At 43.2% G+C, this 71,819-nt stretch overlaps 1 protein-coding gene, 1 long non-coding RNA gene and 1 pseudogene across 4 annotated transcripts; 1 reads left to right on the forward strand and 2 right to left on the reverse strand.

Moving 5' to 3' along the window:
* Positions 1–3,448: 3,448 nt before the first annotated feature.
* Positions 3,449–4,260, reverse strand: LOC111534659 (annotated as a pseudogene).
* A 13,808-nt stretch (positions 4,261–18,068) lies between these two features.
* On the reverse strand, positions 18,069–50,516 carry LOC111522678 (alpha-1,3-mannosyl-glycoprotein 4-beta-N-acetylglucosaminyltransferase C-like). 3 transcript variants are annotated; one of them, XM_023186829.2, is made up of 5 exons: positions 50,406–50,516; positions 46,171–46,327; positions 34,170–34,344; positions 33,094–33,250; positions 18,069–19,254 (listed from the first exon to the last, which is right to left on the reverse strand). In XM_023186829.2, the coding sequence occupies exons 3-5, from the start codon at positions 34,275–34,277 to the stop codon at positions 18,119–18,121; spliced, it is 1,401 nt and encodes a 466-aa protein (XP_023042597.1). In that variant the 5' UTR covers positions 34,278–34,344; positions 46,171–46,327; positions 50,406–50,516; the 3' UTR covers positions 18,069–18,118. The 3 variants fall into 3 exon arrangements, with proteins under 3 accessions (XP_023042597.1, XP_023042598.1, XP_026312462.1); XM_023186830.2 differs by lacking the exon at positions 46,171–46,327 and having other exon boundaries at positions 50,406–50,478; XM_026456677.1 differs by lacking the exon at positions 50,406–50,516 and having other exon boundaries at positions 46,171–46,480.
* A 10,718-nt stretch (positions 50,517–61,234) lies between these two features.
* Positions 61,235–71,763, forward strand: LOC111522680. The gene is made up of 3 exons (XR_002725298.1): positions 61,235–61,320; positions 61,908–62,135; positions 71,211–71,763. It is a non-coding gene; the product is annotated as an uncharacterized LOC111522680 (long non-coding RNA).
* Positions 71,764–71,819: the final 56 nt, after the last annotated feature.

Genomic DNA, 71,819 nt, shown 5'->3' on the forward strand with positions numbered 1-71,819 from the left:
TGAGATGGAGTCTTACTCTGTTGCCCAGGCTGGACTGCAGTGGTGCGATCTTGGCTCATTGCAACTTCTGCCTCCCAGGTTCAAGTGCTTCTCCTGCCTCAGGCTTCTGAGTAGCTGGGATTACAGGCATGCACCACCACTGGCTTATTTTTATATTTTTAGTAGAGATGGGATTTCACTATGTTGGCCATCTCGAACCCCTGACCTCAGGTGACCTGCCTGCCTCAGCCTCCCAAAGTGCTAGGATTTCAGGTGTGAGTCACCGTACCAGCCAGTCGGCGTAATTTCAATATTGTGTCTCAGGGAGTAGAGAGGCCCAAGGAGAAGGAGAGGAATGGGGAGTGTCTGGCTGGTTGTTGGAGCAGTCAGAACACACACATTTATTGATCAACTTTGCTGTCTTATAAGGGTTAGTTCACGGCACCCCAAAATAACATGAGTAACATCAAAGATCACTGACCACAGATCACCATGACAGATATAATAATAATGATGAAAAAGTTTGAAATATTTTGAGAATTATCAAAATGTGACACAGAGACATGAAGTGAGCATATGTTGTTGATGAAATGGTGCTGAGAGTCTTGCTCAATGCAGGGTTGCCACAAACCTTCAATTTGTAAAGCACACGATATCTGCAAAGAACATTTTAAAGTGAAATGCAGTAAAGCAAGATATACCTGTATAATTTTCCATGCTGTCACCTCCAACTTTTTTTAAGTTGTTAGATTCAGGTGAGCCTCTTTTTGATAGGAAAAGCTGTATTTGTTTTCTAATTGAGTGAGACAATCTGTTTTTGGCTAATGCATGTAGTTAATTTCTGTTTTTAATAAGTTATGTTTATATTTATGGATTTTTAAAATCTCAAATGTGATGTATATCACATCGCATACCTTTTATTTTTATTTTTATTCCCTCTTTATTGCCTTTAGTGGGGGATTGGTTGAGGTTTTTCTTTTCTTCCCCATTGCATTTCTTTTTCTCTCTAGTTTGGGCATTAAACACTATTTCTAGCATTTGGAATTATCCTAAAAATTTAACACAAATATTTTTACTTAATGTTTAAAGTTAATATGATTACTCTTTCATTGAACTAGAAAGTTAGAACACTTTAACCCTGATTAACATCCCTCTCTTTCAATATATAAATATGTATACACATATAAAATATATTTTAAAATGAACACTTCTGTATATGGTTATATATTCAGAAATCTATACACAAATGAGAAATTACTGTTTCAATGGAAATTGAAACAATTTTAGCTACCTGTACATTTACTAATTTCTTTCTTTTTTTTTGAGAGGGAGTCTCACTCTGTTGCCTGGGTTGGAGTGCAGTGACACTATCTTGGCTCACTGTAACCTCCGTCTCCCGGGTTCAAGCGATTCTCCTGCCTCAGCCTCCTGAGTAGCTGGGACTACAGATGCGTGCCATGGCCCCTGGCTGATTTTTGTGTTTTTGGTAGAGATGGGTTTTCACCATGTTGGCCAGGTTGGTCTTGAACTCCTGACCTTAAGTGATCCACCCACCTTGGCCTCCCGAAGTGCTGGGATTACAAGCATGAGCCACCATGCCCAGCCAACGTTTACTAATTTCTTTCTTTTGTTTTGTTTTCTTTTTTTTTTTTTGATACGGAGTCTTGCTGTGTGGCCCAGGCTGAAGTGCAGTGGCACGATCTCAGCTCACTGCAGCCTCTGCCTCTGGGGTTCCAGCGATTCTCTTGCCTCAGCTTCCCGGGCAGTTGGGATTACAGGCCCATGCCACTGTGGCCAGCTAATTTTTGTATTTTTAGTAGAGATGGTGTTTCACTATGTTGGCTAGGTTGGTCTTGAACTCCTGACCTCAGGTGATCCGCCCCCTTCGCCTCTCAAAGTGCTAGGATTCCAGGCGTGATTACTGATTTTTGCTGTTAAGTCCCTTACTGGTGTCATCAATATTTGGTTCATCTCATTATTCATACCATCTTTAAAAACATCCAGCACTAAGTATGCATCCAGATATTTGCTGATTAGATACATGAAATAATGTGTGAGCCTAACTTCTTATTTTCCAATGGAAATAGAAAGATTCTACTGTAAGTGACATATTGTTTCTTCCCTCAAGAAGTTACAGCTGCTGGTTTAGCTATTCTTAACTCTTTTTTTTTGAGATGGAGTCTCACTCTGTCACCCAGCAGGCTGGAGTGCAGTGGCGTGATCTTGGCTCACTGCAAGCTCCGACTCCGAGCTCACACCATTCTCCTGCTTCAGCCTCCTGAGTAGCTGGGACTACAGGTGCCCACCACCATGCCCGGCTAATGTTTCTGTATTTTTAATAGAGACAGTGTTTCACCGTGTTAGCCAGGATGATCTCAATCTCAATCTCCTGACCTTGTGATCCACCCGCCTCGGCCTCCAGTGCTGGGATTACAGGCGTGAGCCACTGCACCCGGCCCTATTCTTAACTTTTTAGTGGAAGATATGGAACATATCAATGCTTGAATGAAAGTAAAGTATCTTCTCCTTAGAAAAAATGCACTTATGAGCCTACAACAAATTTTGCACATAGTTCTAGGAAATTAACAGATACTTGAAGCATCCATTCCTAAAACCCAGCTCAGTAAACTTTGCTCTGGAAAGGTCTCAACTTTGGTACATTGGAGGTTTGGGTCTACAGATGTGAAATAAAGTCAGTTCCACCCTCATGAATATACTATTAAGACTATTGCCAACTCCAGATACATACAGCAATAATTCCCTCAAAGAGAGATCCGAGAGCATTATACCTGTATGTAGACAAGAACAAGCCAGTCCATGGTGACACCTTCCCTACCCCTGGCGTTTGGAAGCCAGAAGGATATTGTCTTGGCTTCACCCCTTATTAGACTGTGTCATCTCTCTTAAAGCTCATCATTAGGGGGCCATTACATCTCATCTTGCCTGGGACAGTCCTGGTTTACATCTGTTGTTCTAGTGCAGTTTTTAAGAGTGCTTCCTTTCACTATCAAAAGTGTCCTAGTTTGGGCTGGGCGCAGTGGCTCACACCTGTAATCCCAGCCCTTTGGGAGGCTGAGGCGGGTGGATAATCTGAGGTTGGGAGTTCGAGACCAGCCTGACCAACATGGAGAAACTCTGTCTCTACTAAAAATACAAAAAAAAATTAGCCAGGTGTGGTGGCGCATGCCTGTAATCCCAGCTACTCAAGAGGCTGAGGCAGGAGAATCGCTTGAACCCGGGAGGTAGAGGTTGCAGTGAGCCGAGATTGTGTCATTGCATTCCAGCCTGGGCAACAAGAGTAAAACTCTGTCTCAAAAAAAAAAAAAAAAAGTGTCCTAGTTTGAATAATAAATTATATGACCACCCTACTAAGAATGAGTAGACTTGGATCAGTGCCTGGATTTATTTCTTCTCAACCACATAGATTCCATTCTCAAACCCAATTCTTCCAGAATCCCCATTGTGCCTTCTATCTCTCCTCTTCATCAGGCTCAGTCCAGACTTTGATCTGCTTGATCAGGAGCCAAGACTCTTGAGATGCCAACACCAGCAGCCGGATACAACTCAACTCTTCCACAGACTCTTCTTCAAAAAATACTATCTGGTCGAAATTTCCTCCCGCCAGTGGCCCTAGCAGGGCATAGCGAGCACAGGATTTGGGATCCTCCTGGGGGTCATAGCCCAGTTCCACTTGCCCCTGCTGCAGTCGGTACCTCCCGTCTTTGTCAGAGCCTGTCAGTACCACTATCTGGGTGACTTTTTATGGCTTGTCCAGAATCACGGTCAAGTAGTTTCCTTTCAAAGGATCTAAGGTAGAGTAGCCCTCCTTGTTCAGTGTATAAGTGTACTGTGGAATCACAGCCAACATTGACACCATGTCAGTGAGGACAGTAGCAACAGGGTTATCTGGTTCACCAAAGACCCTGTCCTTCTCCACAGGAAAGCATATTCATGAAACATAGAATAATCGCCTGTGTGGTTGAAGACAGAGGGACTGAAATGAATAGGAACATTCTGGGCCAAGAGAAGACAAAATTCAGAGAGAAGCAAGTGAGTAGGAGTGTCCTTACGGAAGAGGAACAAGAAAGCGGTCAGGCAGGAGAGGTCACTGGTGCGGAAAACTTTCCCAGAGATGCTCAGGTGGGAGAACTCCAGGATCACCCAAGGCAGTTCTTTCCAGGCTGATAATGCCGGAGAGATGGCAGCAGCGAATTTGGGGGCGCAATGAATATGATCTTCCAACAAAAGAAAATAATCAGAGAGGTTACTAGCAAAGTTCATGAGGAGGGCATGGCCTACTTTCTGCCTGGAACAGAGGGCTTCACAGGGTGACGAGTGATTAACGTCACTCAGATCTCCTGGGAGAGGGGAGCCACCATGGATGACCAGCAGCTTCCCGGCCCCAATCTGTGCTGTGAAGAGAGCTGAAATATTGGCAGCTGTTTGGACGAGCCATTCAGGGTCAGGACCTGACAGGTGGACCAGCACCACGATATACTCCAGCTCACGTTCTGAGGAAGCTTGGAACACGGACTGCAGGGTGTCCAAGAGGTAGCTCCCACGAGGATGCTGCATTGAGGTAATCCCCACGGTGAGCAGTTCTGGGGGAGACGCGAGGCACATGAGCACTTCAGGCTGGTGAAGAGTTCCTAGGACTCTCCTTCCAGGTCTTCCCCTTATGCCGATCCCAGTGACAATTCACATTCCTTTTCCTGGGGCATGTAGTCCAGATGGGAGGTTAATATCTGACCAGAAATTGTGATGTGATTTTATTTCGTCAAAGTATCGTGGTCAATATTTTGGAAGGCTCTTGGGGAAGCTTTATGAAGGGCAAAGCTCTCTCTCATGGGCAAGGCTGCTGGGTACCAAAGGCAAATTGCTGGGTTGGCAAAGTATCTTAGCCTGGCCTTGACCTTTAGCGTTATTTCAGCTACCACAGTTCAACCAGACCTGGATTAGAGGATCTCTGGAAATCTATGTAAACCCAAGGGTCCAACAGTCTAGTGCACTGAGATCTGAAGTCCACACGGCCCTCTCTGCCTGCCCTCTACCCAATGCCTTTTCCCATGGCTCCCCTTGGCTCTTTCCCCTTCCTGTTTTCCCCTCCCTGGGGGCCTACCATAACTGAGCTTCACTATGGAACAGCTCCTTCCCAGGGTCACTATGGCCCTTCTGTCCTGTTGGTCATTCAAGAGGTGACCGGATGGGAGGAAAACACGCTCAGGATTATAACATGGACCAAATTCCACAGCGTGGCCCTGCCTCAGAGCACACTCTTCCCTTGCCACATGCTAGTCGCTTACCTTTTGACCCTCCTTCCCTTTTCTGGCTAAAATACTCTGTCTGATCCTCTCCCGGTCAGACCACTCCCTCCCAGGTACTCACTCTTTTCCTGGGGAGGGGCTCCAGCCAGGAATTGGTAGCTGGCGTGCTGGAGAAGAGATGAATCTCTCTGCATCTCCTTGAAGGTTCACAGATGGTTCTTGCTTTTGTAGTTGATTTGTTTGACAGCTATTTGCCAAGCTATGTCCTCCTTTTCCTTCTGAGGATAAGATATGTCAGTCCTGAGGTTCACCCCCAGATTCTCTGGAGACAATTGAGGAGCAGATCCCCCTTTTAGGACAGGCTGGGCAAGCCCCAGCTTCCTGTGCCCAGGGAAGCCGAGTGTGGGGCTCAGGGAACCGCTCTCCCCACCTCATCATGAGAACACGCAGGGCTTTCCAGCACTGGCCACGGCTCCTGAGTTGGGAAGTGGGGCTCCCAGGTTTGTGTGGAGTGCCTGCGGGAAGGGCCAAGGCTTGTGCGGAGTAAGCACTTGCCTGACCCCACTGCTGTCAGGCTGGCCAGTGTCGTCTACCTCGGCTTAGGCCTGGGCTAGGTTCTGTGAGATGTGCTGGTGCCCAGTGCCTGGCCCTGTCCTCAAGGAACATAGGCCCCAGTGCCTCAATTCTAGAGTCCTTTCTTTTGCTCAAATCTGACCACACACACATTTCTGAACCACTCCCCACACCTGCCCTGTGCTTAGCTCCAGCTGGTCTGAGGTGTTTTATGAAAAATGTGGATTTCAAAGCCTGGCCAGGAATTGTGTGGGGTTTGGTCTTCTCACTTGCAGATGTTGTCCACTTAGGAAAGCTGTTTCCAATCCTTCATGTGAGAAATAGGAAAAATAACATCTCCATGCTAGGTCCTGATCGGGAGGTGGCCAGCACTCAGGCAGTCCTCATCACCTGCTGGTCCTGCCAGTCAGCCTGGTCCTCTAGAGGTGGGCATGCACTGCCCTCTCCACACCTGCAGTCCCCTTTCTTCCTCCCTTCCCCTAGTCAAATCCCACCCATATTTCAAGACTGGTTCATTTTTTTTTTTTTACCTGACATTCTCGTGATTCTTCACGTGTTCTCTCCTTAGAACTCCTATGATGAGACTAGAGTATTTCACAAATTTGAAAAACTTTCCCTCGTACTGAAGGGTTGACAAACTGCTGCAGCCTTGATCTTTGGTACTCATCATAATACACTGTATTCAACATGCTCCTCTTTATTCTCTTGGAGAATGAAGCCCAGGATGACTAAGGATACAGCAACAATGATATATCTCCATAGGCAGCAGTGCATGGTGCTGGGACTGGGAGCAGCTGTGCAAAGAAATGTGAGTTGGTTATATGTATCCTGAGTTCCTCTTGCTCAGAGAGCATCTGGGTATTTCCTTCTGCCTGGCAGCCTCCTACCTCCTTCCCCTCATCCCTCTTCCTGCACACTACTGCTTAAATATTTCCTTAAACTTTTTCCCTCCTGGTTCCACTCTTCCCACCACTTGCGCCACCTAAGGAATAGGGGCTGCTCACCCTTCTGAACTCATGTCAAGCACCTGTTTCTGGGTGAAGCAGGGTTGAGGGTGGGATATACTTTCAAAACCAGCTTTCTAGTCTTTTACTTCAAACCCTGACATTTGGAAAGTAACTGTCAGTTACTTTCAGATTCAAACTGGCGGACTCAAAGACAGTCGACGGTGACTTTTTTTTCTTTTTTGTTTTGAGATGGAGTCTCGCTCTGTCGCCTGGGCTGGAGTGCAGTGGCCGGATCTCAGCTCACTGCAAGCTCCGCCTCCCGGGTTCACGCCATTCTCTAGCCTCAGCCTCCCGAGTAGCTGGGACTACAGGCGCCCGCCACCTCGCCTGGCTAGCTTTTTGTATTTTTTAGTAGAGACGGGGTTTCGCCGTGTTAGCCAGGATGGTCTCGAACTCCTGACCTCATGATCCGCCCGTCTCGGCCTCCCAAAGTGCTGGGATTACAGGCTTGAGCCACCGTGCCCGGCAAAGGTGACTTTTGAATGACCTCTTTCTGTATGAGAGGGCCTCCTGGACGAGTCACTGCTGCCATGACACACCTCTGTCCCCAGGATACTGCCTCACTGTGCTGCCTGTCGTGGGGGCGGGGGCGGTTTCCTCATCACCAGAAATTGCTCTTCAAATCTCCAGTTCTCCCTTGGGCCCACAACTGCCCAGTGGGCCGCTGAAGTTTCCTTTTCTTCTCTTTATTTTTATTTTTTATTTATTGTTTTTGAGACAGAGTCTCGCTCTGTCGCCCAGGTTGGAGTGCAGTGGTGCAATCTCGGCTCACTGCAACCTCTGCCTCCTGGGTTCAACCGATTCTCCTACCTCAGCCTCCCGAGTAGCTGGGATTACAGGCATGCGCCACCATGCCCAGCTAATTTTTGTATTTTTAGTAGAGACAGGGTCTCACCATGTTGGCAAGCTGGTCTTGAACTCCTGATCTCAAATGATTCACCCGCCTCAGCCTCCCAAAGTGCTGTGATTACAGGTATGAGCCACCCTTTTCTTCTCTTTATTCTTTCTTTTCCATTGCTAGGAATGTTTTTCCAGTTCTTCCTCCCTACAGTTATAGTTTTACTTATATTCGTGTTGTTCTTACAAGGCCATATGTTTTAAAACTATAGGCTTGACTGGGTGGGGTGGCTCATGCCTGTAATCCCAGTGCTTTGGGAGGCCGAGGTGGGTGAATCCCTTCAGCCCAGGAGTTCAAGACCAGCCTGGGCAACATAGCAAGACACCATCTCTACAAAAATTACAAAAATTATCTGGGTATGGTGGCGCACATCTGTAGTTCCAGATACTCAGGAGGCTGAGGTGTGAGGATCGCCTGAACCCAGGAGGTTGCAGTGAGCTGTGATCATGCCACTGTACTCCAGCCTGGGTAGACTCCAGAGACCCTGTCTCAAAAATAAATAAATAAATAAAATTTAAAAAATAGAAGAAGAACAAGAGGAAGAAAAAAAAGAGAAAGAAACTGCCAAACTGTTTACCAAAGTGACTGTATCACTCTGCATATTGAGTGGGAAAACATAAACTCTTTTTTTCTATTCTTTCACACAACAACAATCAACACAGAAGACCTCACTGTGTTGGGAGCACTATATCCACTGACGTCTTTTTGTCTAACAGAAAATGTGGCTTGAGGGCTTACCGAAAACCACACGTGGTTTTTGTTTTGTTTTGCCTCACCTCCTGACTACCTGGGATTATAGGCATGTTTTCCCACACACCAAGCAACTCCAGCTGAGTTCAGTTCTGACACTGTCTACCTGGAGACAGCATCAGATCCCAGAGACTGAGGGCTCAGTCCTACAAGACCACCCCGCTCATAAGACACCAGTAGAAAGTCCAGGCCTCCGGAACTTCTGACCGACTAGCTTTAAGTTGGGGTTCCCACAACCACTTCTTTGGGTTTTATTAATTTGCTGGCACACTCACAGAACTCAGGGAAACACCAATGTTTACTGGAGGTTCCTGGACGGTGGTGAGCCCAGGGAGGGCACAGAAGCTCCACACCCCATGCTCTACATCTTGTCCTGTTCATCTATTCATCTGTATTCTTTGTAATATCCTTTATAATAAACCAGGAAATGCTCAACAAAAACAGAGTCAGGTGGGAAGAGCACTCAGGGAACATAATATTGTTCCAACAATGTAATTCTGCACAAGTCTGGCTGTTGAAACTGCCTTTGTAACCTGAAACCATTTTCCTCTAGTAGCTACAGAAACAACCTGCTTAGACTCGGACTTGTTTTACCTACGGCCATCACTTACCAACTAGTAGTCCTCTAAGCTTTATTAGTGCCAAGGAACTTTTTGGAAAAGTTCCAGCTTCTCCAAACTTTATTAGTGCCAAGGAACTTTTTGGAAAAACTATACATAACATTCTCCCTTTTATTTTTGTTTTTTGAGGCAAGGTCTCATTCTGTTGCCCAGGCTGGAGCGCAGTGATATGATCATGGCTCACTGCAGCCTTGCTCTCCTGGGCTTAAGTGATCCTCCTGCCTCACCTCCTGACTACCTGGGATTATAGGCATGCACCACCATGCCCGGCTCATTTTTGTATTTTTTGTAAAGACAGGGTTTTGCCATGTTGTCCAGGTTGGTCTCAAACTTCTCAATCTCAAGCAACTCTCCTGTCTTGGGCTCCCCAACTGCTGGGATTACAGTTGTGAGCCACTGCACCTGGCAGAGTCTGAGAAGTTTGATCCAGATTGTGAAGACTCTTGTGAATAATGCAGGGTTGGTGTTGACCTGGGAACCAGTTAGTAAACATCTGTTGTCTTTAGGTGTGCCCCATGTCCTAGCCACCTTTGCCCTTTCCCTCAGGCTCCCCAGACCTTCCAGGACCTTAGCAATAAAAGAGTTAAGACCTGGCTCTGCAGGGGGCTTCTAGGACCCTGCCCTAGCATTGGAGCCAGTGCCTGTTTTGATTGGAAAGTGCTTGTTGCATCTAGATTATTAAATGTTTCAATCACCACTTCTGATACAGTGTAAAGGAAAACGGGCCAGGTGCCTATAATCCCAGCATTTTGGGATGCCAAGATGGGAGGATTGCTTGAAGTCAGAAGTTTGAAACCAGCCTGGGCAACACAGTGAGACCCCGTGTCTACCAAAAAATTTTAAAAAATTAGCTGGCCATGGTGGCATGCAACTGTAGTTCCAGCTACTTGGGAGGCAGAGGTAGGGGATTGCTTAAGCCTAAGAGGTTGAGGCTGCAATGAGCTGTGATCACACCACTGCTACTACACTACACTTAGTCTGGGTGACAGAGCAAAACTCTGACAAAAAAAAAAAGAAGACAAGAAGAAAAGAAAGATAGAGTCGAGAGAGCTAATATTGACTGAGCAACTTTTTTGCCAGACACAGTGGTGATGGTGACGGTGATGGTGATGGTGATGGGAAGTCACCTGCTAATGTGTTTGTGCTGAGTCCTCACAAATGCCATTGAATGTATTTATTATCATCTCTATATTAAAGATGAGGAGATGAGGCCAAGAGAAGTGGAGGGAAGGAGCATTTATCAAAGGTCTGCTCTTGCTAGATGCTGCCCTGCTTCTGCCTTTGGCCATGGCTCCTTTTGGTATTTGCATTTTCGGACTCTAACTCCTGGGAAGACTTAGCTCAGGGACCTTAGGCTACCCAACTTAATGTTGACCTCTAGCACCAAGTGTATTCTCTGGTCTTCACCCCATAAACAGCTTTTAGAATGTATGGAAGACCAGTAAAAGACAGCGTGATGGACAGATTCAGGTAAGATGGGTGGGGACAATATAGTAGAAGAAAAATAAAACAGAAGCAGGTATTGAAAACAGGGCTGGGTGCACTTGAGTTTCCTACTCAACCTCTCTTCTACATTAGGTTTCCTACTCAACCTGTCTTCTACATGATGTTAGAAAATATCAGAAAGGGCTGGGAGAAGCTGGAAGGAGCTTATTAATCCTTATATTGATTTTGGCCTCATCCCAGGTATTTTAAATGAGTATCAGGCTCTCTATAGTCAGCCCCAGCTCTCTTCTCAAAAAAATTGGGTCAGACAGCAGGACCTTAGTCTACATTCCAGGAAGATGTGGAGTCACTCTGACCGCGCTGTCACTGGGACCAGAGGCTCCAGGCTCATTGATGATATGGTCAGGATTAGTCTATCCTATTGGGACAGCCTCCTAACCTGGGAGGCCAAGAGTTACTGGAGTTTCTCTGGATCTTTCCCTGCTCCCCAGTTGGCATGTAATGCCTAGTGGGGATCCTTAACTACTACCCAAGCCAGCTGACGGGGACTTGACTACCTACTCATATTCTTTTTAAATAACTAGGGCCTGTTTTTGTTTGTTTGCTTATGACGGCTTTTTTTTGGAATAATCCAGCTTTGTATCAGAAATGTACCCCATCTCTGAGCTGAAAATCTCAAGCCCAGGGCCTCTTCATCTGAGCTGTGATACAGATCATGTTCTGTACAAGGGGAATGACAAGAAACTAAAATCCACCAATAAAAGCCCCAGTTTGGGCTTTTCAAACCGGAAGTCACACACTTTAGAAAGGAATGCCTTTTTCTAATTTTGGGAAATCACCTGTTCCAGTGCTGAAGAGTCCAAAGTTGCAGGGATGGGAAATATAAAATCCCCCACTGGGCCATTGAAGTGATGGTACATGGGGTCCATGCCTGCATCCACCCTTAGGTTTCCAGACCCATGTATTCTTCCTTTTGGAAGCCATATAGAGGTCTCTGATTTAATACATATGCCTCATCCTGAAGAATGACTTGCCATCGTTTCAGAGTGTCGTCTCTGAGATGGCAGTTCAGCTGTACCTTTAGAAAGCTATTCCAGTGCTCCATAAGGCCAGCTGCTTCTAGGTGGAGGGTAACATAATATGGCTGGTGGATCTCATTGTCAGTGGCCCACTTCTGTACCTCCCTTGCTGTGAAGTGGATCCCCTGGTTGGACGCTATGTTGTATGGGACTCCATGCCTGATGTCATGCATTTTATAAGCTCCTAGATAGTGGTGCTGGCTGGGACACTGTGGGCAGGAAAAGACAAACCATATTCAAAAATGATGGTCTATGAGGAACCACTGGCCTTTCCAGAATAGAAAGGCCCAGCGTAGTAAACTTGCTGCTGAGTGTCTGTTTGGTCATCTCAAAGAACAGGGCCATGTTGGGGACTTGCATGGGTCTCCAGTGCTGACAGAGTGGATATTCAAAGGCGGCAATAGCTAGGTCAGTTTGGTAAGTGCGAGTCTATGCTGTTGAGTCCGCATGTAGCCTCCATATCTGCCACAGTAGCCACCCACTAATGTGTCCTCGTGCCACTTTCAGGTTGGCTAATGTCAGTTGGCCGAGTCATTTGTCTACATAGTTGTTCAGAGCCTCTTTCAAAGCCTGAGCGGGGCAGGAAAGAGGGTACTTTTGAAGATACAAAATTCTTCACACTTTGTACACAAGCCCATTTGTCCTTCCACATTCCTCTATCTCATCCTTCTTATCTCTTCTTCTAGTGCTTTTCCTTCCAGGTCCCTGATCAGAGAGCCAGACCTTTGGCCACTGTCCAAAGTCCTGGCCACTGTCCAGGAACTGTGAATGACCAGGCACACTGCTCAGAGCTCTGCTCATTGTGAAGATTTTCTTTCTCTACTGTGTTTCAGGTTACCCCTGAATGTGGCTATCATGCAGCCACCATCCCTTTTCAGCTTCTATCCACAATTTTTTTTTTTTTTGAGACAGGGTCTCATTTTGTCACCCAGGCTGGAGTGCAGTGGCATGATCACGGCTGACTACAGCCTTGACCTCCTGGGCTCAGGCGATCCACCTTCCTCAGTCACTCAAGTAACTGGAACTACAGATATGCACCACCATGCCTGACTTTCGCCACGTTTCCCAGGATTGTCTTGAATTCCTGAGCTCAAGTGATCTGCTGGCCTCAGCCTCCCAAAGTACTGGGATTACATGCATGAGCCACTGCATCCCACCCTACCTACATATTGAGCAGACTTATATTTACATCAAGCTTGAGCCTTTTCCCTTTCTTTCGACTGCTCATATGGGTCCCTCCATATGGCCATGGGTGTGAGTTGGGAGAGGGTATGGTGCCACCGTGCTGGTTGACATGGAAGTCTAAACTACCTGCTTTTGAAGCTTACTATATCCTGCCCCGCTCAGGCTTGATCCCAGATGTGCCATTTTCATCTTTTGATGGACTGCTGTTGGGCCTGTACAACACTATGACTTCTGAGCTTATGACATAATTCAGCTCATAATGGGAAGTTTTGGACACATTAACCAGGTGGCCATGCTGAAGCATTTTGTATCCACCAGGGCTCAACTGCATGCCAAGAGATGTTTCTCAGAAAGCCTATAATTCTCTGATGCAGATAGTATGGACTTACTCCAGAATCCCTTGTGATTCCCCACTGGGGCTTGTCACAAACTCTACTCTGTATCTTTCCCTGTCACTCTCTGACACCACCAAGTGTGCTGGATCACATGACCCAAGTTGCAAGACTCCTTTCTTTGTAGTCTGGATCTGTTGTAAAGCCCTTTCTTGCTCCAGGACCTACTCTAAGCTAGCAGCTTTCAGTGTTGCCTAGTAAAGGAACTGGAGCAGTATTCCCCGGCATGGAAAATACTGTCTCCAGAACCCAGGGAAGCCTACAATGCGCTGTGCTTTCTTTTTCATGGTAGAGGAGGCAACATGCAGCAATTTGTCCTTTACTTTGGAGAGATTATCCTGACATTCCTCTAACCTTTGGAGCCCTAAAAACTTCAGTCGGCTGGGCGCGGTGGCTCTTGCCTGTAATCCCAGCACTTTGGGAGGCCGAGGCGGGCGGATCACCTGAGGTTGGGAGTTCGAGACCATCCTGACCAACCTGGTGAAGCCTCTACTAAAAATACAAAATTAGCTGGGCGTGATGGCAGGCGCCTGTAATCCAAGCTACTCGGGAGGCTAAGGCAGGAGAATCGCTTGAACCTGGGAGGTGGAGGTTGCGGTGAGCCAAGATTGTGCCACTGCACCCCAGCCTGGGCAACAAGAGTGAAACTCTGTCTCCAAAAGCAAAAAACAAAAAACAAAAAGCAAAACAAAACAAAACTTCAGTTAAGTGGGGCAAGTGTCTGTATCTTTGCAGGGTTTATTTCCCATCCTATTACCAAGGCCTCCAGCATCTAAGTCACAGCTTGCTTGTCCTGCCTAATAAGCATGATGTCATCGATGTCATGAATTAATATGGTGTTCTGTGGGATACCTAGGCAGCCTAAATCTAAGCATGATGTCATCGATGTGATAGATTGATATGATGTTCTGTGGGATGCCTAGGCAGCCTAAATCTCTTTGGACTCTATTGTGACAGAGGCCCAGAGAGTTAACACAGTTCTTGGGCAAAAATATGAATGAATATTGTCATTTCCTGTGAATATGAAATGTTTCTGACCTTTCATAATCAGAATAGACAAGAACACATTTGCCACATCAATGACTGTATCACATAAACGAAGCGCTTATTAATATGTTTTAGTAATGATACCATATTTGGCACAGCAGCTGTGATCACAGCTACTTAATTGGATGAGTTTGTCTATGGTCATTTTTCAGGATCCATGTGGTTTCTGCAGGGGCCAGACGAATGAATGAAACAGACATACACTAAGGACCACTAGCTCTGTATCCTTTAGGTTCTTCAATGATGGCTCTAATCTCTGCCATCATCCCCTAACCTAGGACATAATACTTTTTGATTTACTATCTTGGCCAAGGATGGGGGCAGTTTCAGAGGCTTGGTCTTCCCCACTATGATTGCTCTTATTCCATAGGCCAAGGTTCCAATATGGTGCCCCAATATGCATTAGCTTATACTTGAGACAAATATATCATTTCCTGCTCAGGGTCTGGGAAAATGACCACTGTATGGGTCTATGGACCCAGTGGTCTCATGGTAAGCATGACTTTGGCAGAGACTCCATTTATAACCTGGCCCCCTTAAGCCTTAAGCTTTGAATCTCTGGGCATCAACATCAACTCAGACCTTGTGTTCAATAGTTGTGAAAATGTCTGAGTATTCCAGAGTTGCATAAACCTACATAGATGGCTGTAGGTACCTTTGGGTAAAGATTAGAGGAGTTATTACAGGACATGTGTGTTTCAGTGTTCCAGGTCCTTTCCTTCTAAGGATCTGACCATCTCCTCTATCAATCAGTATGGATCTGAAAAGTGACTCAAGTTCAGAAACTAAGCAAGGATTGTGACTCTTTATTGGGATGAATGCCCTCAGACTCCTGCTCTTTCATTCTCGCTTTGTTTTGGTTGCAGATGCTAAGTAGCATCCTTAGTGACTGCATATAATAAATATAATTTTTTTTTTTTTTTGAGACAGAGTCCCACTCTGTCACCCAGGCTGCAGTGCAGTGGCATGATCTCAGCTCATTGCAACCTCCTCCTCCCAGGTTCAAGCAATTCTCCTGTCTCAGCCTCCCAAGTTGCTGGGACTACAAGCACATGCCACCAGGCCTGGCTAATTTTTTTGTGTGTTTTTTTTTTAGTAGAAAAAAATAGGGTTTCAATAGGGTTTCACCATATTGGTCAAGCTGGTCTCGAACTCCCAACCTCAGGTGATCAACCTGCCTTGGCCTCCCAAAGTTCTGGGATTACAGGCTTGAGTCACCAAGCCTGGCCTTGTCTATAGATAGATAGATAGATAGATAGATAGATAGATAGATAGATAGATATAGATATTTCTTTTTTGAGATGGAGTCTCACTCTGTCACCCAGGCTGGAGTGCAGTGGCGTGATGTCAGCTCACTGCAACCTCCGCTTCCCAGATTCAAGTGATTCTCCCACCTAAGCCTCCCAAGTAGCTGAGATTACAGGCACACGACACCACGCCTGGCTAATTTTTTTTTGTATTTTTAGTAGAGACAGGGTTTCACTATGTTGGCCAGGCTGGTCTCAAACTCCTGACCTTGTGATCCGTCTGCCTCGACCTCCCAAAGTTCTGGAATTACAGACGTGAGCCACCACGCCTGGCCATCTGCATATTTTTTTCCACAGTGATACCATGCTCTATTAGCCTATTTTAACCTCTATTACTACAACTCTCTGAAAGTCATGAATAAGCCAGTCCCAGGTCCTCATCTTGCCATCTGTTTTTCTTAGATCACAGAAATTTACCAAAATTTTTGTTAGTTCACACTTGCCAAGCAGCTGACACAAAAACGGGGGTTAGACACCAGAGAGATTTATTAGTGAAGGGAGAAGGAAAAGGCGGGGAGAAAATTCAGCCTGCAGGGAAGGTATGACAACTGTGGAAGGTGACAGAGAAAGAAGGATTGGCTAGGGAAAGACCAGGACTGCAGTGTGGTCTAAGGAAGTTTGTAATAGGTTTATGGGGAGTCCTCAGGGTAAAATCACCTCTCAGAGGTGTCTCTCATCTTGCCAAAAGGGGCTGGCTTTGTACCATTCTGCTGTGGTTAGTCACAGCCTGTGGGAAGTGAAGCCTTGGCACCACACTGTGGTAGGTCCAAAGGGGAGTGGTGGGACCAATCATGCTGGCCACAGTGGAGATTTGATCCCTACACTCTCATGGCTGCCACATATGCTTGCCCCATTCCCCTGCATCTGATGTCCCCAAACCTCAACCTCCTATTTTGCTCCCATGCCATTATTCTGTTTCCAAATTTTCTAGTTCTTTCTAACCACTTTGATTATGACTTATTAGGACACTCTGTCTGGCTTTTTATTTGAGTTCTTCCCAAGTATTCCTCTTTTTATTTTATTTTTTTTTGAGAGAGGGTCTTGTTCTGTCACCCGGATTGGGATGCAGTGATACAATCACAGCTCATTGCAGCCTTGACCTCCAAGGCTCAAACAATCCTCCTTCCTCAGCCTCCCTAGTAGCTGGGACTACAGGGGTGCACCACTACACCTGGATTTGTTTTTTTGGAGAGAGATGGGTCTCGCTTTGTTGCCCAGACTGATCTCGAACTCCTGGCTTCAAGCAATCCTCCTGCCTTGACTTGCCAAAGTGCTAGGATTATAGGCAGAAGCCACCAAGACCAGCTCCAAGTATTCCTCTTAAAGTGTTCCTTTCCTTTACTTTTCTCCTTGCTAATCCTTTTTCTCCTTTTCTAATCCTTCATGGATTATAGTTTTCAAGGTAGTGAAAACCCCTCTGCAGGCCCTGCACATGAGTTGAGCTCAGGGACTAGATTTTTCTGGAAATAAAGATTTCATAGCCAAATTGAAATAAAGATGTTAGTAAAATATCCAAAGTGTTTCCTAACAGAAATACCCAAGTTACCTATAATCCCATAGATATGACTAGAGAAACTAGCAGAAATCACAACACATTATTTTTAGTAATTTTAATGGTGTTTACAAAGGAATGCTCTGGCATTTTGGCTGATTATGTAGAAGGGAACTGTGCCTAAACATAAAAGGTACTCGAATAAATGTTTATGGAATGAACGAATATCTTATAATGGAAAAATGAGATCACAGATAAAAGAGTCATATTCTTAGCTGATTGACTTTTTCCTGTCACATAGGAAGTTGTCTTTAACGAATCCATTTCCTGGCTGGTGGAAGGACTTTTGTCTTCTCTCATGCACTGTTAGAGTCTTCTGACGTGAGCATCAGTTATTCTTACTCACATGTTCCTATTATTTGTAGAGGTCTGGCATTACTGATCTAAGGAAAGAACTTTGGATGGTAGACCCTTATAGATAGAACACTGGAGAAGGAGCTGGGCATAGTGGCTCATGCCCGTAATCCCAGCACTTTGAGAGGCTAAAGTGGGAGGATTACTTGAACCAAGGAGTTTGAGACCAGTTTGGGCAATGTAGTGAGACCCTATGTCTACAAAAAATAAAAGATTAGCTGGGCCTAGTGGCATGCATCTGTGGTCCCAGCTACTTTGGAGGAAGAGGTGAGAGAATTGCTTGGGCCTGGAGTTGGAGACTGCAGTGAACTATGATCACGCTACTGCACTTCAGCCTGGGCGACAGTGAGACTTTGAGAAAAAAAAAAAAAAAAAAAAAGAGAGTGAGAAAGAAAGAAAAGAAAAGAAAACCAGAGAGCGTCTTAAGAAACCCCTTCTATCCACCCATGCCTCTAGGATCACCCATGAAGGTGACCCAAAGGATGTTACCTTCTCTTGGCCTTTCAACATGCTGTGTCTTCTGTACTTAGAATCCTGAAATGATCCAGTAAAGAGATATACCTGACCAATTTCCAGACTTTAATGTTTTGTTACTTCTGTAGACTATCCCTCCAACCTGAGCACTCCCAGAAGTCCTACTGGAATCTCCTCATATTACTTAAACGTTACTTAATCCAGAGGTTGATGTGCCTGACTATTAATCCCGAGGGCAGAGCAGCTGTTACAAGCAATCTCACACATTTCACCTTCTTCCCAGACTCTTCAGATAACACCTGCTTATCCAGGATGCCATTCACCAGTAGCCCCAGCAGAATGTAGTCATCACAGTCATTAATCCGATTGGTAGAGTCATAGCCCAGTTCTACCTGTCCCTCTTTCACCTGATTCTCCTCTTTCAGTTCAGAGCCAGTCAGCACCTGAACTCGGAACACTGTAGCAGGTATGTCCAAAACCACAGTCAGGTGGCTGCCAGCCTTAGCCTCCTTGATATAAAAGAAATTCTTATCCAGACTATAGGCATTCATAAGAACAGAGGCATTGGTAACATTCAGACTAGTGTGAATGGTGGCAGCAGGGTTGCCAGGAGGGCCAATGTTATTTCCCTCAAACTCTTTATCTGTGAGGCTGTTCAATTGACCTTCAAAGGAGGAGTAATTGCCCATGTGCTGGAAGAGGGAGGGGAAGAATTGGATTGGTTTTTTCTGCATGAGAAGGTCACGGAAATGGGAGAGAAGGTAGTCACAGGGCATTTCTTGGTAGAAAAGGAGAAGGAAACGAACAAAGCAGGGGAGATCTCTGGCATGAAAGAGTTTTCCAATGAAGCCCAGCCTAGAGAACTCCAGAGTCACCCAAGCTTTCCTTTCCCAGGCAGACAGTATAGTAGCAATCTGGGAGACAAATCCAGGAGCACATTTCACATCATCTTCGATCATCAGGAAATAGTCAGAGTAGTTGGTAGCAAAGTTCATCAGGAAGGCATAATCCATATTTTGCTTGGAGCGAAAGGTTACATGGGTGGGAGTGTCATTAAAGTTTTTCTTAAGGTTCTTTAAGGGAAGATAGCTTTTAAGAGGAGTGTTGATCACTACTAGCTGTCTGGCCTGGACGTATGGTTGAAAGAGGGTTGAGATATTGGAGATCATTTGATCAAGCCAGTTGGGATCAGGATCTGCCAGGTGTACCAGAACAGTGAAGTATTTCTGCTCAGACAAGGAGGAAGCAAAGAAGAGAGATCGCAGGGTGTCCAAGAGGTAGCTTCCTTGGGGACGCTGCACTGAAGAAATCCCTATGGTCAGCAGTTCTAGGATTGGGGAGAAAAAGGACCTTTGTCAACTTAGAGAAATTAGGAAAGTATTTGCTATGGGTAAGGCTATGATATTCTCTTAGGTCTTTCCATATGCCAACTTTTATATATTCCTGTGGTTATTTTACATTTTCTCTCCCCCAGGACTGACTACAGACCATATTAGGAGTTAACATCTGGTCACAAGTTGAGAGTTCTTTTTAAAATCACTGCTGTTGAAAACAATTGTGGGGGAAATGGATAAAGATGACAAACTAGTATTTGCAGCTATGCCCCACCCCAAATTCCTCCTACCCCAAATTTCACTAAGCTCATGCCTATAATTTCAACCTCAGGTGTGAATCTCAGCACTTTGGGAGACCAAGGTGGAGGACTGCTTGAGCCCAGGCATTCAAGACCAGCCTGGGCAACATGGCAAAACCTGTCTCTACAAAAATTACAAAAAAACTAGATGGATGTGGTGGCATAGGCCTGTGGTGCCAGCTACTTTCGAGGTGGGAGTGGGAGGAACACTTGGGCCTGGGAGTTTGAGGCTACAGTGAGGCGTGATTGAACTACTGCACTGCAGCCTGGCCAATGGAGTGAGACTGTGTCTCAAACACACACACACACACACACACATACACACACAAACCAAAACTTCCAACACCCTTATCCTAAAAAACAAAAACAAAATTCCAATTAAAAAAACAGAAAGATTGCCCTGAACCACACTATTTGGAGAACCACACAATTTGGAGAATTTCTGGAAGACAGAGAGACTACAGAACAGGACTGGTGGAGAAGTATAAGCAGAGGAATGCATAGTCCAAAAGATATGCAAGAGAACACAACTGCACAGGTGCATCTTTCTATAAAAGGCCTCAAAAAAATTCTAAGTTCAGAGCCACCAAATATAAAGTAGAGGAGTGAGCCCTGGGATGGTCCTCTGGATACTTGATTATAGAACTATTTCCAGGACGACTGGGCTAGTGCCCACCAAGAGGCTGGTGGTGGCAATGTCCATTCTCACATTAAAGTTCTAAGTATTTTTGTGTAAATGAAGTAGATGTTCTGCTAGGGGAAAGTGCATGGCATTAGTCCTGCGGCTGAAGAGAGCATCAGAAGTGACCCCAGATGTCACTCCTGCCTTACAATCGAATGAGGCAGGTTTCCATAATCACAACCCACTTTTACAAAGAGGCAAACAGAGATGGCTCTTAGAGGGAAGAAGTTCACTGTTCACTCTAGATCCTCAAATATTAATCTGAAACAAGAAGCTTCAATATAACGGAACAGAAACAACTAAATCAGAAAGAAACTACAGAAATAGAAGCTAACAGAGGAGACAATTAACTGAAGAATGCCAAATAAGTCAAATAAATACTCAGATCAGAGAGGAAATCACATTCTTTGGCAAAATAACCAGCTGATATGAATCATAAAGAGTTTGCAGAAAACATGAGTATGAGGACTTGACCAAGTTCAGGTTAGATTTTGGGGCAATAATACTTCATGCATTAGTGATGTGTTCTTTCATCTGAAGGCACAGAATAGCAGGCTGCTTCTGTTTTTATGATGTTAGCAGCCTTTGATGTTCAATGCTTAGATCTGTTAATACATTACTAGTTGCAATATGGTGATATTCTAAGTTGAGCATTCCTGCTTTGTGTATTATCTGGAATGTTTCCGTAAAGAGAAAATTCCCCTCATTTACTCTTTGGCTACCCAGTTGTAGTTCATACAGAAAAGCAGGATAAATGCTGATTCCCTTTCATCAACTTTCAAAATAAAATAATGACTTGGTTCCCTAGCATTCTCAAATGGTGACAAAATGTGTCAGGTTTTTTTTGTGGGGGGGGATCCTTATAAACTCATATATTTCATGTGTTTCAAATCATGGAAATTCTATTCTCTCTCTCTCTTTTTTTTTTTTTTTGAGACAAAGTTCGCTCCTGTTGCTCAGGCTGAAGTGCAATAGCACAGTCTTGGCTCACTGCAACCTCTGCCTTCCAGGTTCAAGCAATCCTCCTGCCTCAGCCTCCCAAATAGCTGGGACTACAGGTGCCCGTCACCACGTCCTGCTAATTTTTGTATTTTTAGTAGAGATGGGATTTCATCATATTGGTCAGGCTGGTCTCAAACTCCTGACCTCAAGTGATCCACCAGCCTTGGCCTCTCAAAGTGCTGGGATTACAGGCATGAGCCACCATGCCCAGCCAGAAATTTTATTCTTATTGATGCTTAAATTGTCCTGTCTTTGGCAAATAAGCTCTTGAAGTTGGATCCTGAGCTGTTTTGATACAACTTCAGTCATTTTTGAAAGCTTCTCTGCTATCTGCTATGACATTTCCTGCCTTGGATTTGGAATCATCCACTTTTTACAAGGAGCCCCTCCCCTTATTGTAGTGGAAAATGAGATTTAGAGTCTATGATCTGGCACCAAGGGTACTCGCTGTTGGTCATTTCTAGGCCCTTGTGGACAGAGCTAGAAACATTAAAAAAAAAAAAAAAAAAGATAAAACACATCATGAGTTCATACCGATATTTTAAAACACATTCAATTAAAAATGCATCTAAACTTAAAGAAAAAAGTAGTTTTTCATTGAGAGTTCTTTGTATTATTAAAACCGACAAATGTAAGCACTCCTGAACTTAATCTTCTTTGGACATAATAAATAGCTTAGATCTGTCTCTTGAATTTTTAAAGTACTTGAATCAAGGCTGGGCATGGTGGCTCACACCTGTAATCCCAACACTTTGGGAGGCCGAGAGGCAGGTGGATCACCTGAGGTCAGGAGTTCGAGACCAGCCTGGCCAACGTGGTGATACCCTGTCTCTATTAAAAATGCAAAAATTAGCATTTTTACAGGTGGTGGCTCACCCCTGTAGTCCCAGCTACTCAGGAGGCTGAGGTGGGAGAATTGTTTGAACCTGGGAGACAGAGGTTGCAGTGAGTCGAGATCTCACCACTGCACTCCAGCCTTGGTGACAGAGCGAGACCCTGTCTCAAAAAACAAAACAAAACAAAAACAAACAAACAAAAAAATAAGAAAAAAAAAGTACTTGACTCAGAAAGAGCTTATTCTGTCTCAAGGTTTATTTCATCTATTAAATACTGTTGTAACCTATGGAGATCAAACGGGTGTCACAGTCAGACTTCAGGAGGGTACATGGTACCAAAGTGAACCGGTTCAGCAAGAGAATCACAAAGCCCTGGTTGAGCTGACAGGAAAAAGACCACATGTTCTCCAGCCAAACACTTCAGTAGCAGCTGCCCACGGGATTCTCAGTGACAGGGGAAATGGGACACGTATTCTTGCTGCAGAGGCCAGTGAGGACCACAGGTAGATCAAGGCTGGTTCTATACTTTTGGGAGCAATTAACATATAGTTAGGGATTAAAGCTGTGAGATTGGATGAGGTCACCAAAATAGTGAGTCTAGACTGAGCCCTAGGGTACATCAACATTTAGAAGTTGGAAAGAGAAGATAAACCAGCAAAAGAGACTGAGCATCTACCAGCAATGCTGGAGGAAAACCAGAAGAGTTTGGAATCCTGGAAGCGATGGAAGGGAATGTTGAATGAAGACAGTCATTTACTGTGTCAAATGCTGTGATAGGTCAAGTAAGATAGATATTGGAAGCTGACCAGTGGGTACAACAACATGGAAACCATGGGCTACATAACCAAGAGTAATTTTGTTGAAAAGGCGAAGGCAAAAATCTGTGGTCTTAAGAGAGGGTTTGCTTTCTTTTATCAAGATTTGAAAAATATTATAATGTGTTTGTATGATAAAAGGAGGGAGGGAAAATCTGTGGCCCAAGATAGAGAAAATTGCTTGAGTGATGTTAACGAGTGGTCAAGAAGAGGTGAAATCTAGTGTGAAGGTTCAGAGGCTGTAACTAGATAGGAGTGTGGACAGTGCACCTGTACTGAGAGAAGGGAACTTTGCTGATGACTGACCATGAGTTCTAGAGGGCACAGTGGAAGGAATCAGAAGTCGAGGAGGTGGGAGTTAGGGTCAGAAAAGAAGACACATGGAGCCTTATGAGAAGAGACTGTGTGGGATGAGAACTGCCTTGGGTTTCTTGTAGTAACCTGGCACACGCTTTTCTTAAACTAGGAATATCCATCCTCTCATGCGAAAGTTTCTTGAATCTCTCATTCCTGCTTCCCTTTTTTTTTTTTTTTTTTTTGAGACGGAGTCTTGCTCTGTCACCCAGGCTGGAGTGCTGTGGCCGGATCTCAGCTCACTGCAAGCTCCGCCTCCCGGGTTCACGCCATTCTCCTGCCTCAGCCTCCCGAGTAGCTGGGACTACAGGCGCCCCCATGTTGCCCGGCTAGTTTTTTGTAGTTTTTAGTAGAGATGGGGTTTCACCGTGTTAGCCAGGATGGTCTCGATCTCCTGACCTCGTGATCCGCCCCTCTCGGCCTCCCAAAGTGCTGGGATTACAGGCTTGAGCCACCGCGCCTGGCCTCCCTGTCCTTGATTGGCTTATTTCTTTACTGAGATGATCACTCTGACATGCACTGACACACAGTTTTCTTTTAGGGCTGGGTGTGGGGAACAGGCCCCCCAAAATGTGGCCATAAACTGGCCCCAAAACTGGCTATAAATAAAATCTCTGCAGCACTGTGACATGTCTATGATGGCCATAACGCCCACGCTGGAAGGTTGTGGGTTTACCGGAATGAGGGCAAGGAACACCTGGCCCACCCAGGGTGGAAAACCGCTTAAAGGCATTCATCAGCCACAAACAATAGCATGAGCAATCTGTGCCTTAAGGATATGCTCCTGCTGCAGTTAACTAGCCCAAACTATTCCTTTATTTCAGCCCTTCGTTTCCCATAAGGGATACTTTTAGTTAAACCTGTTTCCCATAAGGGATACTTTTAGTTAATCCTGTTTCCCATAAGGGATACCTTTAGTTAATCGAATATCTATAGAAACAATGCTAATAACTGGCTTGCTGTTAATAAATATGTGGGTAAATCTCTGTTCTGGGCTCTCAGCTCTGAAGGCTGTGAGACCCCTGATTTCCCACTTTACACCTCCGTATTTCTGTGTGTGTGTCTTTAATTCCTCTAGCGCTGCTGGGTTAGGGTCTCCCCGACCGAGCTGGTCTCGGCACTGGGTTATTATAGGTAATGTGCACGTGCAGCCTCCTTCTCAGATTTGTTAGACTTTCATGCTCAGTGGAGTGAAAAACAGGAGCAAGATTCTGTTCTTCTGAATGGTTAAGTGCTTGTTCTTGGGTTTCTATTTTGTTTCTTTAAATCTGAGACCAGAGGACACTGGAACAGGAGGGAGTGGGATGCACTCGAAAGCTGATTATGTTCTTGGATCCCAGGCACGTCTTCACAACCCAGCTTCATGTGAAGAAAAAAGCGGGAGATGTTTCATTTAACTCCCTAGCCAACCTCTATGTATTTCTGAATTGGACCCAAGGTTAATAGGAAAGAGGGGTATCTGGAAAAATACTTCATTTAACATCAATGTTAAATGAAATTCAGCTCTATATTTTATAAAACACACACACGCACCACAAAAATGTTGAAAATATAGTACTGAAAAATATATTGTTTAAATGTTGACAAATAGAACTCACCTATTTCAAAGCTACATATGAAATAAAACTTTAGAAATACAAGCAAAAATAAATATATCCATAATCACACTGGGAAATAGTTAGCCTCTCTGGAAATCAATAGATTAAGTAAACAAAAATCAAGAAACAGTTTTTACTAAAACACTTAACAAAATTCATCATGTGTATGTGTTTGTGTATGTGTGTGGTGCTCATCAGCTCATCAGACAATACACATTCCTTTCAGATATCCATAGAAAATATTGGCCATGCCTTAGACCATGAAGACAATTTTACTTTTAATTGTCCTGAATATTGTAATTTTATATCTCATATTCTTTGATTATAATGCAATAAAGCTAAAACTAATCATGAAAGTCTAAAAGCATCCCTTTGGAAATGAAAAAGCACTGTTCTAAATATCTCTTGGGTTAAACACGAAATCCAAATGGAAATTACCAGGTACTTAGAAATAAACGGAAATAAGAACACAGTAGACCAAAAGATGTGGGACATGGTTAAAGTGGGAGTGGGACTTAGAGAAGCAACATCTTTCAGTGTATTTTCTAGAAAGCAATCTGAAAAGAAAATAAATAAAATGAGAAAATAAAGAAACCAGGCAAAAATAAAACCAACAGAAGCAGAATGTGCAATTAAGAAGATAAAAGCGGCTGGGCGCGGTGGCTCAAGCCTGTAATCCCAGCACTTCGGGAGGCCGAGACGGGCGGATCACGAGGTCAGGAGTTCAAGACCATCCTGGCTAACGCGGTGAAACCCTGTCTCTACTAAAAAATACAAAAAGCTAGCCGGGCGAGGTGGCGGGCGCCTGTAGTCCCAGCTACTCAGGAGGCTGAGGCAGGAGAATGGCGTAAACCTGGGAGGTGGAGCTTTCAGTGAGCTGAGATCCGGCCACTGCACTCCAGCCCGGGCGACAGAGTGAGACTCCGTCTCAAAAAAAAAAAAAAAAAGAAGGTAAAAGCAGAATGTAATTAAATACAATAGATTAAAAACTGTAAAAGATCAATAAGAGGTGTTTGTTAGAAAAGTTTAATCAACTAAACCTATAGTTTTTTGTTTTTGTTTTTGTTTTGAGACAGAGTTTTGTTCTTGTCATCCAGGCTGGAGTACAATGGTGAGATCTCAACTCACTGCAGCCTCACCTCCTGGGTTCAAGTGAGTAGCTGGGATTACAAGCATCCACCACCATGCCCAGCTAATTTTTATATTTTTAGTCAAGACGGGGTTTTGCCATGTTGGCCAGGCTGGTCTCGAACTCCTGACCTCAGGTGATCCACCCGTCTTGGCCTCCCAAAGTGCTGGGATTACAGGTGTGAGCCACTGCGCCCTGCCTAAACCTATAGTTTAAAAGGGTGAAAACATAAATAATATTAAGAATGAAAATATGTCACAGCTAGATAAATGAAGATTTTAAAAATTATTATAAATACAAAAATTCTTAAGAAAATAGACAAAATTTATGAATTGGCACACCACAAAAGACAAAAAGCTATAAATGATCAATAGATACATGAAAACATGCATGATCAGCATGCAGTTGCTCAACCTACTGGTAGTCAGGGAAGAGCACATTAAAACCAAAGAATTACAGCAGTTGAAAAATCTGGACCAGGCCTGGTGACTCATGCCTGTATTCCCAGCACTTTGGGAGCCTGAGGCAGGAGGATGGCTTGATCCCAGGAGTTTGGGACGAGCCTGGGCAACATAGAGTGACACCTACGATCTCAATTAAAAAAAAGAAAATCTGACAATACTAGCAGATGGCAAAGATGTGGAACAATAGGGCTTCATATCTTGATGGTGAGAATAAACTGATAAGTCATTTAAGACAATCTTTAGTATGTTGATTTATTTACACATACTTCACATTAGAGAGTGAACCAGTAATAACTGTGATGGGTGTGCTCTTTTGTTTTTATTTTGGTAGTCCATTTTAGGGATCAATTTGGCAAAATCTAATAAAGATATGCATGTCTTATAATCTAGCAATTTTACTCCTAGGAATATATCCTAAATAATTGCTCATGCGTGTTCAAATTTCATACAGATTTGTGTACAAGAATATTCATAGCAACACTGTTGGTAATAGAAAAAACTGGCAGTCACCTAAGTGTCTATCAACAGGAGAATGAATCAAAACATTGTGATGGTTCACTCAACACGAAGTCGAAAGTTTTACACAGAGTATAACACAAATGTAACATTAAGTGAAAAAGAATGAATAGGAAGTAAAAGGAATCTCACAAACATTAAGTGAAAAAAGCAAGTTCTGGAAAAAACACACACAGTTTTATACCATTTTTATGAAGTTTAAGAACAGGCAACTAGGCTGGGCATGGTGGCTCATGCCTGTAATCCCAGCACTTTGGGAGGCCCAGGCAGGTGGATCACCTGAGGTCAGGAGTTTGAGACCAGCCTGGCCAACATGGTGAAACCTCCTCTCTACTAAAAAAATACAAAAATTAGCTGGGAATGGTGGTGGGCACCTGTATTCCCAGCTACTTGGGAGGCTGAGGCAGGAGAATTGCTTGAACCCAGGAGGCAGAGGTTGCAGTGAGCCGAGAATGCTCCGTTGCACTCCAGCCTGGGTGATAGAGTGAAACCCCATCTCAAAACAAAACAAAACAAAAACAAACAAACTGCCGAGACCAGCTGGTTCAGGGAGACCCTAACCCAGCGGCACTAGAGGAATTAAAGACACACACACAGAAATATAGAGGTGTGAAGTGGGAAATCAGGGGTCTCACAGCCTTCAGAGCTGAGAGCCCCGAACAGAGATTTACCCACATATTTATTAACAGCACGTCAGTCATTAGCATTGCTTCTATAGACATGAAATAACTAAAAGTATCTTTTATGGGAGATGAAGGGATGGCCTGAATTAAAGGAGTAGGTTGGGCTAGTTAACTGCAGCAGGAGCATGTCCTTAAGGCACAGATGGCTCATGCTACTGTTTGTGGCTGAAGAATGCCTTTAAGTGGTTTTCTGCCATGGGCCGGTCAGGTGTTCCTTGCCCTCATTCTGGTAAACCCACAACCTTCCAGAGTGGGCTTCAGAGCACAACCGAGGCTTCTCTGAAGAAGAACAAATCCCACCTGTGGATAGCAGCTTCTGTTCTTGCCCTGACGTTCTTGCCTCCCCATACTGATTCCTACCTACAGATTTTAGACTTGTCTTTCAGCTCCCACAATGGCCAATTTAGTGCAATAAATCCCTTAACATATCTCCTACTGGTTATGCTTCTTTGGTTGAATCCTGACTGATATACCTGCTTTAGGCTAAACTCTTTGTACTTTACGAAAAGTTGAGTAAGATTTCTATTGTTTGATACTGCAGTCCACCTACTTTATCCTCTCTGAAGAGATTAAGATAAAAGTGCTTTTGATATATTGTAAACCTCGAACACAGCACAAAACTTTGTTTATCCTTTGACACATATAAATTAAAAAATTAAGGAAACATCATAATGATGAATTATTATAGAAGAATTTCTACCAAAGTGAGGAATAAGACAAAGATGCTTGCTTCTACTTATAATGGGCAATGAAATAATGTAAGAAATTGGGAGAGAGAAATGTCGAAAAGAGACAAAGCTGTCACTATTTGCAAATAATATGATAGTCTGCATAGCTAACTCAAGATAATCTGATGAACAATTAGAACCAGCAAGAGAGGCCAGGCGTGGTGGCTCACACCTGTAATCCCAGGACTTTGGGAGGCCGAGGCGGGTGGATCACCTGAGGTCAGGAGTTCAAGACCAGCCTGGCCAACATGGCGAAACTCCATCTCGACTAAAAATACAAAAAAATTAGCTGGGCATGATGATGGGTGCCTGTAATCCCAGCTACTCAGGAGGCTGAGACAGGAGAATCGCTTGATCCTGGGCAGCAGAGGTTGCAGTGAGCCGAGACTGTGCCACTGCACTTCAGCTTGGGCGACAGAGTGAGACTCTGTCTCAGTAATAATAATAAAAAGAAACAATAAGAGAGTTCATTAAGATGATAGATAAGAGATCAACACAGAAATAGCACTAGCATTTTTTCAAACTTACAATAACCAATTATCAGACATAATGGAAAAGGAAGCCACATAGTGTGAAGAACTGTAATATACGGGGAATGTACCTAAGACAAATGACAAAGCTTTAATGAAGCCCATACAAGAAGACTGGAATACACATAGATGCATAACAGATTCTTGAATGGTATGACTCATTATTATTATTTTATTATTTTTTTTTGAGACAGGGTCTCACTCTGACACCCAGGCTAGAGTGCAGTAGCATGATTTTGGCTCACCGCAACTTCTATCTCCTGGGTTCAAGTGATTCTCCTGCCTCGGCCTTCTGAGTAGCTGGAATTACAGGTGCCTGCCACCACACCCAGCTAATTTTTGTATTTTTAGTAGAGAGGGGTTTCGCCATGTTGGATAGGCTGGTCTTGCAAGTCCTGACCTAATGTGATTTCCCCCACCTCAGCCTCCCAAAGTGTTGGGATTACAGGCGTGAGCCACCATGCCCAGCTATGATTCGGTATTATAAAGATATCAATGAACTCCAAGTCTATCTATACATTTAATGCAATTTCAGTCAAGAGTATTTTTTTCATGATGTTCAATAAGCTAATTAAAAATTCATCTGGAGGAGAAAAAATAAAGAATAGACAATAATTTGAAATAGTACATAATTAAGTGGGGGAGGAAGGATTAGTCTAACAACGTATACAATAAACTATTAGAAGCTCAAATCATGTGGAATTAGTACAGCAACATTAAAAAAGTCAATGGAACAAAATGATTTTCAAAAATAAACCCATGCACATATGGGAGTTTCTATGACAAAGGTGGCATTTCTTCTCAGTGGGAGGAAAAGATGGAATATTCAGTAAATGGTTTTGAGATCACAGGATATCCAGTTGTAAATAAAGTTCATTATTTATCTCAGATCCTAATTAAAAATAAATTTAAACTATGTGAAATATTTATACCTGAAAAAGAAAAACCAGAAGAGTATTAGAAGAGCATATAGTAAAAGTTTTCCAAAAATAATATTGTAATAGGGACTTTTCCCCCAAAACAGTCATAAAACCTAGAAGCTATAAAAACCATGAACGAATTTGATTATGGAAAATATTCTTTTTTTCTTTGCCTGCTTCACTTTTCCTTTATATGACTATGTAAGGTTTTTAAAATTCATATGCCAAATAACCATGAACAAAAGACAAGTGGCAAAGAGGGACATATTTAACAATAGATAAATGCAATGATATGTATATAATATATAAAATGAGCACTCATAATATATTTTAAAACTCCTAGAAATCAACAACAAAAAGCAATCAACACAGTAGAAAATTACCAGAGGATATGAATAGACCATCCACAGAGTGAATAAATATGACCCTTAAACATAAAAAAAGCTCAACTGTCACAATAATCAGGGATATCAAATTATCACAAATATCACCAAATCAAAGGAAATATTTTCTGCCCTTCAAAGGAAATATTTTCTGCCCTTCAAATTGACAAGCAACAACAGCACTGGCAAGATTGTGAGGAAATAGATATCCATAAACTGACGTGATTAATAGCAAGCTTTTTTTGATGCAATTTTGAGGTGTCAATCTAAATCTAAAGTGCATGTGCTCTTTCATTCATTAGTTCCACATACAGGTATATTTCTCGTAGAAATATTTTTACATATGAGCAAAAATATATTAATTGTGATGTTGTTTGTAGTACAAAAAATTGAAAACAATTGAGTTCTCATCAATAAGAATAGTCAAGTAAATTTTTTTACATCCACACTATGTTGATGACAGCAGTTAAAAAAAGAAGGAGGTAAGGAAAAACTCTACAAAATATACACTTTTTTTCAAGACAGGGTCTCCTCCTGAATTTTTGCAAACTATGCATCCATCAGAGGTCTAATATCCAGCATCTATAAAGAACTTACACAAATTTGCAAGAAGAAAAAAGCAAACAACCCCATTAAAAAGTAGGCAAAGGAAATGAACAGACACTTTTCAAAAGAAGACACACATGTGGCCAACAACCACATGAAAAAAATCTCTTCACTGATCGTTAGAGAAATGCAAATCAAAGCCACAATGAGATACCACCTCACACCAGTCAGAATGGCTATTACTAAAAAGTCAAAAGCCAACAGATTCTGGTGAGGCTGTAGAGAAAAAGGAATGCTTACACACTGTTGGTGGGAGTGTTAATTAGTTCAACCATTGTGGAAGACAGTGTGGTGATTCCTCAAAGACCTAAAGACAGAACTATCATTCGACACAACAATCCCATTACTAGGTATATACCCAAAGGAATAGAAATTGTTCTATTGTAAAGACACATGCATGCGAATGTTATTGCAGCACTATTCATAATAATAAAGATATAGAGTCAACCTAATGCCCATCAAGGAAAGACCAGATAAAGAAAATGTGTACATATATACCATGGAACACCATGCAGCTATAAGAAAGGAGATCTTGTCTTTTGCGGGGACGTGGATGGAGCTGGAGGCCATTATTCTTAGCAAACTAATGCAAGAATGAACAGAAAACCAAATACTGCACATTCTCACTTATAAGTGGGAGCTAAATGATGAGAACACATGGAAACATCGAGGAGAACAACACACACCAGGGCTTACTGGATGGTGGAAGGTGGAGGAGGGAGAAGATCAGGAAAAATAACTAATGGATACTAGGTTTAATACCTGGGTGATGACATAATCTGTACAACAAACCCCCATGACACAAGTTAACCTATGTAACAAACTTGCACATATACCCCTGAATTTAAAGTGAAAGTTAAAAAAAAAAAAAAAAAGACAAGAGTCTTCCCTGTGTGGCCCAGAGCTGGAGTACACTGGCACAATTATAGCTCACTATAGTCTCAAACTCCTGGATTCAAGTATTCCTCCCGCCTCGGCCTCCCAAAGTGTTGAGATTACAGGCATGAGCCACCAAACCCAGAAAACATGTACAAATGAATGAATGAAAAAAGCAAATCTCAGAACAAAACATATAAGATGGCCTTTAAAAATCCCCCAGACATGTATATATGTAAGTGTTAGAAAGACATCTGGATCTCAAGAAGGGTACTTATCAGACTTCTGGGGGAGAGGAGAGGAATGAGGGAGAAAAAGGAACTATTACTTTTTACTCACTATACAATATGTATATACTTACAATGTATTGTATGGAAATAGTTTATAACGAGAGTATGTTTGTTTACCACAAATGAAGTTCCATAAAGACTGCAAGGGTAGCCCACACTGAGGTTGAAAAGGGCAAGGTCTCTATCATATGGAGAGTCTAAAAAGCATCAGAACTGATTCTGCTGATCTGAAACATGTCCTAGTCCTGGCTGTGCTCTCCAGAATCATCTCTGTGCCTCAGATCTACTAAAGCATACTTCTCAGGCTTTAATGTGCATACCAATCGCTTGGGGGTCTGGTTAAGATGAAAATTCTGATTCTGTAGGTCTGGGGAGGACCTAAGATTCCACATGTGGAACAAGCTGCCAGACAGACGCTGCTGACGTCCATGGACACTAGCTGTCAGTTTGTGGACCACAGCACGAGTGGCAAGCTATTAGATGCTCTTTAGAGCCCCACAGAACCCGACGGGACTACCCACTCAAGACACTGCATTGTCCCCTCCCTAGTTCTTTCCCTTTTACTCAGTCCCCCTTCCCATAGTTTTCTCCTGTACTTTTCCCATTGTCTCTCTTGTTTCATCAGAAGAGGGACTGGGAGATTCACGGAGTCAGAATTGCCATCTTTTGCAGTCATATTTTTTTTTTTCTTTTTGAGATGGAGTCTCGCTCTGTTGCCCAGGCTGGAGTGCAGGGGCGCAATCTTGGCTCACTGCAAGCTCCGCCTCCCGGGTTCACGCCATTCTCCTGCCTCAGCCTCCCGAGTAGCTGGGACTACAGGCGCCCGCCACCTAGCCCGGTTAATTTTTTGCATTTTTAGTAAAGACGGGGTTTCGCCGTGTTAGCCAGGATGGTCTCGATCTCCTGACCTTGTGATCTGCCCGCCTCGGCCCCCCAAAGGGCTGGGATTACAGGCGTGAGCCACCGTGCCCGGCCCTTTTGCAGTCAAATTCTATAGGCCTAGTCCTTCATTTCAGCATCCCTGTTCTCTTCCCGAGTTATCTGTTCCCTTTCCTTTCCACTTGCCTTCCCTCTCTACCCTTGCCTAACCTGGATGATCTACACCCCCAGTGGACACTCACTTTTTTCTGTGGGAGAGGCTCCAAGCAAGATGTGGGAGTTCACATTTTTAAGCGGTTCTGAGTTTTTCTGCATATCTTTGAAGGTCTTCATGTGGTTTGTTCTACCAGGATTGATCTGCATTCGGGCTCTCTGCCAAGCTACCATCTCCTTTTCCTTCTGAGAAAAGAGTGAGTTTCAGCTCTGTGATTCATCCCCTTTGGGAAAAATGGCTAGTTACATTTCCCTTTGCATAATATAATGAAATCATCTTCAGATACAGGGCAGGTTGGCTCAGGCTCAGTTCAAACTTCTTCCTTCTCTTCTGAAACAATCCTACCCCAGGGGTTGTTACATATATAGATTATGGATCCTGGAGTAAAGGGAGTTGGGATTTCTCTAGCTCTCCTTAGCTTTATGTAGGGAATGAGACAATGTCCAGCTCTGCCATTCTTCACCCACAATTATCCTTTTTGATTACAGTCTTGTATGGGTCACCTAATCCCAAGAAGGGCATAGCATGTGTTAAGCATGAGAGATACAGGAGGCCAGGTAAGCACCCCAGTGCTTCACTCTAAATTCTTTCCCACTGGTGGCATTTCACCCTTCCAAGTTCATTCACCACCCTCCCTTCTTTTCTTTGCCTTTTCTGGATTCTGGCAGAATTTTCTCTGCTCCTTAAAACTTTCTTGACTTGGAGAAATGACTTAACTGTTGTGAGCTTCAGGATCCTAATGCAGAAAATGGGGGATAAAGTATAACTTTGAAAACCAAGGGAACTTTTCTGTAATGGGAAACTTACCAAACAAGAAGAAAAATCTCTACGTCATCAATTGCTATAAGAAAAGGGCAAACTCTGCCGAAGCATTAAATCAGTGTTATTTCTTCCCAGCCCTGAATTTTGTTTCTTCCAGAGTATTACCATCCCTTATTGTCTCCATCAAGGAAAAATATGTTGATTCCTCAAACTTGCTTGTCTTTTTTCTTCCTTGAATGTCTATAGCATTTGTGACAGTTTCATTTAAATATACATTCAGATAAATGCTTTCTTTCATTCAGTCCAGGAAAGTCTGCCCCACTTAAAATTTCTGGTACTCACCAAAGACAGGAAACTTGCAGTATCAAAGGGATTTTCATCAATGAAATAGAAGATTGGGAGCACTACTGCTGTTGCAATAATGGTGAGTTTCCATAGAAAATCTCTCATGGTGCTGGGGTTGGAAACTTGCAGAGCTGTTTACCGATTTGTGATCCTTCCATGTATTCTTGGATGTCTGAAATATACACACTACTGAGAAAAGTTTTCATCTGATGGTAACATAAAAAAATTCAAATTATAAGATATTATCATTGAATAAGTATAGTTTCCAAAGCCAGTAATATTAAACCTGGGGTTCTTATATATATTCTTAAGAATCCTTAATGATTTTTTTTCCCTTAAAAACAGAGCTATGCCTTTCTCACATTTGAGAAACACGGATATATAAAAATGCATGCAAAGTGCCCTTAATATCACAGCTTTACTTGCCCCCACTCTTGCCTGAAATTCTCCATATCCATTCCTTCATTTTCCTTCTTCTGGACACCAATGTTTAATTAAATTTCCAGAGCTCTTTCTTACCTTGATTGCCCCAACTCCAAAGTCCCTGACAATGATTTCTGCCAAAGGCAAGGTGAAGAGAAGAGACCTTGATTCTGTTTTAATAGGAGTTTCCAAGTGCATTATAGAGAACATTTCTTATTCACACATTTGAACCAGACAGCATTCATCGAGGAGGTAAGGAAGGGGTGATGGGAATCGAGAGGGTGTGATCTCTAATGGGTATTTGTAATAGAAGAATCTTGCAAGAGCCTATTGACTCCTTCACCCTACTGACTCTCTGGAGTCAGGAAGATATTTCTGCAGACTTTATTCTAGTTGGTATATATATATATCCTACATTAAGCATCATGGAATGTTTTAGAAGGAGATATCTGAAGCCTTTAATTCTCTCTCCCCTCCAAATTCTATCCTTTCCAGAGTGCCCACTGCACCCTGTCTACCACTAACTCTTATGTTCGATACAGATGTCGATTTGGCTCATGCTAAGCCAGTTCTGTGAGGTGGAAATCTTTATCAGTTGCTAAGTACCCTCTTCCTCATCTCTTTCTACAATCCTCAATGGGATCAGAACACACTGAAGCCATATCTAAAGGCTGTAGCTCCAAGAAGAAAAGACAGTGGGTTATTTTGTCCTCTCCAAGCCTGAACCTTGAGCCACCATTTCCTCTCGTATTTAGATGTGATAGCCCTATGTTCCCACAGGTTTTCCTGCCTGATGCCAGAGACTGTCTTTCCTATGTATCACTGCTTCTCAGGGGCTTTGGGAGCAAATTCAGATTCTTCCAGGGCAGTCCTCTCCATTACCTGAAGTCTGGACCCTTTTTGGTTAGGCATTCATCTTTCATGACTCTTTTTCATGTCAGTTTCTTTTGTTCTTCTGGATGACTCATGGAACAAAACGTAGACATGGCACTTCTAAACACTTGTTAAGGACCTAATGTAGGTGATGAATGGCATCAAGTCAGAGGTCCCAGGGACAATTTCCCTTTCTGACAGGAAACTTCCAGTCCCCCAGAACTTTTGAGGGGACAGTAACTAAGGAGATTGAAAAGGTCCTCACCTTGACTGGAGCTGTAGTTTCATCTGAGATTTTTTTTTTTTTTTCCTGGATGCACAGCGACTGACCTGACCTCTATACCACTTGAATGTTCAGGGCTTTCCCCAAAGTTAAGAAGAAGAAAATAAAATGTTTGGGGACCCTGGGATGGGGCCAGAAGGTGTACGCATCCTCTGAGGCAAGACAAAGTTAGTCAGATGACACCCCCTCCCATGACAACCATTGTTCTCCCTGAATGGGGGCTGATTACCAACACCCAGTCTCACAGCTGTAAGTGGTCACATTTTTCTCCAAATAAAAATAGTTTTAGGCTGTGATGGATAGCCTGTGAGATGGGCAAGGGAAAAGACGCCGTTACCTGACTTTCTTAAACCTCCTCTTTGACCCATGGATGATGGTGTCCAGAATTAATGTTACTTCAGAGCCAATATCCAATAATTCATAAAAAGTCTGAGTATTTCTTTCTCTGGTTCATAGTCATCCTGGTAAATTGCTGCAGGTTTTGGAGGGAAGGCTTGGGAAGATTCTTGGTATACTCTTATTAATCAAATTGTAGGTCCTTCCTCAAAAAGATCTGGCCTCTGTTTCAGTGAAGGGGCTCCCTGAGCTGGCTCAGGGAACTGAGTAAAATGCTATGAATTCTCACTTCTGCAACTCAAGTATGTGTGTAGCAGACCTAAAATTTTTCTGCATGTGTCAGTAAACCACCTGCCTATTTTGTCTCATTTCTTTCTTTCCTAGAGCCTGTGGATCAGTTAGTCACTGCTATAGATTCCTGCGCATCAAAGCACTCTGATTCTCTGGCTTACTATAGTAATGGAGTTCATCTAGTGGATAAATGCTGTTACTTGGTCTCTGCACTCCAAGATCCCATTATTCTCAGTGAGGTCAAAGAACCCAATTCCACTGGGCATTTTTATTGTCATCTCCAGTTTGCAGAAAACAGGTAACGCAGAGCTCTTCAGTGATGCAAGTGTCCCCACACCAAAATATCTGTAAATGTCTTGGTGAAGGGGTCCTCTGGACCCTCCTTGGAAGCATGGTTCCAGCATTCCCTATATCCCTGAGCCTTTAGACTTGGTTTTCTATGGCATGCCTAGTAAACTCAAGTATTCTGATCTCATTAACTATAAACCATCGTCAAATCCAGACTTCTGTGAACACCTCCATTAGTTGTAGACCATGAATGTAGGCATTATTAATATGTTGGCTCTCTAATGCTCAGATGAGTACATTTAATCTTGAATTCCAGGTTAACGTATCTATGTCAATGAATTCAGCTGGATAGAGCCTTACATTCCTTCTCCCTTAGAGTCCACTCCCATATCTGCTGTCTGGGCAATAGAGATTGGTGAGGGATTTTAATTCTTTGAGTTTATAGGCCATTTCCTTCTGGAGCAGGCCTTGTACCATGTGGCCTTATGGGCCTAGAGACAATGAGATGTGCAGAAGAGGACTGGTTTCTTTATATAGGGGTAGACTGCTTATTCTAGAAAGTGAGGCTTAGAGGAATTTGGAGGTTTAAATCTCATCCATGTCTGCCAGAATGTTCCCATCTTAAGTCTCAGGGTCCACTCCTTCCCCACCAGTGCTCTTATCTTAGATTGAGAGAGGGTTGATCATTTCCTTGGCACTGCCAACTTGGCAAGCCTTGTAGATAGTCCCTGGATCTGGTCTTCAGTCATAAGTGCCCTGTGACTTCAGGACTCTTTCAAAATTGCCATTTTTTTTTTTTTTTTAGATGGAGTCTCGCTCTGTGGCCCAGGCTGGAGTGCAGTGGAGCGATCTCGGCTCACTGCAAGCTCTGCCTCTCGGGTTCATGCCACTCTTCTGCCTCAGCCTCCCGAGTAGCTGGGACTACAGGTGCCCGCCACCATGCCCGGCTAATGTTTTTGTATTTTTAGTAAAGACAGGGTTTCACTGTGTTAGCCAGGATGGTCTTGATCTCCTGACCTTGTGATCCGCTCGCCTCAGCCTCCCAAAGTGCTGGGATTACAGGCATAAGCCACCGTGCCCAGCCAAAAAAAACTGCCATTTTAAAATTGTACTTTTCTCAGCCAAGTGACTCTATAATCTTTGTAATTGTTATTATTTCCATAGAGACTAAAGGCCACAGCCCCTTGATTCCTATGGCCTCACCCTCCACCTGAAATTTTTTTTTTTTTTTGAGACAGGTTATTGCTCTGTTGCCCAGGCTAGAGAGTAGTGGTATCATCATGGCTCACTGCAGCTTCGAACTCCTGGACTAAAGCAATCCTTCTACCTCAGCCTTTCAAGGAGCTGGGACTACAGGTGTGTGCCACTACACTTGATTAATTAAATTTTTTTTTTTTTTTTTTTTGTAGAGACAGGGTCCCACTGTGTTGCCCAGGCTGGTCTCAAACTCCTGGCCTCAAGCAATCCTCCTGCCTCAGCCTCCCAAAGCGCTGGAATTACAGGCATGAGCCACCATAAACAGCCAGCTGAACTTCATCTAGTGCTACTTACTACTGAAGATAATTTGAGTAATCATGATGCTGCCATTTGCCAAGATTATTCATGCTCCATTCCCCATCATTAAGAAAGTTATTCTCATGATGAACTGAGTAAATTCAGTTCCAGAATCCTGATCTGAGAACTAGTTTCCTGGAGCCACTGCTGCTACCAACTACAGTTTAGTCCAGTACTGTCCAATAGAAATACGTGAGCCACAAATGCTTTTTGCCACTTAGGTAATTAAAAATATTTCTAATAGCCAGATAAAATAATGGGATAAAATTAATTTTAATAATACATTTAATTAATCCAATAGATTCAAAATATGATTTCAATATGTAATCAGTATAAACATTATTAATGAAATGTTTGTTCTTTTTCATATTAAATCTTTCAGCTGTGCATTTTAGACATATAACACATCTTAATTTCATCTAGCTTCATTTCAAGTGCTCAATAGACAGTGCAGATTTAGTGAGATGGTTATTAGATAAAGGTTTAATAACAGGACTATTTACACAGATGAAGGTAGTGGGGAGAAACTGGGGGCTAGTAACAGAATTGCCACTACCCCTCAGCCCCAAAGGAGGAAGGAAAGGAGAAGTTACTAGAATTAAACAGAGAAAGTTTTGCAGAGAGGGCTGCCTTGAAGGGGCTGCAGCTTTTGGTGGAAGGGCATGGCCAGAAAAGAGGAGGTCCTGCGGGGAAGGATCCATAATAAATATCCAAACCTCGCTCTCCTCCTCCCTCTAATCTCATGCCAGGCTCGTATTAGCCAAACCCAACCAGAAGACAGAGGGCAAGGGGTCCTGTAGATGTAGGCCACACTGTCTTCTGGGGCAGAGAGTAGAGTAGAGAAGAGTAAGTGTGGACATCTAGCATCTGGTATGACGTATCCCTTCATTAGATAATCAGGGATATTGTCTGGCTTGTTCATCACTGTGCATGGCACCTGGAACATGATCTGGAGCATAGTGAGTGTTCAATAAATATTTGTTGAATAAATTTTGGGTAAGATGACATTTCTCAATCATTGTGATCTGGATGGAAACTCCCATTTGCTAGAGAAAGGACAGGCATAATTCCTCAGAAGAAAGCAAAAACATTACTGTGGACAAAACACTGATGTGCTTTTAGACTCGTGGGTCCTCTAGTGGTTATGTGTATGCTATACATCTCTTTTGGTAACAGACTTGATGTCCCTCGTCTCCACTCCAGCTGTAATTAATTCTAATAGCATTTCAGGGAAGCTCCAAGGAAATAACACATGTAACCCGCAGATTTCATGGGCATACAAGGATAGGAATGCAGTATGGGTTATGCTGTTAGAAGTCTCATTGGCTCTCACCACTGTGTCACCCTTGCCTGAGTTTACTTAAGAAGTCAGTTCAGTGACCGGGTGCGGTGGCTCATGCCTGTAATCCCAGCACTTTGGGAGGCCTAGGTGGGTGGATCACGAGGTCAGGAGATCGAGACCATCCTGGCTAACACGGCGAAACACCATCTCTACTAAAAACACAAAAAATTAGCTGGGTGTGGTGGTGGGCACCTGTAGTCCCAGCTACTCACGAGGCTGAGGCAGGATAATTGCTTGAACCCAGGAGGTGGAGGTTACAGTGAACCGAGATCATGCCACTGCACTCCAGCCTGGGCGACACAGCAAGACTCCGTCTCAAAAAAAAAAAGAAAAAAAATGTGGCAAGAGAATAAACCATAATTTGGCAATGTCTTAAATGAAATGGACAAAATCCTTAAAAAACAACTTACAAAAATGAACACACGAAGAAGTAGAAAATCTGATTAGTTTTGTATCTATTGAAGAATTGATTTCATGATTAACTAATTTCCCACACCTAAGAAAGTATAGGCCCAAATAGCTTCATGAATGAATTTTTCTAAATGCTTAAGAAAGAGATAACACTAACTTTAAATTATTTTAAAAAGTAGAGGAAGGAATACTTCCCAATTGATTTTTATGAAGCTAACATAACCTTAATACCAAAACCTGATGAGGACTTTATAAGAAAAAAATTACAGCCCAATCTGTAATAGAAATATAGATGCAAAAATCCTGAATTAATATTAGTAAAACGAGTCCAGCAATCTATAAAAAGCATAATATATCATATGTAAATGAAAAATTTTCCAGGAATTATCATCTTGATAGATGAAGAAAAATGACTGAATAAAATTCAATATTCATTCATCTAAAAAAAAAAAACCGGGTGGGCGCTGTGACTCACTCCTGTAATCCCAGCACTTTGGGAAGCCAAGGCGGGCGGATCATGAGGTCAGGAGATTGAGACCCTGTCACTACTAAAAATACAGGTGGGCGCCTGTAGTCTCAGCTACTCGGGAGGCTGAGGCAGGAGAATGGTGTGAACCCGGGAGGTGGAGCTTGCAGTGAGCCAAGATCGCACCACTGCACTCCAGCCTGGGTGACAGAGCAAGACTCTGTCTCAAAACAAAAACAAAAACAAAAACAAAAAAAATCAAACTCTTAGCAAACAAAGAATAAAAGAGAGACTTCCTTAATCTGATTAGAGTATCTATTCTCCCCTAAAATACTTAATGATGAATCACTGAAAGTTCCCCCAACCCCTGAGAATAGAAATGAACAAGGATACCACCATCACAATTTCTTTTCCTGCTGTTGTTTTTGATATGGAGTCTCACTCTGTTGCCCAGGCTGGAGTGCAGTGGTGCTATTACCATCACTGCAACCTCTGCCTCCTGGGTTCAAGTGATTCTCCTGTCTCAGCCTCCAGGGTAGCTGGGATATGGGCACCTGCCACCATGCCTGGGTAATTTTTGTATTTTTAGTAGAGATGGGGTTTCACCATGTTGGCCAGGCTGGTTTCAAACTCCTGACCTCAAGTGATCCACCCGCCTCAGCCTCCCAAAGTGCTGAGATTACAGGTGTGAGCCACCACGCCTGGGCCACCATCACAATTTCTATTCAACATTTTACTGTGGGTCCTAGCCAGTTCACTAAGCCAACAAAAACAATTTAGAAAAGGAGTTTGATTTGGAAATAAATAAATTAAATTGTAATTATTCACAGATGACATGACTGTATGCAAAGAAGATCCCAAAGAATCCACAAACTATTAATATGTGAATTTAGCAAGGCCACTGAATACAAGGTAAATATACAAATATCAACTGTGTTTGCTATATACTAAATACACTTTTTTGGTTTTTTCTCTTTCTTTGAATTCTAATTCTAAATACAAATAATTAGAAAATAGAATTTCCATATGGTACCATTTATAATACAATCAATCCTAACAATAAATCTAACAAAGGTATGCAAGTGAAACTGAAAACATTAAGACATTATTATTGAAAGAAATGAAAAGATATAAAGAAATGGATTTTCACGGATTGGAAAACTAAGATTATAAAGATATAAATTCTTTATAAATTGATTTATAGATTCCTGCAATACAGTACCAATCAAAATTCCAGGAATTTTTTTTGTGGAAATTGACAATCTGATTCTAAAGCTGATAGGAAAATGCAAAATGCCAAGTTATGAAGATCTAACATAAAGCTGTAATAATTCAGACAGTGTGAAACTGGCGTAAAGATAAAGAAGTAGACCCATGGAAGAAAGCAGAAAGTCCAGAAGCAGACTCATACATATGTAGTCACCTGATTTGTGACAAAGGTAACACTAGTATAATTGGGAAATGACAATCTTCAATCAATGCTTCTGGCAAATTTGATATCCATTTGAAAAAAGAATTCATGACCCCTAACACTACATGCAAAATAACAATTTCACATGGTCTAGTGTTCCTAAAGGGATAGGAGAATCACTATTAGGTAGGTATTTAGTACTGTTAGTGATGTATTTACATCTGGTAAAATAAGTCTCTCATTCTCTTTCAGAAATTTCTTGAATACACTCATATGTTTATTTTTACAGGTAGATCTTAAAATAAAAATGTCAAATATAAAGGAAGTGACAACTCATTTGGAATTTTATTAGGATTGCATTGAATATATACATATTCCTTTTTTTTTTTTTTTTTTGAGACAGATTCTCACTCTGTTGCCCAGGCTGGAGTGCAGTGGCATGCTCTTGGCTCACTGCAACCTCCACCCCCCAGGTTCAAGCAATTCTTGTGCCTCAGCCTCCTCACTATATAATGATATAGGAGTCAGTTCAGCAAGAGAATATTACAATTTTAACTATCTGTGTACCCAACACTGGAGCTTCCAAGTATATAAAGCAAACATTAATAGATTTAAAGGGAGAGAGAGATTACAATACAGTAATAGTAGGGGACTTTAACACTCCACTCTCAGTAATGGACAGATTGTCCAGATAGAAAATTAATAAAGAAACATTGGAGTTAGTCTACACATCAGACCTCCTAACTGATATTTATAGAACATATAGAACCTAACTGCTGCAGGATACACATTCTTTTCATCAAAACATGGAACATTCTCTAGAATAAACCATATCTTGGACCACAAAACAAGTCTGAACAAATTCAAAAAAGTAGAAATTATGTCAAGTATCTTTTCTGACTACAATGGAATAAAATTAGAAATCAACAAAAAGAGGACCTCAGAAACTTCACAAACACATGGAAATTAAACAACCTGCTCCTGAATGACCAATGGATCAGTGAGGAAGTTAAGAAGAAAATTTTAAAAATTATTGAAACAAATGAAGGTGGAAATACAACATACCAAAAATCTATGAGATACAGTAAAAGCAGTACTAAGAGGGAAGTTTGTAGAATCTTCACTACCTTTTAAATAAGGCCCAACATAAAGAACTCACAAAAGCAATACCTCTGAATAAATATATGAAGGAATGAATTTATATATGCTCTCCATTCTTTTTTTTTTTTTTTTTTTTTGAGATAGAGTCTCGCTCTGTTGCTCAGGCTAGAGTGCAGTGGCATCATCAGGGCTCCAGTGCAGCCTCAACCTCCCTGGGCTCAAGCAATTCTTCCATCTCAGCCTCCTGAATAGCTGGGACTACAGGCAGATGCCACCACACCTGGCTGGCTGATTTTTTTTTTTTGTAGAGATGGGGTTTTGCCATGTTGCCCAGGCTGGTCTTGAACTCCTGAGCTCAAGCAATCCACCTGCCTCGGCCTCCCAAAGTGCTGGATTACAGGCATGAGTCACCATGTTTGGCCCTTAATTCTTAAACTAAAAATGCTAACTGGATGGTTTCATGTCCTTAGGTAATAAATTGCTTATTTCCCTCAAGAAACTGTATCTACCAGTTTAGTAATTTTTATGCTTTTGTTTGGGCATATGGAACACTGATGAAAATTATGGATCTTTGCTGTAGAAAAATATAAGTATGAAAACATGCAAAGGCTGCGTCTACTTCTTAGCAATTCACAGACAGCTGAAAGTCCATGTCTGGACTCTCGGTGAGGTCCAATGTTTCGAATTTTGGAAGACTGGACCTTGCATGAAGGCAAATGCCAGTTCTACCTTCAAGTCACAGTTCAGGGCATTCTCAATGCTCTATAAGGCAGTACCTACCTCAGGGAAAGGTCCTAGGGTAAGAGATCCATGTAGAGAGAAAACTGGGGAAGATCTTGGTGTGTACTTTCATCTCTCTGGCTCCTGGGGGTCAGAAGGACCCAATTCTCTTTCTGCCTCTTATAAGGATGTATCATTTACATTGAGTACCCTGGAATGACTATAAACATGATGCTCATGACTGAATTCAAAGCTTTAATTTCTTATCATCTGTGTTGAGTACATCTCCAAACCTGATCCTTCCAGAATTCACATCGACCCTTTGATCCCTATCCTTTCTCAGACTTAATCCAGATATTGATCCTGTGGACTCCTGAGAGCCTGTTACCAGCAGTTGTACGCATCTCACTGTCCCCACAAAGTCTTCATTGTACACCTTCTGACTGAATTTCCCCTTTATCAGTGGTCCCAGCAGGGTATAGCGGGCACAGACTTTTCCCTCCAGAACAGGCTCATAGCCCAGTTCTACCTGTCCATGTTGCAGGCAATATATTGCCTGCTTACCAATGCCTGTCAGAAACTGTATCTGGATCACTTTGTGAGTCTGACTGAAAACCACAGTATATGAATGGCCTGGAATGAGATACTTAGTCCAGAAGTACTTTTCCTTCAGTGAATAGGCATATTCTGGCTGATGAAAGCTTTTCATTACTATGTTAATGTAAAGAGGGCAGGAGGATTGTTGGGCTCACCAAGATTCTCTTCCTTTACTTTCTCTTTTTGGTAACATGTGTCCTTGGAAGTAAAATTATAGTCCCTAGAGTGGAAGAGACTGGGAGTGAGGCTAATTGAAACTGTCTGGCCCAGGAGGAAACCAAATTTTGATAGAGGCAAGTGAGTAGGAGTGTCCTTATGGAAGAGGAACAAGAAAGCGGTCAGGTGGGAGAGGTCACTGGTGCGGAAAACTTTCCCAGAGATGCTCAGGTGGGAGAACTCCAGGATCACCCAAGGCAGTTCTTTCCAGGCTGATAGTGCCGGAGAGATGGCAGTAGCGAATTTGGGGATGCAATGAATATGATCTTCCACCAATAAAAAGTAATCAGAGAGGTTGCTAGCAAAGTTCATGAGGAGGGTATGGTCTACTTTCTGCCTGGAACAGAGGGCTTCACAAGCTGACGAGTGATTAACGTCACTCAGATCTCCTGGGAGAGGGGAGCCACCATGGATGACCAGCAGCTTCCCGGCCCCAATCTGTGCTGTGAAGAGAGCTGAAATATTGGCAGCTGTTTGGACGAGCCATTCAGGGTCAGGACCTGACAGGTGGACCAGCACCACGATATACTCCAGCTCACGTTCTGAGGAAGCTTGGAACACGGACTGCAGGGTGTCCAAGAGGTAGCTCCCACGAGGATGCTGCATTGAGGCAATCCCCACGGTGAGCAGTTCTGGGGGAGACGCGAGGCACATGAGCACTTCAGGCTGGTGAAGAGTTCCTAGGACTCTCCTTCCAGGTCTTCCCCTTATGCCGATCCCAGTGACAATTCACATTCCTTTTCCTGGGGCATGTAGTCCAGATGGGAGGTTAATATCTGATCAGAAATTGTGATGGGGGCCGGGCGCGGTGGCTCACACCTGTAATCCCAGCACTTTGGGAGGCCAAGGTGGGTGGATCACAAGGTCAGGAGATTGAGACCATCCTGGCTAACACGGCGAAACCCCGTCTCTACTAAAAATACAAAAAAATTAGCTGGGTGTGGTGGCGGATGCCTGTAGTCCCAGCTACTCGGGAGGCTGAGGCAGGAAAATCGTGTGAACCCGGGAGATGGAGCTTGCAGTAAGCCAAGACTGCGCCAGCCTGGGCGATAGAGCAAGACTCCATCTGGTGGGGGCGGTAGGGGGAAGAAATTGTGATGTGGTTTTATTTAGTCAAAGTATTGTAGTCAATACTTTGGAAGGCTGTTGGGGAAGCTTTGTGAAGGGCAAGGCTCTCTCTCATGGGCAAGGCTGCTGGGTACCAAAGGCAAATTTGCTGACTTGGCAAAATATCTTAGCCTGGCCTTGACCTTCAATTATGTCAGCTACCACAGGTCAACCTGTGGATTAGAGGATCTCTGGAAATCTATGTAACCCAAGAGTCCAGCAGTCTAGTGCACTGAGACCCAAAGTCCACAAGTTGCCCTCTACCCAATACCTTTTCCCGCAGCTCCCTCTGGCTCCTCTCCCTTCCTGTTTTCCCCTCCCTAGGGGCCTACCATGACCGAGCTTCACTATGGAACAGCTCCTTGCCGGGGTCACTATGGCCTTTCTGTCCTGTTGGTGATTCAAGGGGTGACTGGGGGGAGGAAAACACACCAAATTCCACAGCGTGGCCCTGCCTCAAAGCACACTCTTTCCTTGCCACATGCTAGTCACTTACCTTTTTGACCCTCCTTCCCTTTTCTGGCTAAAATACTCTGTCTGATCCTCTCCCAGTCAGACCACTCCCTCCCAGGTACTCACTCTTTTCCTGGGGAGGGGCTCCAGCCAGGAATTGGTAGCTGGCGTGCTGGAGAAGAGATAAATCTCTCTGCATCTCCTTGAAGGTTCACAGATGGTTCTTGCTTTCGTAGTTGATTTGTTTGACAGCTATTTGCCAAGCTATGTCCTCCTTTTCCTTCTGAGGATAAGATATGTCAGTCCTGAGGTTCACCCCCAGATTCTCTGGAGACAATTGAGGAGCAGATCCCCCTTTTAGGACAGGCTGGGCAAGCCCCAGCTTCCTGTGCCCAGGGAAGCCGAGTGTGGGGCTCAGGGAACCGCTCTCCCCACCTCATCATGAGAACACGCAGGGCTTTCCAGCACTGGCCACGGCTCCTGAGTTGGGAAGTGGGGCTCCCAGGTTTGTGTGGAGTGCCTGCGGGAAGGGCCAAGGCTTGTGCGGAGTAAGCACTTGCCTGACCCCACTGCTGTCAGGCTGGCCAGTGTCATCTACCTCGGCTTAGGCCTGGGCTAGGTTCCGTGAGATGTGCTGGTGCCCAGTGCCTGGCCCTGTCCTCAAAGAACATAGGCCCCAGTGCCTCAATTCTAGAGTCCTTTCTTTTGCTCAAATCTGACCACACATTTCTGAACCACTCCCCACACACCTGCCCTGTGCTTAGCTCCAGTTGGTCTGAGGTGTTTTATAAAAAATGTGGATTTCAAAGCCTGGCCAGGAATTGTGTGGGGTTTGGTCTTCTCACTTGCAGATGTTGTCCACTTAGGGAAGCTGTTTCCAATCCTTCATGTGAGAAATAGGAAAAAATAACATCTCCATGCTAGGTCCTGGTTGGGAAGTGGCCAGCACCCAGGTCCTCATTGCCTGCTGGTCCTGCCAGTCAGCCTGGTACTTTAAAGGTGGGTGTGCACTGCCCTCTCCACACCTGGAGTCCCCTTACTTCCTCCCTGCTCCTAGTCAAATCCCACTGATATATCAAAGGATAGTGGAAAGTGGCTGTTTTAAATTCAGGAATTTAGAAAGTAACTGTGAATCAAGCTGGTAGTGTTGGTTTGAATGCTTTTTTCAATAATACAGAAGTCCTTTGCAGAGTTTTTGAGGGAAAGCTATAGGAAGTCTCTATCATTCCTATTCCATACCCCTCTGGCAAGTGGGTCTCTTAGTAACCACAAATCAGGCATCTAATCATCAGTTGTCTCCTATGTCTGGTACTACTCTGTTTTACCCTGGAAATGTCCCTTTTCTTCATCTATACTTCTCTACTGTCACCATTGATGGTTATAACAAATTACTCATTTATTTCTTTCATGGGTTAGCAATTTACAGGAAGTGAATTGCCTTTTTTTTTTTGAGACAGGGTTTCACTCTGCTGCCGAGGCTGGAGTGCACTGGTGTGATCTTGGTTCACTGCAACCTCTCCCTCCTGGGCTAAAGTCATCCTCCTACCACAGCCTCCCAAGTAGCTGGGACTACAGGTGTGCACCACCATGCCTGGCTAATTTTTTGTATTTTTAGTAGAGACGGGGTTTCACCACATTAGCCAGACTGGTCTCAAACTCCTGATCTGACCACCTCGGTCTCCCAGATTGCTGGAAATATAGGCGTGAGCAACTGTGCCCAGCCATCTTTTCTTAAGAAAAATAAAACAAAATTATTTCACTTCCTTTTATGTTTATTTAAAAGATTATTTTGTCTTTACTTCCCTTTTCTAGGAATATTTACAGTGATTATAGAGTTTCCCACATAGATGGGGCCTAAATGTTGACTTTTATTTAGCTATTCTCCTACTTAAGAATTGAAAATGGGTTCCACTATCAGGTTCTGGTACTCACCAACAGAAGTTTACATTCAGCATTTTGAATTTTCTCATGGAGGAAGAAGCTCAAGAGGAATAAGGATATAATTACTGTAACATATTTCACAAAGCAATGGTGCATGCTGCCAGGGGTTGGATGTAGCTCTGCAGAGAAATGTGGGCAGCACATGGATCCTGAGTACCTCCTCCTCAGAGAAGCACACCAGCGCCATTTTCTTACCCTTTCACCGTCTGTTCCTACTTCAAGGTATCACTGGCTTATTCTTTCCTGAGCTTTCTCCCTCTGCCTACTAACACCTCTCACCCAAAATTTTTGCTATCTAAAAACGGTAAAAATTGCCATCTAAATGGCTTTTTAAAAGATCAAGGAGCTTGATTCTATTTATTCTTTACATTATATACCTTCCTCATGGGTTTTCAGATGTATTCTTATTTTCTAGTTTTTTAGAACAGGAAGTTAACTAAAGATGCCTTTATTCATCTGCTTAAGCGAAGGATACGTCTTAGGAGGACCATGCAATAGAAGGGAAAAACCCTCTTGGAGTAGGGATCCAACCAGAAGAGGTGTTGTACCAAGGAAAGGAAACCAAAATAGAAGGTAAAGGGCCCAAGTATGATCCTTTCAAATCCCACATCTCCACTAAACCTCCCCTCTCCTGTCTCCCAGCCATTATGCTGACTGATTCCTCAAGGCTTACCCTTCCAAACTCATGTTTGGTTGGGGCAGTAGAATTTTTGTAGGAACTTCTACCTCACAGTCAAGTAAAAAATCGGTATTTCAGTATAAGCCCTTCATTGCATGTGCCACATTTCCAAGGGAAATATTGAGGTAACAAGGAAAATGGAAACTAACTGGAAGTTTCTAACCATGTGAAAATTCTCATGATAATCAGAGCAGTATGTCCACTGGAATCATTTCATCAGTCTGGCTCTTGGATCATACACAGACAAATATAATTTGAAGTTCCTCTGAAAGCGGGGATTTTTCTGAAGCTAAAAATAGAACAACCTTAGTGTCTGAAGGGCAGGGCTCTGACTGCACAGAGTAGGTTGAAGCCACTGAATGTCTCCTATAAGACAGCCAAGCCTGGTCAACACTCCTGGAAGACACTACCTAGCAACCATTGTTCTTTCTGAATGGGGAGCAGGCAGCTCACCATCTCCCCCATCATTTGTAAGTGAAGGTTAGATTTTGGTGGTGAGAAATGTTCACACCAGCTTTCTAGCTGTGGTAACTACAGAAACTCTCTTTAAATATTCCATTTGCTTCTCTATTCCTGGCCCCCTTGCAATTAGGTGAGGCCACAATACTAACTCTAGTCAATGAAAAATGAGTGGAAATTAGTATGTGTCCTTTCTGGGGTAAGACAGTAAAAAACCTCCATGAAATTCCCCATTTTTTTCTCTTCCCTTACTGTGGTGACTAAGTTGGCTATGCATTCCAGATGGCATAGCTGCAAGACAGTGGAGCATGTGTCAGCCTAGTTCCCTGAGTGACTATATGGAGCAGAGTCAACACTCCTTCCTTAAACCTGGATGAGACATGTAATTTGGGGGAGAAATAAACTTTTATTGTCTTTAACCACTGAGATTTGGGGTTGTTTGTGACCACAGCATAACTTAACTATCCTGATTTAATCCAGTATTTTAGAAATTGTTTAGAATGCAATTCTATCACTTTGAATTACATTGGCAGGTTTTGAATAATACCTTCAACAACTTAGAAAGCCCTCATGGAGAATTGTAAAGAAGAGCTACAGGGAGTGATGAGTCTTTCTTCATTACTCTCATTCCACATCCCCTTTCCACATTACTGTCATTCCACATCCCCTTTCCAGGCTAAGATCAGGCCCTATGGGTTAGTAGATCTTTTAGTTACCACAAATTGGTCATTAAACCTGTATTCTTTCCTAGCCCCCTTGATGTTAATGTTTGACCCAAGAAATTTCCATATTCTTCCTCTGCTCTGCTTCAGTTTTATCACTGACATCATCTCACTTTTCCCCTGGCCTTGTGGAATTTTACTGTATTTGTGCATGGCCCAGTAGTCTTGACTTGAGGAAACTCATATGCAGATTTCTGGAGTTCTTTTTCCTGCATAGTTCTCTCCTTCCTGGAATTCTGCTCTGCAATGTCCGTGGTTCAGAAATTACCTCAATGCAGAAAGCCAGGGGAACCGTAAGGCTTACTTTGTGTCTGTCCTTTCCCCCCTGAGTTACTTGTTGTTCAATGTCCGAAGGCATTTTTTTCTTATATTTTATCCAATTTTCTAGTTGTTTATAATAGGAAGTTAACACCAGTTCTAATTATCCCATAAAGATCCTAAATTCAACTTTTAAATCTAAAAAAGTCTACAATTATAGATGAGCTTTACTTAGTGATAGTATTATTTTGCTAAAGGCACATGTATAAAACTATAGCATTATGTTGTAGGTCATGACTCACTTGAGACTGAGATAAATAAGCATCTTTTTCCTCTTCCTCTTCTCATTTTCCTTCTCCTACCCCTTCCTCCTTTTTCTCCTTAGTCTTTAAAAAAAGTTTCCTCATCTTCTTTCTTCTCTCTCAACCAAAATGCTTCCTTTAAAAAAATTTATATACAAGTAAAAATGAGCATAAAATTTCCAGTATAAAACACAATTATTAGTCTAAGAGCTACCATTATTGTAACTTTGGTTTGAGACTCCACATCTTGTTTTCTACATCATTTTAGAGAACTAATACATTAAAAAAAACAATTATTAGTCTATGTTTTTGGACACACTGATTTGTTTTTCTAAGACCACCAGAGAGGGCACAAAAGAACCAGCGACCAGGCAAGGGTAGGAGCAAAACTGCACATTTATTTTTGGTAACCTAAGGTGTGGGTAGGCAAGTCTAGGAGCAAAACTGCAAGTTTATTTTTGGTCACTTAAGGTGTGGGGAAGAGAGGTCTGTCGGCCTCCAGCAAAGAGGGCCGACAGAGCCCCCCCGCCGTGGGGCTCTCCGGCGGGGTTCCTGCAGTCCTGACATCCCGACAGGAGTGGGGCTGGAGGAAGGCCGCCTGGGACGCTGGCTGAGAGCGGCTTTTCTAGGAGTGGGAGGGCAATAGGCGGGGCACGGGCGTGTCGGGGGCGTTCTGCAGGTGCCACCAGGTAAATCTTGGTCTCTTCGGATTGACCTCACCTGGCGCATGCCCAGTTGATCTGCACCTTCCTGGGCGCCAGCTGCATTTTTCGCGCGCGCGGGAAAGGTTAGTGAAGAAGAACCTGGAAATGCGCCATCCTGCCTCCGTTCGTCCAAACACACACAATATATAAAGATATTTTATGATATCAATAGCTGAAAGGGGTGGGGAGCCAACAGTATAGGAGCAGAATTTTTGTATCTATTGAAGTTAAGCTAGTATAAATTCAAATTAGAGTGTCATAACTTCAAGATGTGAAGTGTAAAATCCCCATGGCAACCTTAAATAAAATGGTTATAGAACATACACAAAAGGGAATGAGAAGAAAATTAACCATTTTCTGTGGGGAAAAGAAAGAGAGATCAGACTGTTACTGTGTCTATATAGAAAGAAGTAGACATAAGAGACTCCATTTGGTTCTGTACTTGAGATGCTGTTAATCTGTGACCCTACCCCCAACCTTGTCCTTGCAAGAGACATGTGCTGTGGTGACTCAAGGTTTAACTGATTTTGGGCTGTGCAGGGTGTGCTTTGTTAAACAAGTGCCTGAAGGCAGTATGCTTGTGAAAAGTCATCACCATTCTCTTAATCTCAAGTACCCAGGGACACATACACTGCCAAAGGTCGCAGGGACCTCTGCCTAGGAAAGCTAGGTATTGTCCAAGGTTTCTCCCCATGTGATAGTCTGAAATATGGCCTTGTGGGAAGGGAAAGACCTGATTGTCCCCCAGCCTGACACCTGTGAAGGGTCTGTGCTGAGGAGGACTAGTATAAGAGGAAAGAAGGCCTCTTGGCAGTTAAGATAGAGAAAAGCATCTGTCTCCTGCCTGTCCCTGGGCAATGGAACATCTCGGTGTAAAACCCAATTGTGTGTTCTGTTTACTGAGGAGAAAATCACCTTAGGGCTGAAGGTGGGACATGCTAGTGGCAATGCTGCTCTTTATGCACTAAAAAGGTTTATGGAGATGTTTGCATATGCATATCAAGGCACAGCACTTTTCCTTAAACTTATTCATGTCACAGAGATCTTTATTCATATGTCTTACTGCTGACCTTCTCCCTACGATGATCCTATTATCCTGCCACTTCCCTTTTTCTAAGGTGGTAAAGATAATGATCAATAAATACTGAGGGAACTCAGAGACTGAGCCCCGGTGCCCTGGGCCCACTTTTTTTTACTCTATGCTTTGTCTCTGGGTCTCATTTCTTTTCTCAAGTCTCTCGTTCCACCTAACGAGAAACACCCACAGGTGTGGAGGGGCAGACCACCCCTTCACTAGTCTACTTCTATGAGAGTGACTACTAAGGTACCCCACTCGACATACTAAAATTTTGTCATAGCTTGTTAAGGAACTATATTCTAGGACCTCCCTTTAGAAAAGAAAGAAGAAGTCACAGAGGGAAATTGGAAAATACTTAGAGATAAATGAAAATGAAAATACAACATACCAAAACTTAGAGGATGCAACAAAAGCCATGTGGAGGGGTTTATTTATAGCTATAAATTGTCATATTTAAAAAGAAGAAAGATCTCAAATCAACAACCTAACTTACAGTTTCAAGAACTAGAAAAAGAATAACAAAATTCAAAGCTAGCAGAAGGAAGGAACTAATAAAGATAAAAGGAGAGATAAACAAAATAGAGAACAGAAAAATAATAAAGAAAATATGATGATTCACACCTGTAATACCAGCACTTTGGGAGGCCGAGATAGGTGGATCACTTGAGGCCAGGTCAAGACCAGCCTGGCCAATGTAGTGAAACTCTGTCTCCGCAAAAAATGCAAAAATTAGCCAGGCGTGGTGGTGCACATCCGTAATCCCAGCTACTTGGGAGGCTGAGGTGAGGGGATCACTTGAACCCGGGAGGCAGAGTTTGCAGTAAGCTGAGATTGCACCACTGCATTCCAGCCTGGGTGACAGAGCAAGATTCTGTCTCAAAGAAAAACAAAATAAAGTAATCCAAAAGTTGTTTTTTGAAGAGACCAACAAAATTGAGAAATCTTTAGCTAGACTGAGTAAGAATAAAAGGAGAGAAGACTAAAGTACTAAAATCGAAAATGAAAGTGGGACATAACTATTGATTCGCAGAAATAAAAAGGATTATGAGAGTATTATGAACAATTGTTTGCCAACAAATTGGATATCCCAGATTAAATGGACAAATTCCTAGAAACACAAAACCTACCAAGACAGGATCATTAAAAAATAGAAACTATGAGTTGACTTATAATTAGTAAGATTTAACCAGTAATAAAAAAGTCTCCTGACAAAGAAAGCCCTGGATCTGATGGCTTCTCTGGTGAATTCTACCAAACACTTAAAGAACTAACATGAATCCTCAAGCTGTTCCAAAATATTTAAGAGGAGGAAACACTCCCTAATTCATCCTGTGAGGCCGGCCGGTTTTTTTTGCCCTGATACCAAAGCTAGCAAAGGTACAATGAGGAAACTACAGATCAATATCCCTTTTGAACATTCATGTAAAAATCCTCAACAAAATACTAGCCAAAAGAATTAAGCAGCATCTTAAGGATTATATACCATGATCAAGGGGGATTTATTCCTGGATGTAATAATGGATTAACATATGAAAACCAATGTAATACACCATATTAACATAACGAAGGGGAAGAAAACCACAGAATTATCTCAATTGATGCAGAAAAAGCGTTTGACAAAATTCAACACACTTTCACTGGAAAAACATTCAACAACCTGGGAATAGAAGACAATTACCACAACATAATAAACGTCATATATAAAAAATTCACAGTGAACATGAGACTCAATAGTAAAAGGCTAAAAACTTTCCTGTAAGATCAGGTACAAGGCAAGGATGCCCGCTTTTGCCACTTCTACTCAACGTAGTACTGGAAATTCTAGCCAGAGCAATTAGGCAAAAAGAAAGACAGAAAAAAATCCAAATTTGAAAAGAAGAGCAAAATTTTATCTGTTTGAAGATGATATGATCTTATATGTACAAAGTCCTAAAGATTCTACCAAAAAAATCTGTTAGAATTATTAAACTAATTCAGCAAATTAGCAGGATACAAAATCAACAACAAAAAAACCCAGCTGAATTTCTATGCAGCAATAAACAGAATAAACAGTCTGAAAAGGAAATTAAGGAAAAAGAAATCTATTTATAATACCATCAAAGAGAATAAAGTCCTTAGGAATTCACTTAGCCAAGGATGTGACTTGTACAATGAAAACTACAAAATATTGCCAAGGAAATTAAAGAAAGCATAAATAAATGGAAAGCCATCCTATGTTCGTTGATTGGAACACTTAATATTGTTAAGATGTTAATACTTTCAAAGTGATCTACAGATTCAATGCAATACCTATCAAAATCCCAATGATGTCTTTTGTAGAAATAGAAAAATCCTTCCTAAAATTCATATAGAATTTGCCTTGAGTAGGTAAAATAGTCTTGAAAAAGAAGAGCAAATTTGGAGGACTCACACTTCCTTATTTCAAAACTCACTACAAAGCTACAGTAATCAAACTGTGTGGTATTGGCATAAAGGAAGACATATAGACTAATGGAATACAAAAGAAAGACCAGAAATAAACTCTAATATACAGTCAAATGATTTTTGATAAGGGAACCAAGACCATTCAATGGGAAAAGGACAGTCTTTTCAACAAATGGTGCTGAGAAAGCTGGATATGCACATGCATAAGAATGAAGCTGGATCCTTATCTTACATCACATACAAAAATTAAATTGACATAGATGAAAGACAAACTGGAGAACAAAAACTATAAAACTCTTAGAAGAAAACATAGGCAAAAGCTTCACAGTACTGGATTTGGCAATGAATTTTTGGCTATGACACCAAAGGGACTGGCAACAAAAGAAAGAATAGACAATTTAGACTTTATGAAAATTAAAAGCTTTTGTGCATCAAAAACACTATCAACAGAGTAAAAGGGCAACCCACAAAGTTGGAGAAAATATTTGAAAATCACACATCTTTTTTTTTTTTTTTTTTTTTTGACAGGATCTTTCTGTGCCAACCAGGCTGAAGTGCAGTGGCACAATCACAGCTTACTGCAGCCTCAACCTACTGGGCTCAAGTAATCCTCACCTCAGCCTCCTGAGTAGCTGGGACCACAGGCTTGCACCACCACATCTGGTTAATTTTTAAATTTTTTGTAAAGACAGGGTCTTGCTATGTTGTCCAGGCTGGTCTTGAACTCCTGGGCTCAAGCAATCCTCTTGCCTCAGTCTCCCAAAGTGCTGGGATTACCGGTATGAGCCCTACATCCAGCCCAAATCATGTATCTTATAAGGGATTAGTATCTAGTTTATATAGAGAATTCCAAACACTCAACAGCAGCAACAACAACAAAAAAACCTGATTTAAAAATGGGCAAAAGGAGTTGAACAGACGTTTCTCCAAAGAAGATATATAAATGGCCAATAAGCACATGAAAAGATGCTCAACATCACTGATCATCAGGGGAGTGCAAATCAAAACCACAATGAGATTCCATCTCACACATATTAGGATGGCTACTATTAAAAAGAAACAGGAAATAACAAGTGTTGGCTAGCATGAACAAAAGTTGAAGTCCTTGTGCACTGTTTGTGGAAAGGTAAAATGGTGCAGCTGCTGTGGAAAACTGTACGGTGGTTCCTCAAAAAATTAGAAATAGAATTGCCACATGATCCAGTAATTCCACTGCTGGATATACACCAAAAGAACTGAAAGCAGGGTCTTGAAATAATGTCTGTGGACCATATTTACAGCAGTATTATTCACATTAGTAACTCAAATGTCCCTCAACAGATGAATGGAAAAACACAATGTGGTGTGTACATAAAATAGAACATTATTTAGCAAGAAAAAAAGATGAAGTTCTGATTCATGCTACAGCATGAATGAAACTTGAAAATTCCCAGAGATCTCAGCTAATTATAGTAACTGCAAGTAGAGTGTTTATAGCTAGCAATGGAGCTCCATTTTTTTTGTTTTAATCCTACAGAGCTCCTATGTTACCCAGGAGAAAGGAATAGAACAGGTATTCTCTGATAGAGGAAACAGTATAAAGATCCTAAGGGTTAGACTTGTGTCTCACCCCCAAAATTGACTGGATCATGAGGTGTGGGATTATGAAGCTGAGGAAGATTGTGTTCACCCCCCAACTCGTTCTGGTCTGCCCTTGGGACGTGGTACTTGATCAAACCTCTTCAGTTAATAGCAATTCCTTCTTACCTGGCCCCATTGTATACTAAACCTTGGCTGTGCCCCTTATAAATTAGCAATGTGATTCCCAAACTTTGTAAGGCTAATAATTTGCAAAAGCAAAAACAGCATTTATCTGGACTGATGCCCATCTTAAACAGAGTGGAATAGGGAACACAGGTTATAGGAGGAGAAAAAAGAGCATTGTCACTGCAAGAGTGGCCAGAGAGATAATGAAGAGAGCTAAAAAAATGGAGTGTCATGGTGAAGATTATTTCAAGAAGGATGAGATCTCATAGAAATATAAGAAACAGAATGTAGAAAATGCAATGAAGAGGTCACTGGCTACCTTAAGAGTAGTTTCAATGGACAGGTGAATTTTGAAGCCCAAGTTTGGTGACACAATTGTCTAGATGCTGAAGAAACAAAGACAATGGGCGAAAGCTGTTCTTATTAGTCATGGTAGATAGAGGAGGGAGCAGTGTTTGTCATGGAGGTTTTCAGGACAGAGTAGATTTGTAAATTAGAGAAAGGAGCCTATAGGTGGGAAAAACAGATTCATTTCTGTGATTCCAGATGTGCTTATTTTTGTAGACTCAATTATCACGTACTGAGGCTATACTGCCCTCATGTGGTGCAGACCGCCCAGGAACTTTATTCTAAACTAGAAGTCTGCAAACTTGCTGTAAAGGGCCAGATAGCAAATATTTTAGACTTTGAAGATCATTCGGTCTTTGTCACAACTACGCCTTGTAGAATGAAAGGAGCCAAAGATAGCTCTTTGAGGAAGACTTGGTCCTAGTTGTACCAGAACTCTGGTCCACCCGCTCCTGCAACTGACTCGCCGCTGTTCACTCCCCAGAGGAAATCATGCCACAGACACAGCTTTTAACAACATGAGAAAGGCATCCCTGGAACCACAGGTTAATTCACTGAATTAGAATTACCCTAACTGGCCAGGCGAGGTGGCTCACGTTTGTAGTCCCAGCACTTCGGGAGGCCGAGGCAGGTGGTGGATCGCTTGAGCCCATGTTCAAGACTAGCCTGGGCGTATAGGGAGACCCCTTCTCTACAAAAAATGCAAAAATTATTCGGGTGTGGTGGAGTGCACCTGTGGTCCCAGCTACTCGGGGGGCTGAGGTGGGAGGATCTCTTGAGCCCAGGAGGTCGAGGCTGCAGTGAGCTGATATCGCGCCACTGAACTCCAGCCTAGGCGACAGAGTGAGACCCTGTCTCTAAAAATAAAATTACCCTAACTAGCCGCAACCTAACATCCCTGGCGAAGATGTGTGCTGACTTGATCAAAAGTGCAAAGGAAAATAATCTCCAAGTGAAAGGACCATTTTGGATCCCTACCAAGATTCTAAGACGCACTAAGAGAAAAACTCCTGTGGTGAAGGTTAAGACTTAGAAGAATCCAAGATGAATCCCCATGAGAATCCACAAGCGACTCACTGACTGATACAGAACTTCTGAGATTGCTAAATTGATTACTTCCATGAGTATTGAGCCAGGTGTTGAAGTCACCTCTGCACAGGATTAATCAATTTTATTAAAGTGATTATCAGTTGGTTAAAAAAGAAAAAAAACAGCCACAGATAATACATAAATAGGTAGGTGTATTTCAATAAAACTTTATTTACAAAAAGTAGGTGGGGGTCAGATTTGTCCTGTAGCCTCTGGTTTGCTGGCCCTTGATCTAAACCTGTGTTCTCAATATTTGGGCTGAACATTAAAGTTATCTTGGGATTATTTTTGTTTGTTTTGTTTTGTTTTTAAGAGAATAACTCCTGGTCTTAAAGGATCCTCCCTCCTCAGCCTCCAGAGTAGCTGGAATTACAGGTATGGGCCACCAGTCTGGCTCTCTGGGCATTGTTTTAAAATAATGTGAGTGCCCAGGCTACACCTCAGACTGATTGAATATGAAACTTTGGGTGTAGGGTCAGGTCATTAGTACTTTATAAAATTCCACCACCAGGGAGGGAGTCCATTGGGCAGTCATGGCTGAGAGCTACTGATTCAAATGAATATGCTTCTAGTTTTAAGTGTAGGCCACCTTTATTGAGTGCTTATTATGTGCCAGGTGCTGAGCTAAGAGCTTTCCGTTAATTGTATTATCTCAGTTAGTCCTTAAAACAATTTTATGAATTGGGAACCACTATTAAGCTCATCTTATAGATAAGGAAACTGAATTTTTGTGAGATTAAGTAATTTGCTCAAGGTCATGTAGCTATTAAGAGAAGAACAGTGATTCAAACTGAGAACACCTGCCTCTAGAGCCTGAGCTTCCCATCGCTAGGCTACTCTATTTGTTACTATTATTTTTAACTGAAAACCACTCAGAACTATGTGAATTGAACTATTTTATCATATACTATATTTTTATTTTTAAAATTTATTTTATAAAATAGAGATGGGGTCTCACTATGTTGACCAGGCTGGTCTCAAACACCTGGCATCAAGCAATCCTCCTGTCTCGGCCTTCCAAAGTGTTAGGATTACAGGTGTAAGCCACCACACCTGGCCATATGCTATATTGTATTTTACTTTTTGCTTTTGAGACAGAGTCTCACTCTGTGGCCCAGGCTGGAGTGCAGTGGTGTGATCTCCTGGGCTCAAGTGATTCTCGTGCCTCAGCCTCCCAAGTAGCTGGGACTACAGATGCCCACTATAATGCCTGGCTGATTTTTGTATTTTTAGTAGAGACGGGGTTTCACCATGATGGCCAGGCCGGTCTTGAACTCCTGACCTCAGGTGATCTGCCCGCCTCGGCATCCCAGAGTGCTGGGATTACAGATGTGAGCCACCGTGCCCGGCATCAATATACTATATTTTAAATAAGGCAAGTAAGGTTAGTCACAAGCAATTTTCCCTAGATTTAATAAATGCAATAAATGCACTTTTTCTAGTGCCACGGCCCCCCCCCCCCCTTTTTTTTTTTTTGATGAAGTCTCACTCTGTCACCAGGCTGGAGTGCAGTTGTGCGATCTTGGCTCACTGCATTCTTATTGTGAATCAGATTCTTCTCAGACCTTTTCCGCAGCTTTAGTGCATCACAGAAATTCATTGTTTAAGTACACTTTCAGTTTGTTTTCTGTTACAGATTTTCTCTGTCTTAGCCAGTTTGACTCCACATGTACTTAGTGTTACATGCGTCCTTATGAGAGACCACCTGAGCATGAGTAGGCTTAGTGTGAGCAACAAGGCTGTTTATTCACTTGGGTGCAAGTGGGCTGAGTCCGGGAAAGGAGTCAGCGAAGGGTGGTGGGATTATCATTGGTTCTTATAGGTTTGGGATAGGCCGGTGGAGTTAGGAGTAATTTTTGCTGGTGGGAGGATGGATGTTACAAAGTACATTCTCAAGGGCAGGGAGGATGTTACAAAGCACATTCACAGGGGCAGGGAGGGTGTATTGTCACAAGGCTGGGGAGGAATGTTACAAAGTACATTCACAAGGGCAGGGAATTTCACAAAGTACACTATCACAAGGGCGGGGGGAATGTCAGGATGGCTTGACCGTGGTGCGGCCAGCTCAGAGGACCTTATTATATTCCTGTCTTTTTATGTTAATAATGAAGAAATAAAATGAGAAAGAGCAGTGAAAACTTGGGGTGAAAATTTGGGGGGGCGGTATGGAGGGGTGATGGGTGACGTTTCTCAGGGCTGCTTTGAGCGGGATTAGGGGCAGCACAGGAACCTCAAGTAGGAGAGATTAGACTGAAGTGAGATTTTGGGGTAAGGGGTGATATTGTGGGACTGTTAAAAGCAACATTTGTCGTATAGAGTGATTAGTGATAGCCTGGATGTGGTTTTGTAGGAATTGAGAGATTAATTGGAAGACACAAGGCCTGAATAAGAGAAGGAGGAAGACAGGTCTTAGAGGACTAACGACTGGAAGAAACCAGCATACCCAGTTAGAGAGTGGCCAGGTGGGTCCGGCGTAATTAGTTGCCTGATTAGTGAGTTTTTGAGCTCTGTCTTTGAGTTTTTTGATGCTATCATATACCAGGCCAGACTGATTTAAGTAAAAACAACACTTTTCATTAAGAAATATACAAAGTCCTCCTTTTTCAGCAGTGAGTAAATCGAGGCCTCGGTGGTTCTGGAGGACAGCTGCAGCTAAAGAGTCAACCTGGGCTTGGAGGACAGTTAAAGTTTGTGATATATCTCTAACGCTAGCAGAGAAGTCATTAGAGAGGCTGCGGAATGTCGTGACAGAGGTTGAGATGCCTGCTATTCCACTTCCAAGTGCAATAGTGGAGGCAGAAAGTCCTAGACCCACAAGTAAAGGGATTAGTGGGATGACTCTTTTTTGTCGTGTTGGTGTCACGAGGGGGACAGGCAGTTGTTCGTTCCCATCTGCAAACTGGATTTTGGGGGTAAGGAGGACTAGAGTAATGTGCCTGTCCAGTTGGCAGATAGGCACATGTAGGCGGAAGAGCCACATAAAAAGAAGAGACCTTGTGTCAGGCAGAACTGTAAATGTAAAGTGAAAAGGTGAGAGGGTGTACTGAAAGAGGAGTCCTGCACCCAAAATCCTAGAGCTCCAGCAAGGGCAGCAGCTGTTAGAGGTTGTAATGGGGATGGATGGTGCAACTGTGCAGAGAGAGGTTCGGTTCTCATGGTGTATGAGAAAGCACATACAAGTAACCTTTCACTGCCATTCATGGGGCTGGGGATAAACAAGCAAGAGGAGGGGCCAGGAGGAGAGTCAGACAAACAGGTGGAGGGTAGCCAAGGATGGGGTGAGATGCAGGGTAGGTGTCTTCCTAAACAACAGTGACTGCCAATGTTTTTTAGTTTGACAGTAATGATAGAGAGCTTATCAGCAATGCGAAGCTGGAATGCTCCCATCTGTTTGGTAATGTGTGTGGCTGGGTTCTGGAGATAAAGAGTAAAGGAACATCTGGACAGTGGAAGGTTGACTAAAGGGATTCCAGCAGGTTGTTGTTGTGAGATGCGTAAGGGAGCTGCAACAGGGATAGTTGTTTGTGTGGGTCCAAATATTGTGGGGGTGGGGGTGGAACTGACATAAGGAGAGGTGCCATTAAGTAGATGCAGAGAAGTGTGGCAGCTTGTTGGTGTGAAATGTCTGGGGAGTTCTCACCAAATCTGTCTAGAAAGTAAAGAAGTTCCTCCGTAAATAAAGATGAGGGCTATTAAAGGAGGTTTGGAGGTGCAGGGGGACAGGAGAGGTAGCCCAGTCAGCCTGTAAAGCGGGGACGGCTGTGTAAGAGCAGGAAGAAAGGGAAATGCATAGCCAGCAATTCTTTGCTAGAGAAGGATTGGAGGCAGTGAGGAGAGAGTGGGTGAGATTGATAGTATGCTGGTGGTAACTAGGGAGAGGTAGAGAGTGACTGGAGAATGGGAGCAAGGATAAGAGTGAGTAGAAAAGTGAAAAAAAGGACTTCATCAGGATAGAAGAATGGGAGTGCACCTTGCCACTGAAGATCTTCTATCCACTCCAAGAGAGAGTTAAGGGTGGCAGTAAAAGTATTGTCCAGTCTTTTTTAAGTTGGAGGCTGAGCTTGGTAAGGTGTGTTTTTAAAAGACCATTAATTCTTTCTACCTTTCCCAAAGATTGAGTACAGTAGGCGGCATGAAGATTCCACTGGATGCCGAGGGCTTGGGAGACTGCTTGAGTGACCTGACTAATGAAGGCTGGTCCGTTTCAGAGTGTATAGAGGTGGGAAGGCCAAACCAAGGAATTATGTCTGACAGAAGGGAAGAAATGACCGTGGTGGCCTTCTCAGACCCTGTGGGAAAGGCCTCTACCCATCCAGTGAATGTATCTACCCAGACGAAAAGGTATTTTAGTTTTTTGGCTTGGGGCATATGGGTAAAGTCAATTTGTCAGTCTTGGGTGGGGGCAAATCCTTAAGCTTGATGTATATAGGAAAGGGAGGGGGCCTGAGATATCTCTGAGGGGTGGTAGAGTAGCAGATGGAACACTGAGAAGTAATTTCCTTGAGGATGGATTTCCATGATGGAAAAGAAGTGAGAGGTTCTAAGAGATGAGCCATTGGCTTGTAACCCACATGAAAGAGGTTGTAAAAGGATAAAATAGAGTGAGCCTTTGAGGCAGGAAGGAGGAATTTTCCTTGATCCAAGAACCATTTGCCTTGAGTAGGAATGGATTGATAGGTAATAGTTTCAGTGGGAGAATAGGTGGGAGTGATAGACAAGATGGAAAAAAAACTGGCCGTGAGGGACAGATGTGGGAACACTAGCTGCTTCTTTCGCTGCATTATCAGCATGAACATTGCCTTGAGCAATGGGATCTGGTGACCTCTGATGCCCCTTGCAGTGAATGACTCTGGCTTCCTTGGGCAGTAGAGCAGCCTTAAAGAGGATTTTTATTTAGGAAGCGTTGATGATGGACGACCCTTGTGTAGTGAGAAAACCTCTTTTTGCACATATAACAGCATGGTGATGTAGGATGTGGAGGCGTATTTGGAATCGGTATAGATATTGACACGTGATCCCTCTGCAAGGGTGAAAGCCTGGGTTAAAGCAATGAGTTTGGCTTGTTGAGAGGTAGTGGAAGGGGGCAGGGCAGTAGCCTCAATGACAGATGTGGAAGACACTACAGCATAGCCTGCCCTTGCTGGTGACTGATGATTGGGCCTTGAAGAACTATCATCAATAAACCAAGTGTGGTCTAGATTAGGAACAGGAAAAAGGGAAATATGGGGAAATGGGGAGGATGCCATATGGATTAAAGAGATACAGTCATGAGATTCAGGTTTGGTGCTAGGCATAAGGTGAGAGGCTGGGTTGAAGTCTGTGCCAGGAACAATGGTAATTGTGGGATTTTCAACGAATAGTGAGTACAGTTGGAGGAGTCAGGGGGCAGAAAGTATGCACCAACTGTGAGGAGGAAAATAGATTCTGAAAGGTATGAGAGCTGTAGAGAGTAAGTGGGGCATGGTTTGTGATCTTGAGGACCTTTAGAAGTAATGAAGTGGCGGCTGCTGCCACATGTAGACATGAGGACCAGCTTAGAACTGTGAGGTTAAGTTTGGAAAGGAAGGCTACAGGTCGTGGGCTTGGTTCCTGTGTAAGAACTCTGACCACACAACCTTGTATTTCAGCAGTATGTAAGAAGTAGGATTGGGATGAGTTAGGGAGTGCTAATATGGGGGCTGTTTCCAGGGCTGTCTTTAAGGAACGAAAAGAAGAGTGGGGAAAGGACTTAGGGTCTATGGGGTCAGTCACGTTTCCCTTTGTAAGTTTATATAGTGGTTTAGCTAGGATGGCAAAACCTGGTATCGAAAGGCGAAAGTATCCAACCATGCCTAGGAAGGAAAGGAGTTGTTGCTTTGTAGAAGGGGTTGGGGTTTCGGAGAGTAGACAGACACAGTTAGCAGGGACAGCACGTGTGTTTTGATGAAGGACTATGCTGAGATAGGTAATTGGTGGGGAACAAATTTGGGCTTTAGAGGGGGATATGCGGTACCCCTTTGAGATGTTGAAGGAGCAGGAGGGTATCCTGTTGCGAAGTTTCACAAGAGGGGCTGCAGAGGGGAAGGTCATCCATATATTGAATAAGGTGAGAAACAGATAGATGGAAAGAAAGTAGCTTATGAGAAAGAGCTTGACTAAAGTAATGGGGGCTGTCTGAAGCCTTGGCAGTACAGTCCGGGTGAGTTGCTGAGACTGGTGGCTATCAGGGTCAGTCCATGTGAAAGCAGAAAGAGGTTGGGATGAGGGGTGCAAAGGAATAGTGAAGAAAGCATCTTTGAGGTCGAGGATGGAATAATGAGTTGTGGAGGAGGGTACTGAGGATAGGAGAGTATATGGGTTTGGCACCACAGGATGGATAGGTAAGACAATTTGTTTAATAAGGTGAAGATCCTGAACCAACCTGTAAGATCTCTCCAGTTTCTGGGCACGTAGGATAGGGGAGTCTGTAAGGAGAATTTGTAGGCTTTAAAAGGCCATGCTGTAACAGGCAAGTGATAACAGGCTTTAGTCCTCTTAAAGTCTGTTATGGGATGGAGTGCTGGCATTGAGCAGGGTGATTAGGTTTAAATGGGATGGTAAGGGGTGCCTGATCAGTTGCCAAGAAGGGAATAGAGGATCCCATACTTGTGGATTAAGGTAGGGAGACATGAGAGGATTCAGAAGAGGCCTTGAATCGGGCAAAAGGGCAGCAATGAGGTGTGGCTGTAGTCCAGGAATAGTCAGGGAAGCAGATAATTTAGTTAAAAAGTCTCAGCCTAACTGGGCAGGTGTGGATAACTAAAAGAGTGCATAAAACAATGTTGTCCAAGTTGGCACTAGAGTTGGGGAGTTTTAAGGTGTCTAGAAGCCTGGCCGTCAATAGCCACAGCAGTTACAGGGGCAAGGGAAACAGGCCCTTGAAAAGAAGGTAACGTGGAGTGGGCGGCCCCCGTATCGATTAAACAGGGGATGGACTTACCCTCCACTGTAAGGGTTACCTGAAGCTCCACGCCTGTGATGGTCCAGGGGGCTTCTGAGGCGATCAGGCAGCGTCAGTCTTCAGCTGCTAAGCCAAGGAGATGTGGGAAGGAGTTGGCCAAGGAACGTTGGGTTTGAGCTCCGGGAGTTTTAGAAGCAGTGGCGATGTGAGTCAGACAGTACAACTTCCAGTGGGGACCCATACAGACAGGGCATGGCTTAGGAGGAATCCTGGGCTGCGGGCACTCCGAGGCCCAGTGGCCAGGCTTTTGGCATTTGAAGCAAGGTCCATGGGGAGGTTTTGAAGGAGCCCCTGTGAACTGTGGCTTGGATGTTCTGAAGGTTTTGTATACTGGAGATGTGGCTGTGGGTTATCTTACAGCGGGGCAAGTAGCTGTAACTCAGAAATACATTGCCACTTTGTGGCCTCTTCTCTGTTATAGAACACCTTGAAGGCAAGGTTGATTAAATCCTGTTGTGGGGTTTAAGGGCTGGAATCCAACTTTTGGAGTTCTTCTCTAATGTCAGGAGCAGATTGGGTGTTAAAATGCATATTAAGGATGAGGCAGCCTTCTGGCCCCTCTGGGTCTAGGGCTGTAAAGCGTCTAAGGGTAGCTGCTAAGCAGGCCATGGGCTGGGCTGGGTTTTCATATTTACCTTGGGTAGTTTCCTTTAGCTTGTCATAATTAACAGCTTTGTATGCTGCCTTTTTGAGCCCTTCGACCAGGCAGGAGACCATGTAATCTCACTTTGCTATACCTGGGGAGTCTGTCTGGTATTGCCAATGGGGATCCTCTCGGGGAACTGACCCTCTTGGAGGCCTGGCTCATGAAGCTGGCGGGTGTCTGGGTAGGACTGGGCTAGAGAATAAACTCTTTCTTGTTTATCTGGGGAGAGGTTAGAGGTCAGGATGACATTTAAGTCACTCCAGGTTAAAGTGCAGGACTGAATTAGATATTGGAATTCCTGTATATATTTAGTGGGGTCTGATGAGAAACAGCCTAAACACTGGCTGATTTGGGAAAGATCTGATAGAGAAAAAGGCACATGTTCCCTGACTATGCCTTGAGCTCCAGTCACCTCTTTAAGAGGAAATTGTTGGGCAGGTGGGGGAGAGCTAGTCGTGCAACGAAACTGTAAGCCAGACCTGGTGTGAAGAGGGGAGGTAATAGAAGGGTTATAGGGCACGGGAGCAGAGGCTGAGGAAGAATTGGGACCCGATTCAGCCTGGTGAGGAGCAGGCAGGGGAGAAGTAGAGAGATCAGAGGGGTCAGTGGAAAAGGAGGATTCTGAGCTTGGGGTGGAGACTAAAGGAGCGGGTGGGAGAGAAAGAAGGAAAATCTGGGATGAGTCACACTGGGAGCAGAGACTAGGGAGGGAGTGAAGCGTAAAAAATGCCTGGACATAAGGCACCTCAGACCATTTGCCCAATTTTCGACAAAAATTATCTAGGTCTTATAAGATAGACAAATTCAAAGTGGCATTCTCTGGCCACTTGGAACTATTGTTGAGTTTGTATTGGGGCCAAGTGGTATTACAGCAGAAAATAAGACGTTTACGTTTTAGGTCTGGTGTTAGTTGAAGGGGTTTTAGGTTTTTAAGAATACAGGCTAAGGGGAAGAGGGAGGAATGGATGGTGGAAGGTTGCCCATAGCCGAGAAGGTAAATTTAAAGAGGAAGGTAGAGACACGGAGAAATGGGGGTAGGCAGCTACCAGGCTTCCAGTAGGCATCTCTGACTGAGTCCTGGACTGTAATGTGGGTGAGCAGCCAAAGCAGGCATCCCTGCAATTGACCTGCCACCAAGGGAATGTGGGTGAATGATCAAGGCAGGCATCTCCATGGTGATCAGACACCAAGGGAAGACTGTCTTCCCAAGTCCGTTACTGACGTCGTAGTTTTTGAATGCACGGATAAAGTGTGTCTCCTTTTTGTCTGTACCAGGAAGGCAGAGAAACTGAAATTGAAAGGGCAGAGATTGAAGGGAGGCGAGAAAGGTTAGGCAGAGAGTGAAAAAACTGCTTACCCAAGTGTGAAAAACTGCTTACCGATTTGAAATTGGTGAGATGGTCTTTGGGCTGGCTGGTCTGATGACCTGAGGTCATAGGTGGATCTCCTCACAGAGGGAGCATGAGGACAGGGGACTGACTAGTCTCCTGAAGGAGTTCCCCTGTCCCGGGTTTTGGCACCAAATGTTATGCGCATCTATATAAGAGACCACCTGAGCAGCCTCAGTGTGAGCAACAAGGCTGTTTATTCACTTGGGTGCAAGTGGGCTGAGTCCGAGAAAGGAGTCAGCAAAGGCTGGTGGGATTATCATTGGTTCTTACAGGTTTGGGATAGGCGGTGGAGTTAGGAGTAATTTTTGTAGGCAGAGGATGGATGTTACAAAGTACATTCACAAGGGCAGGGAGGACTATAGTCACAAGGTGGGGAAGAATGTTACAAAGTACATTCACAAGGGCAGGGGAGGGTGTATTGTCACAAGGGCGGGGAGGAATGTTACAAAGTACATTCACAAGGATGGGGAATATCACAAAGTACATTATCACAAGGGCGGGGGAATGTCACAATGGCTTGACCATGGTGCGCCCAGCTTAGAGGAACTTACACTTAGACTACCAATATTAATCAAAGGCAAAAGTTCAGTACGACTGTTTTAATCTTAGAGGCAGCATAAGACAGTGGTTTTTATTTTCAGTTCTTATTCTTATTTATTTACTTAACAGAGATGGGGTCTCACTATGGTGACCAGGCTGGTGTTGAACTCCTGGCATCAAGTGATCCTCCCATCTCTACCTCCCAAAGTTCTGGGAGCCACTGTGCCTGGCCAAGATGAAGGGGTGGCCTGCCTCTCCACACCTGTGGGCGTTTCTCGTTAGGTGGAACGAGAGACTTGAGAAAAGAAATGAGACACAGAGACAAAGTATAGAGAAAGAAAAAGTGGGCCCAGGGGACCGGCACTCAGCTTACAGAGGACCCAGGCCGGCACCGGTCTCTGAGTTCCCTTAGTATTTATTGATAATTATCTTTACCATCTTAAAGATAAGGGAGTGGCAGGACAATAGGATCATTTTAGGGAGAAAATCAGCAGTAAGACATATGAACAAAGATCTCTGTGACATGAATAAGTTCAAAGGAAAATGCTGTGCCTCGATACGAATATGCAAACATCTCCATAAACCTTTTGGCAGCATTGTTCCAGCAAGTCCCGCCAGCAAGTCCCACCTTATGCCATAAGGCGGTTTTCTCCTTGCTCAGTAAACAAAGCATACAATCGGGTCTCACACCAAGATGTTCTATTGCCCAGGGACGGGCAGGATTTTTAACCAGCAAGCTGCCTTCAGGCACTTGTTTAACAAAGCACATCCTGCACAGCCCAAAATCCATTAAACCTTGAGTCACCACAGCACATGTCTCTTGCAACGACAAGGTTGGGCGTAGGGTCACAGATTAACAGCATCTCAAATACAGAACCAAATGGAGTCTCTTATGTCTACTTCTTTCTATATAGACACAGGAACAGGCTGATCTCTCTTTCTTCTCCCCACACAAGACAGTGTTTTTTCCTGCCTCAGACTCCTGAGTAGCTGGAACTATAGGCATGTGCCATGCATGCCTGGCTAATATTTTTTTTCTTTTTTTGTATTTTTAGTAAAGATGGGGTTTCACCATGTTGGCCAGGCTGGTCTCAAACTACTGACCTCAAGTCATCCACCTGCCTCGGCCTCCCAAAGTGAACAGTGTTTTTTTAATATATGAACTTCAGAGATAGTCTGAATTCTAACCCCGTCACTTGTATGTTAGGTACTAACTAGTCTTTTAGCATTTTAATAAACTGAAATGGGTTACCTTCCTTATGGCTCTATGTATTCTCTCCTCATGCAGTAGAAGCAAAAACCAATCAGTCACCTAAGGTGTTTTCAAATAACCACCACCACAACTTTTTCATCACTATAACAACAGCTGAGAGGATTACTGTGTGCTATTTTTAATGCTTTTTATGGGTTAATTCAATTAATTATTTCAACAACCCAGTGAAGCAGGTGTTTTTATTATCTGAAATTTATAGGCAAGGAAACTGAGCTTTGGAGAGGTTAAGTAACTTTTCCAAGGTCACATAGATAATAAATGGCAGAGGGAAATTTTGAACGCAAGCAAGTCTGACTTCACAATCTGCACTCTTGACTACTTTCAAAACACTTTTTTTTTTTTTTTTTTTTGAGACAGAGTCTCACTCTGTCGCCCAGGCTGGAGTGTGATGGCATAATCTCGGCTCACTGCAAGCTCTGCCTCCCGGTCGTGCCATTCCCCTGCCTCAGCCTTGGGAGTAGCTGGGACTACAGGCACCCGCCACCACGCCTGGCTAAGTTTTTGTACTTTTAGTAGAGACGGGGTTTCACCGTGTTAGCCAGGATGGTCTCGATCTCCTGAGCTCATGATCCGCCCGCCTTGGCCTCCCAAAGTGCTGGGATTACAGGCGTAAGCCACCATGCCCGGCCAAAATATTGCTTTTTTATACTAAACTGCCTTTAGTAGGAAATCCCACTATCATGTACGTATTCAAACCAAAGGGATACTTTTCCAATACCTCCAAAGCAATGATTCCCAGGCTTTAGGGTTTCACAGGCTATTAAAATTTAAAAGAAAATTATGACAACCAACACAGATTTGCCACCTTTAAGTTTTCATGAGAAAGGACCTTAAAAAGCAAACACCTCCTGTGATCATTTACTATTAGTGCAAAATAAATAATAATTTTCTTTTTCGAGATGGAGTCTCGCTCTTCACCCAGGCTGGAGTGTAGCGGTGAGATCTCGGCTCACTGCAACCTCCGCCTCCTGGGTTCAAGCTATTCTCCTGCCTCAGCCTCCCAAGTAGCTGGGCCTATAGTTGCCCGCCACCATGCCCGGCTAATTTTTGTTTTTGTTTGTTTGTTTTTTAGTAGAGACAGAATTTCACCATGTTGGCCAGGCTGATCTCAAACTCCTGACCTTGTGATGCACTCGCCTTGGCCTTCCAAAGTGCTGGGAGTACAGGTGTGCGCCACCGTACCCAGCCTAAAGGACAATTTAATACCAAAAAAGTACGGTGGGCATAATCTAGAAAGATAGCATTCAAATGCCGTATGTATTTATATATTGTCCTTAAATTTCTCACTTTTCTGAGGAAAATATTTTAAAACATTTTCCTTCCACTTTCTTCCTAATAGCTAGGTTAAGCCATTTGCATTTAAATATAATAACAATTTTAGTAACTTTTATTTGTCTTCCTAGCAAGAACCTGTATCCTCTGGTCTGGAGATTAACAGTGCTATTATTAATTAAAAGTTGTTGCTTTTTAATAAAAGGTGGAATGAAAGAGCAGGATCATTTGTTCCACTATTGTGGCCCAAGGATTTGCTTAAAATCTTCTCAGTCTAGAAATTTTGAAAGATGAAATAAACAGTTTTGGGAACTAGCATTTCTTTCATCCAATGCATTAAAATAGTAATTATACTGCCGAAAAATGAGAGAACATTCTTGTTAAAACCCAAGTTTTTTATAGCGACAATGTAATAGGGTTTATGTTTCTTGTACCTTTGATTCCCTCCAGAATCTGAATGCCTGAGTGTTTTCAACAGGGTGCCACATGAATAGAAATCTACATATATGTCAGCCTTGTAAATTTTTTATTACACTTTTTTTTGGTCTTTTTTTTTTTTTTTTTTCCTTTTGGTGGAGAATGGGGTCTTGTTGCTGCCCAGGCAGGTCTCAAACTCCTGAGCTCAAGGATCCTCCCACCTCCACCTCCCTAGGTGCTGGGATTACAAGCGTGAGCCACCATACCTGGCCATGAAATTTTTTATTGATAACGTTGTGAAATGAGAAGTCTCAGCACTTACCATCTGCATTTTGAACTGGACTACAAACATGAATTACATATCAATAGAAACCTTATTTGAAATAATTTTCTTTTGTTAACAGTTTATTAGACATTTGTTTCATGTTGTAACCTTAGATAAATTAAATTTGGATATTTCACAATTGTAATCAATTACCTTCAGCTTCAATTTTAATTCCTAATTGATTCAAGCCTATTAGCACGACCCTGGTGGTAGTCTGTTACATAATGTTAGTAAAAGGCCTGAGGTTTTTCTCCTAAAGAACTTTGTGCTCGCTGGTTAGACTGAAAATAAGACACTCTGGTAGATCCAGCGGATTGGATGCCTGGGTCTTAAGTTTCCCAAGCCAGGGATTATCAGCCTTTAGGAGCTGCAAGGAAGTTAGAAGGATAAAGGAAAATCACTTAGGACACCAAATAACTTCTTATTCGTCGTGGTGATACAGTAAGCATCACTGATAAGGGAGCAACCCAGGGTCCTGCTCCCTTACAGTTCTGTAACCTTCACTCAGTGACTCGCTTCTGTCTCAATACAAAAGACGTTATTTTTTCTTTTTTTCCTCTTTTTTTGAGGCAGGTTCTCGCTCTGTCGCCCAGGCTGGAGTGCAGTGGCACAATAATGGCCCACTGCAGCCTCGACCTCCTGGACTCAAGTGACCTTCCTGCCTCTGCGATAGTTTTTCATGGATGCTTCTAGTAGTTTTTTGGAGGGACGGTGTGTTAGGAACAAACTGCCCAAAAAGCTTCTTGGTACTGCCGACACTTCCCCCCCAAACCCTTCCGTGCTGTCCACCCCTTCCCCTAATGCTCTACAATTCTTCTCCTCCCCCAAGCCTCTTTACACTTCTAAGCCCTTACGAAGCCAGCAGACTTCACTTATCAGACCTTGCTGCAATAAACCCCAATTACAAACCATTCGCACCGCACAGGGGGAGGTGGTGGGAAGCATAAACAAATTTTACCTACACCCTCCTGTAAAAAACGTCACAAGGTAATATGTGGCAAAATTAACCAGCAAACAACCCCAGGGTCTCTTTCCCCCATACAAACCCCTCATTTTGTAAGCTCAGGGGTGCCTCCTCTGTCTCTGGTGTAGCAGCCGGCAGGTTAATAAACTTCCTCGCCTGACCGCGGGTCTCTCTCTCGTCCTTTCTCTCGGCTAACCTTACATGGTGATAGATTGGAA

The sequence above is a fragment of the Piliocolobus tephrosceles genome, chromosome 1, assembly GCF_002776525.5.
Source record: "Piliocolobus tephrosceles isolate RC106 chromosome 1, ASM277652v3, whole genome shotgun sequence".
NCBI classification, from domain to species: domain Eukaryota; kingdom Metazoa; phylum Chordata; class Mammalia; order Primates; family Cercopithecidae; genus Piliocolobus; species Piliocolobus tephrosceles.

What these genes read in the sequence shown, in the direction of transcription:
- LOC111522678 (XM_023186829.2), bottom strand. Translation starts at nt 34,277, where the DNA reads ATGAGAGATTTTCTATGGAAACTCACCATTATTGCAACAGCAGTAGTG. An exon ending in CTGCAAGTTTCCTGTCTTTG is followed by an intron (nt 33,251 to 34,169) that starts GTGAGTACCAGA and finishes CTCTTTTCTCAG; the next exon opens with AAGGAAAAGGAGATGGTAGC. An exon ending in AGCCTCTCCCACAGAAAAAA is followed by an intron (nt 19,255 to 33,093) that starts GTGAGTGTCCAC and finishes CCCCAATCCTAG; the next exon opens with AACTGCTGACCATAGGGATT.